Source organism: Mustela nivalis (genome assembly GCF_964662115.1).
Source record: "Mustela nivalis genome assembly, contig: HAP1_SCAFFOLD_1432, whole genome shotgun sequence".
Taxonomy (NCBI): Eukaryota; Metazoa; Chordata; class Mammalia; order Carnivora; family Mustelidae; genus Mustela; species Mustela nivalis.
In genome coordinates, this window is record NW_028135232.1 from 836 (window position 1) to 72,924 (window position 72,089).

At 38.5% G+C, this 72,089-nt stretch overlaps 1 protein-coding gene and 1 pseudogene across 2 annotated transcripts; one reads left to right on the forward strand and one right to left on the reverse strand.

Annotated features, from left to right (window-relative positions):
• The first annotated feature begins 335 nt into the window (after positions 1-335).
• LOC309857846 (ankyrin repeat domain-containing protein 26-like) lies at positions 336-31,082 on the forward strand. The gene is made up of 7 exons (XM_082750595.1): positions 336-653; positions 6,759-6,911; positions 15,030-15,202; positions 16,151-16,362; positions 17,590-17,818; positions 29,722-29,767; positions 30,862-31,082. Exons 4-7 carry the CDS (start codon positions 16,220-16,222, stop codon positions 30,999-31,001), a joined length of 558 nt encoding a protein of 185 aa, XP_082606721.1. The 5' UTR covers positions 336-653; positions 6,759-6,911; positions 15,030-15,202; positions 16,151-16,219; the 3' UTR covers positions 31,002-31,082.
• Positions 31,083-66,368: 35,286 nt separating this feature from the next.
• On the reverse strand, positions 66,369-66,723 carry LOC309857843 (H/ACA ribonucleoprotein complex subunit 3 pseudogene; annotated as a pseudogene). Its single transcript has one exon. The product of its transcript is annotated as an H/ACA ribonucleoprotein complex subunit 3 pseudogene (transcript).
• Positions 66,724-72,089: the final 5,366 nt, after the last annotated feature.

Here is a 72,089-nt window from a genome sequence, read left to right on the forward strand (position 1 = left end):
AGAGCCTGTTGCGGGTCTTGATCCCAGAATGGGATCATGACCTGAGCCAAAGGCAGAGGCTTAACCACTGAGCCACCCAGGTGCCCCTCATTCTGCTGCATTTTAAAAATTTGTTTCTGATTGTTTTGTTTCTTGATATTACATGGGCGAATTTGTGAATGATTCTTTGAGATGTTTGTATGCCTTTAACCTAGTGACATTTAGTATTTCCCAAATGGTTTGCTGAAATTTTTTTAAATTAATTTTTTATTTTTTATAAACATATATTTTTATCCCCAGGGGTACAGGTCTGTGAATCACCAGGTTTATACACTTCACAGCACTCACCAAAGCACATACCCTCCCCAATGTCCATAATCCCACCCCTTTCTCCCAAACCCCCTCCCCCCAGCAACCCTCAGTTTGTTTGGTTTGCTGAAATTTTTGATAATTAAAAGTATTTCTTAAATATTCAGCTAAAGATTAAGTTTAATTTAAACTCTTAATTGATAAGATGTTGTTTTCTATCTTTATGAAAGTTAAAGTTTTTATCTAACCATTCTAATTTGTCCATTTTAATAAAATATATAGATTTTTCAGCAGAACTAGACTTAGAAATGACAACAGAAAAAGAGGAAGAATGTTTTAATGAAAGTGAAAATAAACACCTGCAGGTATATACAAATTTAAATTTAAATTTCCAATTTTATATTGTTTTCCCTGCTTTAAGAATGTAACATAGTTCAATTGAAATTATCTTCTGAACAGAATGTATTGAAGTTGATAGATTATAACTCAATATTTAGTTTTTGTAAAATTTTATAAGTTAAAATTTTAAAATATTGTTAGAATTTATCGTAGCTTATAGTTAAACTTTATCCTTGGAATTGGACCAAAAAAATTCCTGAATATTGTTTGCTTCTTCCATTTTTGTAAGTTTTTACATGCTAAAAAGGTAACATCAAATACTGAACCCTATGTTTAAGCAGTTGAAATTATGAGCAGTATAACAATGATGACTACTGACTTAGACTCATGTAGAAGGAGTGGTTCTTGGTCGTTCTTAATGTGCAGTTCTCAGTGGTTCAAAATGTGCAGTTCTGTATTGCCTGTCACTAATGCCAAGATTAAAGATTTATTTTGCCTTGTGATCTCTGTGTAGTTGACTTCAGAGAGTAGGGTCATAAAATCAACACAATTGCCCATTGTAGAATCACACCTTCCAGGATGGGACGTTTCTAGTTGGGTAATAAACAGGCACATTTTCAGTTATTTCATTTCAGTATAGGGAATCTGTAAATATTATTAACATTTTTTCTTATCTACTCTCTGTGGACGTAACAATAGCTGGATACAGGCAGATAATTTATAGTGATGTATAATACTACTATCATAGTATATAATTTGAATTAAAATTTAGGAATTTGTTTTTCTTTTCTGATTGATGCTTATTGATTTTGGCTCCTAATAATAAGTTTGCCTATTCTCGAGTTATTAATCTTTAAAAAACATCCTCAAAGGCATTATTGGGGCTCACTGTTTAAGGTATGGTAAGATAAAATGTTTTTAAGTTTGTAACATTGAAAATCATGTAATTCATTTTTTGGTAGATGTAACAAGTAATGAATTGTTTAGTTTAAAAAACTGACAAAGTTAAGTTTATGGATTTGTGTTTTTCTTCTGTTTCAGGCTAGGGCAAGTTATTTTTCACTTCTTAGTTACAATCCAGTGATTTCTTTTTTTATTATCGTATGGTAGTCACCATACAGTAGTACATCATTAGTTTTTGATGTAGTATTCTGTGATTTGTTGTTTGTGTATAACACCCAGGGCTCCATGCAACACATGCCCTACTTAATACCCATCATTGGGCTCACTCAACTCCCCCACCTCATTCCCCTTTAAAATCCTCAGTTTGATTCCCAGAGTCCATAGTCTCTCATAGTTCATCTCCCCCTCTGATTTTACCCCCCTTCATTTTCCCCTTCTTTCTAATTCCTCCATGATATTCCTTATGTTCCACAAATAAGTAAAACCATGTCATAATTGTCTCTGTTTGACTTATTTCACTCAGCATAATCTCCTTCAGTTCCATTATGTTGATGCAGATGTTGGTATTCACCATTTTTGATGGCTGAGGGATATTCCATTGTATATATGCATATTTCCATCACTATTATTTATAATATTACTTTGATTTAATGTATATTACTTAGGTATAAAATATATAAAAAATTTAGTTTTATGCTAATAGTAACTATGATATTTATAGCTAAAATCATTAATTTATTGGAATTCTTGGCTTCTCATATAAACCCTATGTATATTTTCTGAATGAAGGGATGGAGGGTAAATTGAGATAAATATGCATGTTGGCTATTTTTTTAAAGAATATTATTTTTAGAGAGAGAGAGCATGAGTAGGGGAATGTGTAGAGGGGGAGGGAAAAGGAAGGATAAGAATCTCAAGCAGACTCTGAGTGCAGAGCCTGACTCAGGGTTGGATCTTAAAACCTTGAGATCATGACTCGACCTGAAACCAAGAGTAGGACACTTAACCAACTGAGCTACCCAGGCATCCCAGTTTTGGATCTTTTATGTTAAAATAAGGGCTAAATCACCTTGAGACTATGATGGAATTAGTTAAGTGATTTGTAAAGAAAGTTTATTTCACATACTATATCTACCTGTATATCTATGACAAATTTAACTGTTATTTAAATTAAAATTTGAGTTATTCATGTAGGAAAAAATCATTGTATTTAAAAAGGCCATTTCTTTTGAACATTTTTTTTAAGTTCTCTTAAGCTGTTGACGTTTTTTTTTTAACAGAGTCATCCAAAATCCTAATGAAAATATGTCTTTTGGTTGTGGAAGAACGGTATTATACTGAAAAACAACTTTGTCGAGAACAGGATGCCAGAATATTTTTCAGAGTCCATAGTCTGTCATGATTCACCTCCCCTTCCAATTTACCCCAACTCCCTTCTCCTCTCTAACCCCCCTTGTCCTCCATGATATTTGTTATGCTCCACAAATAAGTGAAACCATATGATAGTTGACTCTCTCTGCTTGACATTTTTCACTCAGCATAATCTCTCTCAGTCCCGTCCATGTTACTACAAAAGTTGGGTATTCATCCTTTCTGATGGAGGCATAATACTCCATAGTGTATATGGACCACATCTTCCTTATCCATTCATCCATTGAAGGGCATCTTGTTCTTTCCACAGTTTGGTGACCTTGGCCATTGCTGCTATAAACATTGGCATATAGATGGCCCTTCTTTTCACTACATACCCAGGAGTGCAATTGCAGGGTCATAGGGAAGTTCTATTTTTAATTTCCTGAGGAATCTCCACACTGTTCTCCAAAGAGGCTGTACCAACTTGCATTCCCCCCCACCAACAGTGGAAGAGGGTTCCCCTTTCTCCAATCCTCTCCAACACATGTTGTTTCCTGTTTTGTTAATTTTGGCCATTCTAACTGGTGTAAGGTGATATCTCAATGTGGTTTTAATTTGAATCTCCCTGAGGGCTAATGATGATGAACATTTTTTCATGTGTCTGATAGCCATTTGTATGTCTTCATTGGAGAAGTGTCTGTTCATATCTTCTGCCCATTTTTTGATATGTTTGCCTGTTTTGTGTGTGTTGAGTTTCAGGAGTTTTTTATAGATCCTGGATATCAACCTTTTTTTTTTCTTTTTCTTTTTTAAAGATTTTATTTTCCATTGGACAGACAGTAGTAGTAGAAACAAGTACGCAGAGAGGCATGCAGAGAGAGAGGAAGGGAATCAGGCTCCCCACTGAGCAGAGAGCCCGACATGGGGCTCCATCCCAGGATCCTGGGATCATGACTTGAGCCGAAGGCAGAGGCTTTAACCCACTGAGCCACCCAGGCGCCCCTGGATATCAACCTTTTGTCTGTATTGTCATTTGCAAATATCTTCTCCCATTCCGTGGGTTGCCGCTTTGTTTTTTTGACTGTTTCCTTTGCTGTGCAGAAGATTTTGATTTTGATGAAGTCCCAAAAGTTTATTTTTGTTTTTGTTTCCTTTGCCTTTGGAGACATATCTTGAAAGAAGTTGCTGTGGCCAATATCGAAGAGATTACTGCCTCTGTTCTCCTCTAGGATTTTGATGAATTCCTGTCTCACGTTTAGGGCTTTTATCCATTTTGAGTTTATCTTTGTGTACGGTGTAAGAGAATGGTCGAGTTTCATTCTTCTACTTATAGCTGTCCAGTTTTCCCAGCACCATTTATTGAAGAGACTGTCTTTTTTCCACTGGATATTTTTTTCCTGTTTTGTCGAAGATTAATTGACCATAGAGTTGGGGATCCATATCTGGGCTCTCTACTCTTTTCCACTGGTCTATGTGTCTGTTTTTATGCCAGTACCATGCTGTCTTGGCGATCACAGCTTTGTAATAAAGCTTGAAATCAGGTAACGTGATGCCCCCAGCTTTATTTTTCTTATTGTTATAGTTAATTTTTATATTTTGTTTTATATTTCCTTAGTGATTCAGGATCTTTTCTGATTCCATACAAATTTTTGGATTATTTGCTCCAGCTCTTTGAAGAATACTGGTAGAATTTTGATCAGAATGACATTAAAAGTATAGATTGCTCTAGGCAGTATAGACATTTTAACAATGTTTATTCTTCTGATCCAAGAGCATGGAATGGTCTTCCATCTTTTTGTGTCTTCTTCAGTTTCTTTCATGAGTGTTCTGTAGTTCCTCGAGTACAGATCCTTTACCTCTTTGGTTAGGTTTATTCCCAGGTTTCTTATGGTTCTTGGTGCTATAGTAAATGGAATCGATTCTCTAATTTCCCTTTCTTTATTTTCATTATTAGTGTATAAGAAAGCCACTGATTTCTGTACATTGACTTTGTATCCTGCCACGTTGCTGAATTGCTGTATGAGTTCTAGTAGTTTGGGGTGGAGTCTTTCGTGTTTTCCATATAAAGAATTATGTCATCTGCCAAGAGAGTGTTTGACTTCTTCATTGCCAATTTGGATACCTTTTATTTCTCTTTGTTGTCTGATTGCTGTTGCTAGAACTTCTAATACTATGTTGAACAAGAGTGGTGAAAGTGGACATCCTTGTCTTGTTCCTGATCTCAACGGGAAGGCTGCCAGCTTTTTCCCATTGAGGATGATATTTGCTGTGGGTCTTTCATAGATAAATTTGATGAAGTTCAGGAATGTTCCCTCTATCCCTATACTTTGAAGCACTTTAATCAGGAACGGATGCTGGATTTTGTCAGATGCTTTTTCTGCATCAATTGAGAGGACCATGTGGTTCTTCTCTCTTCTCATATTAATTTGTTGTATCACATTGATTGATTTGCAAGATGGAATTCTAAAGAATCACCTTTGCAAACAAAAGGAGATAGAAGTGGGTAACAAAAGGAGTTCTGGGATATTTTCTGTAGTTATTTTGAAGTACACTTGTGTATGTTTTTGTACACATATATATTTTATTTTCTGAAATTATTGTTTTATTTATGTGTATGTACATATATCTGTGTGTATGTGTGTATATATATCTATACTTCATGTGTGTGTATATATATATGTATACATATGTATGTATATATATATATCTGTGTGTGTGTTTGTATATATATATTTTCTCCATGTAAATATGTATATATATTTTAAAAGCCAACACTGCAAGCATAGAGGATTTTTAAAGCATAAATATTTTGAAATTGAGATTCAATTAAGTGAATTAACTTGACAGTTAGCTCCAGATTTCCCAAGTGAATTGAATAAAAAGTACAGTATCTCAGTACTTTTTATACATATATATAAGTATATATTTATAAGTAAAAATATATATGTTTATACATAATTACTTTTATATATTTATACATTTATGCAAACTACACATAGTAGCTTTATATACATTTTAGGTTGGCATAATTTTATTCTTATTTATATAAATTTGAATTTTTAGTCTGAAATGATGTATCCTTATGACCTTTTAATCCTTTGCAGGCCCTTCCTTTTCATTAAATCATAATTTGGGCCAATTGTGATGAGCTTTAGCAAAACTATATTTGATTTAATCTTCCCACTGCTATTTATAATTTTGTAAGCAATTTTACAAATAATTTGCTCATTTTAAATCTCAGTTGCTATCATTTGGGCCTAAGTTTATCGAACACAAAGAGAGTTGTATCTCTGTAATTTATTAATTGGGCATTGGATCTCCATTTTCATATTAATGAGGGGTGGCAGGGTTCTTGTGTAGCAGGAATGGAGGTCAGGGAGAGAGGTGAAAGCCAGGTCATCTAGGGTCTTGAAGGCCCTTAGAATGACCTCACTTATGTCTGAGTTAGTTATCTATTAAAAGGATTTGAGCAGAGGATTGAACATGTGGGGAATTCTGACATTAATTGAAGCCTATAATAAAAAAGAAGGAAAACATTTCATACTGTAGAATTTACCAATGTTAGTCCCACCTATATACCCATTTCTTTTTGAGACTTCAGTCGATTGGGAAGCTTTGGGAAAATTCACCCACAAGGAAAGGATAGTGGGGCTGAATTAATTAACTAAGTAACATAATACTGACTAGGCAGAGAACATCTTTTTGTGTCTTTAGCCAAATTCATTAAACAGCCATAATGTGTACATGTTAGGAAAAGGAGATGAATTGATGTTTGTAGTGAAATTTTCCAAATACATAGGTTCAAGTTATATATTGTTAACATAATTTAATAGTAAGATGATTTTATAAATCCAGTAACAGAAATGTCTAATTAGGTTGCTGTGAGACAACTTCAAGAAGAACTGGCCAATACCCTAAAGAAACTATCTATGTCAGAGGCTTCACTGGAGGTGACATCACGTTGTCGTATGAATTTAGAAGATGAGGTAAAAGACTTAAAGGAAAAACTGACTCAGAGTAGGAGTCAGGTATGTATGAAATGTCACATGTCAAGTTAATCTGTAGGTGGTTAAATAATATGAAGTGTTTTAGGATACTTATTTCCATGGATCACTTCCTTCCCTTTTTCATTATAATTAATTTAGTATAATTTTAGTATCTTCACAATGTACTTATTTCTTAAACTTTGACTTTCATTCTGTTATTTGTTTTATATATTTTTTTCTTATAGTAGTTACCCTTAGGAAAGGTGAAACTTATACATCATTCTTCACAGAAATTGGGACTTTTTTCCTACTAAATAGTTTTTTTAAAAGACTTACTTATTTATTTGTGGTGGGGGTGGTTGGAGAGGCAGAGGGAGATGGAGAGAATTTCAAGCAGACCCCTGCCCAGCAGAGAGCCCCATGCTGGCTTGATTCCATGACCCATAAGATCATGACCTGAGCTAAAATCCTGAGTTGGATGCTTAACCAGCTGAGCCACCCAGGTGTGTTAATAATGTTTTTTAATGATCCCTCTGTTACCATCATGAGCTAAGCCATGTAAAAGCAGAAGATAATGTTTAATAGAATGTTTAAGAAAATTGTCTTATTTCTCATCTTCACTCTTTTGAATGGATACAGAATCTGTACTGAGTTCAGGATAACTTGTACAGAAAAGTGATTTCACAAACCAGTTGAACTTTGGCATTTCCTTCATTTTCTTTTCCTCTTCAGTATATAATAAATGCACAGAAGTATTTAGTTCATGTATACTATATACACCCAAAAGAGAGAATTAAGAAAATTATCTAGGCCTTGCCATTGGATTTTTTTAAAGCTGTATTGAGATGGAATGCACATTCCATACAATTCACCCATTTAATATTTGTAGTTCAGTGTTTGGGCATATTGATAGAGTTGTGCAACCATTACTGCCATCAAGTAGAACATTTTAATTACCCTGAAAAGAAACTCTTAATCCTTGCCCCCAGGCTCAGGCAACCACAAGTCTACTTTCTGCCTCTATAGAGTTGCCCATTCTGAATATTTCATATATGGGGAATCACACAATGCGTGGTCCTTTGTGACTAGCTTCCCTCGCTTAATGTTTTTGGGGTTCATCTGTGTCATAGCATATATCAGTGCTTCATTCCTTATTATCAAACAGTACTCCATTGTGGGCTAAAACCATTGTTCATTTATCATTTGATGCACCTTTGGGTTGTTTCCACTTTTTAGCCATTAATAATGCTGCTGTGAACGTTCAATTAGTTATTGTCTGGGCATATCTTTTTATTTCCCTGGCATCACATTTTATCCTCTCAGTTAATTGTGTTGATTTCACCATCTCTTAGTCTTTTTTTTTTTTAATTGACTTTCACAGAAAGCACACTCTAGGAACAAAGGAACCAGCTGGTACCATTTCCCTCCAGTGCCCCTCAGCACAAGCACAGAGCCATCTGCGGGATGCAGTACAGCTCTGACACTGGCTGCCTAATCTGCTTACACCAAGCACCATCCCCTCGCACTCCAGTGGAACTGCCCTGCTCAATCATTCTTGCCTCAGTTCCACCACAGCAGGCCTTTACCCCAGAAAATCAGCACAGGCCCCTGCCCACACCTCATCTAACCAGATTCAGGAAGGCATGAGTTCCAGTGGAGGTGGTGACAGGTCTCATTTCACAAGCACACCAGGGCACACCTAGTTAAAAGTTGCTACATTCAGGCCAGGTACCAAACACTGCCCACAGCAGTAAAGGAGTGCCTTTGCAGATGTCTGGCCTGAAGGATAGAGCAGCCAGAACTCAACGGCAGAGTGCATGCTGCACACACTAGACATACCCCTCTAAGCACGAGACCCTGGGTGCTACATCACGTCTTTTCTCATAAGTCCATTACTTTTGGGAGAAGATGACATAACTGGCTTTTCTAACACAGAGAAGCTGGCAGAGACTTAGATAAAATGAGAAAACAGAGGATTTTATCTCAAATGAGAGAACAGGATAAAGCCACGGGTCCAGAGATTGAAGTGAGACAGATGTAAATATCATGGCTGATGGAGGATTTAAGCAGTGACCATAGGGACACTCACTGGACTTTAGAAAAGAACGACAACATCAGTGAGACCCTTACAACAGAGATAAAAGAGTTAAAAAAGAATCAGAGTTGAAGAGTGGAATAAATGAGTTAAGAAACACACCTAATGCAATGAACAGTAGGCTGGAAAAGACAGAGGAACAAATTAACAACTAAGAAGTCAAAGTAATGGAATGCAATGAAGCCAAAGAAGGGGGAGAAAGAAGAATTATGCAAAATGAGACCAGACCTAGGGAACTCAGTGACTCCATCAAATGTAATAACATTCAAGTTATAGGAGTCCCAGTAGAAGAAGACAGAAAAAAGGTGTAAGAAAACTTGTTTCTAGAAATATAGCTGAAAATGTCCCTAATCTAGGGAAAGCAACAGACATCAAGATCCAGGAGACACAGAAAACTATCCAAATCAACAATAGTAGGCTAACACCAAGACCTATTGTAATTGAATTTGCAAAATACACTGATAAAGGAAACATCTTAAAAGCAGGAGAGCAAGTCAGTAACTTTCAGGGGAAACCCCTTAAGGCTAGCAGGAACTTTTTCAGCAGAAACTTGGCAAGCCAGAAGGGAGTGGTATTATCTATTCAACGTGATGAATGAGAAAAATCTGTAGCCAAGAATAGTCTATCCAGCAAGCCTATTACTCAGAATAGGAGAGATAGAGTTTCCCAGATAAAAACTAAAGGAGTTTGGACTACTAAACTAGCACCATAAGAAATATTAAAGGGTACTCTTTGAGTGGAAAGAAGAGACCAAATGTGACAGTATAAAGGCAGGAAACACAAAAGTAGCAAAAATGAACAATTTATATAAAAAATAAGTTAAGGAACTCAGGAAAAAAGGATATAAAATATAATACTTTACCTAAAGCATGGGGAGAAGAGAAAAGAATGGGCTCAAACTTAAAGACCAGCAGCTTAATATAGACTTCTATATGCAGAAGAGGTTATACACAAATTATATATCAAAACCCACTAATAGTGGTGCCTGTGTGGCTTAGTTGGTTAAACATCTGACTTGATTTCAGCTCAGGTCATAATCTCAGGGTTGTGAGATTGAGCCCTGCACTGTACTTTATTCCGGCCATGGAGTCTGCTTAAGCTTCTCTTTCCCTCTCCCCACTCCACTCATGCCCTCTCTAAAAAGAAAACAAAGCCACCGATAAACACTCAAAGAGGAGAAAGAAATGAAATATATCACTAAAGAAAACCAGTAAAATATCAAAGACACAAAAAATGATCAGAGAACATCTCTAGAAACAACCACAAAGCAAGTAGTAAAATGACATATACATGACTATCAATAATTACTTTGGATATAAATGGGGTAAGTGTTCCAATCAAAATACATAGGATGTCAGAGTGGATTAGAAAGAAGAAGAAAAAGAAGAAGACCCATGTATAAGCCACTTGCAAGAGTTTCATTTTTGTCATAAGGACACCTGCAGATTGGAAGTCAGTTGATGGAAAAAACATGTATCCTGCAAATGGATATAAAAAGAAAGCCAGTATAGTAATACTTACATTGGACAAAACAGAGTTTAAAAGAACGACTGCAGTAAGAGACAAGAGCACTATATCATAATGAAGAGGACAATCTGACAGGAAGAAGAACTAACTATTGTAAGTATTTATGCACCCAACATGGGATCACCCAAGTATATAAAACAATTAATGACTAACATAAAAGAAATAATTGATAATAATACAGTAATACTAGGGTCCTTTAATTTTATTATATATGTTTTCAATGAAATTTATTTCTTTTATTCCCAATTGCAAAAGTATCCATGAAGTCAATGTACAATTCAGATATTTTAGGAAGGAATAGAAATAATCAATAGTTGGGTACTTTAACTCACCTCTTACATCAAAAGACAGGTCAGAAAGTCAACAAAGAAACAGTGGCTTTATATGATGCACTGGACTAGATGGACTAAGGAGATATATTCAAAATATTCCATTCTTAAACAACAGAATACACATTCTGGAAAATTCTGTAGAATAGATCACATATTAGGCAACAAAACAAGTCTTTTTTTGAATTTAATTTTTTTTCAGTGTTCCCAAATTCAATGTTTATGCACCACACCCAGTGCTCCATGCAATATGTGCCCTCCATAATACCCACAAAACCTGTCTTAATAAATACAAGAATATTGAAGTCACACCATGCACCTTTTCTGATCACAATACTATTAAATTAGAAGTCAGCCACAGGAAACAGTCTGAAAGACCACAAATACATGTTGGTTAAGTAACATTCTACTAAACAGTGAATGGACCAATGAGGAAATAAGAGAATAAAATTTTTAAAATACATGGAAGCAAATGAAAATGAAAACACAATTGCCCAAACTTTTGAGATACAGTAAATATGGTTCTAAGAGGGAAGTATATAGCAATGCAGGCCTAACTCAAGAAATAAGAAAAATCTACAACAACCTAACCATCACCTAAAGAATATAGAAAAAGAACAACAAATGAAGCCTAAAGGCAGCAGAAGGAAGGAGATAATATTAGAGCAGTAGTAGTAGTAGTAGGTAGCTCAGTTGGTTAAGCAGCAGACTCTTGATTTCAGCTCAGGTCATGACCTCAGAGTCCTGGGAATGAGCCCTGCTTCTGTCTCTTTGCTCAGCGGGGAGTCAACTGGAGGATTCTCTACTCCCTCTCCATTTGACCCTCTCCCCACCTTCTCTCTCTCTCAAATAAATTTTTAAAAAAATTAGAGCAGAAGTAAACACTATAGAAAATTTTAAAAGACAAAAATAGGAGAGACCAATGAAACCAGGAGCTGGTTCTTTGAAAAAATTAATAAAACCAATAAGGCTTTAGCCAGAGTTATCAGAAAGAAGAGAAAAAGGACCCCAATAAAATCACAGAAGAGAGAGTGGAAATAACAATCAACACCACAGAAATGCAGACAATTATAAAAGAATATTATGAATGACTGTATGCCAACAATTTGGACGATGTAGAATAATGGATAAATTCCTAGAAACATATAAATTACCAGAACTGAAACAAGAATAGAAAATTTGAAGAGACTGAAAACCAGCAAAGAAATGGAATCATTAATCTAAAAACTATGAACAAACACAAGTCCAGGACCAGGGGCAAATTCTACAGAGCATTTTAAAGGAAGAGTTAGTCCGATTCTCAAACTATTCCAAAAAACAGAAAAGGAAGGAAAAACTCCAAATTCACTCTATGAGGCCATTATTACCCTGATACCAAAACTAGACAAAGACACCACAAAAAGAACTCTAAGCCAGTATCTTTGGTGAACATGGTTGCAAATATCCTCAACAAAATACTCCAAACTGAATCCAACAATACATTAAAAAAATCATCACCATGATCAAATGGTATTTATTCCTAGGATATGGGGGTGTTTTAATATCTGCAAATCAATCATTGTGATACACCAAATTAATAAAAGGAGAAGAATCATCTGATAATTTCAAAAGATATAGTTAAAGCATTTGAGGGGCACCTGGGTGGCTCAGTGGGTTAAATCCTCTGCCTTTGGCTCAGGTCATGATTCTGGCATCCTGGGATCTAGCCCCGCATCAAGCTCCCTGATAATTGGGGGAGCTTCCCACCCCCCTCTCTCTGCCTGACTCTCTGTCTACTTGTGATCTCTGTCTGTCAAATAAATAAATAAAATCTTTTAAAAAAAGCATTTGACAAAGTGCAACATCTATTCATGATAAAAGAGTAAATAATCCATTCATGATAAAAAGCTTCAAAAAGTAGGTTTAGAAGGAATATAGTTCAACATAATAAAGGTCATATATAAAAAATGCACAGGTAATGACACCCTAAATGGGAAAAAACAGAACAGAATTTTCTGTGAATACGACTGGATTTCATGCCATTAGAAAATCCATTCTCCCAGGTCTTTTGAGATAAGCTTTCACCTCAGGTTTCCTGTGCAGCTCTCATTTGACAATGCCTTTCAAATTCTCACACTCTTAAGATCCTTAAAGAAATTTGAGGCACACCTTAAGTCCTTCTCAAGGACTTATAAAGGGTTTATAGTTTTGGCTTCATCCATAGGCCATGTTGTCCTGGATTTGCTTTTAACCCAGAAGCCATTTCTTTATTTTAGCATTATTTGACAATACAGCATGTGGAGAAGCTGTAAATGAGGAACAGATAGGTGAACCCAGTAAGTCCTGGTTTCTTCATATTGAATCGTCTTTCTTTAGCTTATCTCTCCTACCAGATTTACTTTCATGTGGTTTGTGGCACGAGTTCCTTTTCCGTCTAGTGTCATTTTCTTCACTTGTCTAGAAACCTTTGCTGTAAGCCTCTCAAGGGCCATCAGGTTTCCACTCACAGTCTCTTGGAAGCCCTTTTGGTTTTCATTCTTACTCTTCTCTACTTCTCACTCTTACTCGTCTTTCAGGTTTCACCCACTTCCTGGTTCAAAGAAGGTTTAGTTTCAGTTTTTTGGTTTTCTTTTTTAATGGCAGCACCCCATTTTAATATCAGTATCTGTGCCAGTTATTTATTGCTGTATAATAAACAATCTCAAAACCTAGTGGCTCAAAACAGCATTCATCTTGTTCACAAATCTTCGGACAAGGTTGAGTCAGGCCAACTCATTTCTTCTTCATTTGGCATCACCTGGGATGACTGGAAACTGGGAACTAGAATCATCTAAAACCTTGTTCATGCACATGATTGGCTGTTGAGGCTGGCTTTTGGCTAGGATGTTAGCTAGGGCAGTCTCAGCTGGAATATTTGCATGAAGACTTAACTAGGTACCCTGGGCTTTCCCACAACAGCTGGATTCTAAGGGTGACGTTTCCTAGAAGAAGAAAGTCATATGGAAGCTATATCACATTTTCTAACCTTGCCTTAAAAATCACACCGCAGCTCTGCCATATTCTGTTCACTAGGAACCAGTTACTAAGACCAACACATATGAAGTGGAGGGATTGTCATGGGAGAAGTGTCAGTTTATAAAACCACCACATCCACTTGTCTTTCCAGTCATATCTAAAGGAAAGGAGATCTTCCCAACTCAGCATCACTGAGCTCCAGCAAGTTTTTTGGTTGTTTTCATTGCTTAGTATATTCTCTTATTTTGTGGGAAGTAACAAAGGATTGTAACACTGTCGAGTTAAAGAATTTTTTTTATCCAAAAATATATGGATAATCTCACTAAATTTTTCCCCACTATTTTTTTTTTTTACTGAGAGATGTGATTTTTTAACCTTGTGAATCATTTCTCTTCAGAATGCAATTGAAATTAGCATAAAACAGTTGTAATTCAGAAAAAGGCTGATGGCAATAGAATCAGTATTTATAGATTCATTAATTAGAGTCTTATTTTCAATGTCTTATTTTGGTAAGCATTTATTGGCTCAGACCTACATAAGTCAATATGGGATTCCTAAAACGTCTTTAAAAATTATGGAGTACATGGGCACCTGGGTGGCTCAGTTAAGTGCCTTTGGCTTGGGTTGTAATCCTGGGATGCTGGGATTGAGCCCCATGCTGGGCTTCTTGATCAGTGGGGGGTCTGCTTCTCCCTCTCCCTGCTCTTGTGCTCTTGCTGTCTTGCTCTCTCTCCCTCTCAAATAAATAAAATCTTTAAAAAAATTATGGAGTGTTAAGACGAGGGAAGGGTTAAGAGACTTTCTACTAAGATGTGACTTACAATTATTTTATGGAGGAAAAATCTGAAACAATCAGAAAAATAAAAGTATAAATATTAAATACAAATGTGTTGCAAAGAGGATGACAGCAGAGATCGATTTTAGTAACTCCTAGTGGTTTGAATTTTGTTCTTCATTTCTTAGTTATTTGAGGTTCTGAATTACAAGACTTTACTACAATATAGATAACATTTTATTGAAAATGAACTTATTTTAAAATCTGAGCACCTGCCCGGGGAGCAGTCAGTAACGTATGTGACTCTTGATCTTGGGGGTTTGAGTCAAGCCCCATCTTTGGTGCAGAGATTTAAAATCTTTGAAAAAAATGTGGGGTCTTAGTTTTGCATTGGACTCTTTTCACTCTGCTTCCAACTATATATTATTTTATTCATGCAGGTTGATGATCTAACAGCAAAACTGGAAACTATGACTTCAAGAAACCAGGTTCTTATTCAGGAGTTATCATCTATGAAAAAAATACCAACAAAATGTGAAATTCTAGAGAAGAATAAAAAGAAGTTGGGGAACAACAGAAAGTAAACCTCAGAAGTTGTGTAGAAGTCAACGTGGTAGGATATAGTAAAATAGAACAATATAAAGGGGATTTTGAAGACAGGACAAGATTGAATGTAGAAAAAAAAAATTAAAAGAAGTTGATCTATTTTTAGAGGTTAATTTATTTGTCTATAAAATGCTTTAATTCATTTTACTCCAAATTACATTTTGGTTATATGCAGTGTAGAGTTTTCCTCTACTTCCTTTATAACAACTTGGTAAATTTCTGAAAGCATTTGTTCCTTCCCTTTAAAAATTTCAGTTTTCATTATTATTCACACTAAATTGATCTTTCAGAATGATTCACAGTAGAAAGTCATTTTATTTTTTAAGACCAGTTAGTATAAAACAAGGCTATTGAGAGGAAAAGAAAAAACTGTGCTTTAAAAATTTTGACCATGGGGTCCATGGGTGGCTCAGTCAGTTGCTTGTTTGGGCTCCATTCTGGGCATTCCTATATAAAAGAAATGGTACCATACTTGGATTATTCCTTTTTTATATATATTTAATATCTTATTTATTTATTTGGAAAGAACGAGTGGGGGATGGACAGGTAGAGAGAAAATTCCAGGCATACTTCATGCTGAGTAGGACACAGGGCTTTCTCCCAGAACCCTGAGATCACTATCTGGGCAGAAACCAAGAGTCAGGCACTCAGATGACTGAGTCAGCCAGGCACCCCAGGTACCTCAATTATTCTGAAGTTGTATTGTTCACTTTTTAAAAAACTAAATGATATTATTATTCTTTGAATTATCAGATTGCATGCGTTCTAATGTAAGAATGAACATTATTCACATTTAATTCAGTTTCACATTAATGATAAATATTTTACATTTCAGCTTTTTTTTTCCACTTTAAAAATTTCTCTCTGAATCATTGACACAAAACTAAAAGAAAGAAATATACTGTAATTACCCAGGTTGTAACAATTTTAAAACTATGCTTTTAATTTGCTTTAGACGCAAGCAGCATTTCAAGAAAGTGTAGCACAGTTAAGAGAAAATAATAATGCTTCAGGAAGAAGTCAAATGGAACTCAGAATTAAAGAGCTGGAATTTGAATTATCCAAAATGAAAAATTCTCAAGACGTTACTAAAGCAGAATTGGACAGATACAAGCACCTCTACCTAGAAGTAACACATCGAATGTCATTGACAAATGAACTGAACAAGTTAAAACAATCATAGAAAGTAGAGTTAGCTTATTAATTTGCATCTAAACCATAATTTTTTGGAGCCACGTTCATGAGATCAGTAGTAAGTGAAAGCCAACTAGATAATATAATTTTGAAAAATGATGTTTGTAAATGAACTTATTGTCAAAATGCTAGTTTAAGTTAGTTTGCATTTCTCTTTTTTGTTGTTGTTTTAAATGATTTTATTTTTTCCTTTGAATACTTTCAGTTAATCTGATCTCCTAGTCTTTAAACTAATTGTTTGAAGATTTATAATTTAGACAGCATATTATTATAAAATTGTCAAAATTACCCTAAATAGAAATGAGTTTATTAAAATTTATTTATTAATGTTAGTTTATTTTTGGAAGAGTACATCTTTAACCCAAAAGGTCAAGATGGAAACGGTAGATTCCACGTTCAGTACCCTAGTATCTGTGTTATAACCTAATTGTTTCTGGAGCTGTTTCAGTTCTATCTGATCACAACTCTGCCATCTACTTGTCCTCTAGCAATTGTTCGTCTAAATTTTTCCTCAGTGCCAAATGCTCAATCTCTCTGAGGTAATGTGCGAAATATACAAGAGTGGTGAAAGCCAATGCTTGAAAAATGTCTTTGAGGGATTTTTTAAATTTTTATTTTCCTTTAAAGATTTTACATATTTATTTGACAGAGAGAGCGAGCAAGTGAGCACAAGCAGAGGGGAGCAGCAGGCAGAGGGTGAGGGTGAAGCAGGCTTCCCTCAAACAGGGAGCCCAGAATGGGGCTCAATCCCAGGACTGTGGGGTCCTGACCTGAGCTGAAGGCAGATGGTTAACCGACTGAGCCACCCAGACCCCAGGATGGTTTATTTTTGCAGCTCTAAACTGGTTTACTAAATATAAGTATGTATCATGGCGTCCCCAAGAATCTTTTAAGTACAACCATTCCAGAAGGCAGCAGGTATAACCTGTTAGGCCATGGACATCACTGATCACCATTTCTCTCCCTCTTTAATTTGAATTACTTGTTAGTTAGGAACCCTAGAGATATATGGACTTCTTTAGAACAGTTTTAAACCTATAATTATACATAATAGGTCTGCTCTGTCACATTTACCATGTTAAAACACTATTTAATGGCACATTTTGTTTACTATTATGGAGACTTAAAAAAATGCAAGTAATTTAGGACTGATTTGGGGAGAAACGAAATACTAAGTATTGTGTTTTGTAATCCTAACAGGACTAGTGAGAGGCTGGCAGAGACCAGTGCCAAACTTCTGGTGGAGAAACAGCAAAAGCAAACTTTGCTTGACACTATTAATATGAGGCCATCCCTAGATCTGCCTTATGGTAGAAATGTTAATAATAGTTCACTATTCAATAGAAACGTTGCTCTAAGAGAAAACGTGGTGATTCCTACCTCAAACTCATGGCGTTCAAGTAATGACCTCGAGACTTTCTTGATCAAGGTTGGTTATATTATCTTACCTTTTTTTCCTTGGGTTTCAGATTTCTGAGATAATTTTTGTTTTTAATTTGGTAAGATTCTGAGTTGCTTAGCTAACTAATACACACTAAGTAAAAGTCATAATTATTTTTGCTGATAAAGAAATGAGACATAAATTTTGATTTTTTTTCTTTGTTCCTGGAGCTCTTATTTTCAAGAGGTACCTATTATTACCTTTATTCAATAATTATAACTAAACTGACATTTATTATTTTTCAATATTTTATTTATTTTAGAGAGAGAGTGTACAAGAGGGGGAGAGAGTGTGAGATTCTCAAGCAGACTTCCTGCTGAGTGTGGAACCCTACATGGGGCCCAGTCTCACAACCCTTAGATCATAACCTGAGCCAAAAACAAGAGTCAGACACTTGACTAAGTTACCCAGGCACCCCAAAACGAACACATTTTAAATTTCTTGAAAACCTACATCTAAATTCGATTTTAGAAAGTAAATATTATTGCTCACGAATGAAATCTATACTTAGATGCTTTGACTAATTTCCTGTTTGGCAGTTGTTCATAACAATTTTAAAGTTCGCTGTTACCCATTTTTCCCACCCCTATGAATAAGCCAACAATAAGAATCCAAACACTTACTCACATATGGATATTTATTATTTCAAGAATCCATGATAAGTCCTTTTTATGAATTAAATAAACTTGTAATGCTAAAAAGATTAATTTTTCTTTTTAAGTTTGTAATTGTTGTCATTTTCTTACCTGAGAGTACATCCTTAATTTTTGTCTTATTTGGAGCATTTTTTAAAAACTTATAACACTTCTATTTCAATTTTTACAAAATGTCTTGCTGAGCAACTGTAGAACATTTTCTAAATGGCTAAATCAAGCAAATACTGCATTTTTTTTTTTTAAAGAGAGAGAGAGGGAGAGAGAGTGTGTGTGCAAGCTGGCGGTGGGGGGTGAGGTACAGAGGGTAAGCAGGCTCCATACTCAGTGCAGAGCCTGATGCAGGGCTCAGTCTCAACGATCCTGAGATCATGACCTGAACCAAAGTCAAGATCAGATCCTTAACTGACTGAGCCGTGCAAGTGCCCCACAATTGGAATTTTTTAAATGAAGTTCACATATATCTATCCTGCCATCACTTTAATGATTGATGACTAAGATGGGAATAATAGGGAGTCTTTAAGTAGCAGCTAGTTTCCATTGTATATCATTGTTATTAAAATATCCATTTCAATCAATGTACATAGGTCTATGGTTTTGAAGGTATATTCATGTTCTTACTAATGTAGAGAAAAGTAGCATAGACCCCTGGTAAATGAGGCCTCAATCTTGTTCTTTCATTTGGTTTCCTTATTGTCTTGCTCTCTTCCCTCCTAATTTGAGGACTTTCTTTAGTGTTATGCTTGGTTGCCTTTCTTTTTCTTTTTCTTTTTTGTATATTATAGATTTTTGTGATCACAGTGAAGTTCATATATAACATCCCATATATATAGAAGTCTTTTTAAAGTTGATGGCTACTTAAGTTCAAACACATTTTAAAAACACTACATTTTTCGACCCCCCCTTGTTTTATGTATTTGATGTCTTAGTTTACACCTTTTTATTTTGTGTATCCCTTTACTAATTACTGTAGACACAATTGTTGTTACTACTTTTGTCTTTTAACATTCATACTGGCTTTATAAAAGTGATTGATCTATTACTTTTATTGTATGTTTGCTTTTACCAATAAAACTCTTTCTTTCATAATTTTCTTATTTCTAGTTATGGCCTTGTCTGTCTGTCTTTCTTTCTTTGTTTCCTTCTTTCTTTCTTTTAATCTATTTTTGAGAGCAAGCAAGAGAGAACACAGATGGGAGGGGAGGGCCACAGAGAGAGGGAGAAGCAGACTCCTTGAGCACAGGGCGTGGTGTGGGGCTCGATCCTAGTAGGTCTCTTAACCTGTCCTCATTTTAAAAATTCTCTTATCTTTTTGTTTTTTGGCTTGGATGATTTCTGCTACCCTGTCTTGTAGATCACTGATCTGTTTATCTGCAGCTTTTAATGTGCTGCTGATCCCTCTGGAGTATTTTTCATTTCAGTTGTTTTATTTTTCAGCTCTGATTGGTTCTTCTTTATATTTTATCTTTCTTGAAGTTCTCACTGAATCCATCCATTCTTCTCCCAAGTTTGCTGAGCATTTTTATGACCATTACTTTGAACTCTTATTCAGGTAGATTACTTATCTCTGTTTCATTTAGCTATTTTTCTGAAGTTTTGTATTGTTCTTTCATTTGGAACATATTCCTCTAGCTCCTCATTTTGTCTGACTTTCTGTGTTTATTTCTGAAATTGTATTCAACGTTTTTCCTCTTTAAAGTATGTCACTTTGAACAATGAATGTTAGGTATAAAGTCAAGGAAGAAGAAACCATTTCTAAGTATTGTCTGATCATTTTTCTTGTTGGAGCTGTGGTGGAGTAGGTGGCAGATGACATTGCTCTTCTTTTTCTGAGTTGAGAACACAGGAGTCAGGCAGATGGAGATAAGCTTAGTAACTGTAATACATACTAACAGATTGGAGGATGTGGCTTAGGTATGTAGCCACTGCCAACTTCCTAATACTTTACTCCTTTACTCCAAATTAGGCACTTCCACACACAGTTGTAAATGGAAGGAAGAGATGTTTGATGCCCATCCCACAAAGATGAAAGCAGACCTCAATTCATGTTACTAGGGCAGGCATAGCTTTTCAAATAAAAGATCTGGAAGCATGTAGGCACTGCTTAGTGCCTTCTCCCAAATTCACCCATTAGGCGAATCTCTCTTCCTGTCATGAAGAAGGTAGAGAAATGTTCTCACATGGAAATGAAGGTTTACCTATAATTTCCGAGTGGATTTAATTTATAATTAAAGTTAATCGTGTCTTTTGTACATGTGAACTAATGGGAAGGCTAGATGGCGAAGAGAAATCTGTTCAGTGTTTTAGACTTTGCAATAAATAGCTCACAACATAGGTAACCATTTGTTGATTGACTTTGATAAACCAAGTTTTATTTGAAGGAAATGAATAATTCTTTTAAGGAAGAATTTCCTCAGGTTCAGGTTCTTTGGTTCAACCAAAGATTTTCTCCTTCAAGTTCCCTGTCCTTTCAAGTTAAAAAAATTTTGCTTATAAATTGAGCATATTGACTGTTACTAATAGGAGTTAAGATAACTACTCGTCCTTTATTTTTGTTCATGACTGTAAAAATTTATAGTTTAGTTAGAAAGCTGTTTTCTGTCTAATGCCTTAACTTTATGGAGCCACAGAACAAAGTTTTATGTATTCATTTTCTCTGATTTCTGGTTAAAAATGCATGTATTTCCTGAATATGAGGAAGTAACTAAAACACATTCCTGGCCTGCAACTAGGTGGTTTTTTGACCTCAGGCAAACTACAATCTCTCTGAGGCCTTTTTGTCTCTTATGTGAAATTAGGGATGTTGACTAAGTTAGTGACTTTTATACCTCTGGGGAAAAATTGTTTTTTTCAAAGAATAGAACTTATCTTTTTTTTTTTTTTTTGCATTAAACTGTATTATATAAAACACAGACAAGTAGAGCTGTTTAGCTAAATGCGAGATAAGACTACACCTGTAGACTTCCTTGTCCCTCAGTCCTGCTGTGTCCCAGGAGACCCTTAGATTTCTATGAGCCATAGTTTGAAAACTAACATTTATGAGAAAATCCTTCGTTAATAATTCTTTGAATTAAAATTTGCTGATACATTGCATGTTGTTTTTCTGTTTATAATTTTTTTATCCTCCTATTTTTTGGATAAATGGAAAAGTATAAATAAAATTGCAAATGGGTTCTCCTTATTAGTGGACTTGAAGCTATTTCCACCTTCTAAACACAGTTCTCACTTGGAAATAAAGGTCACAGAAGTAAATATTTAGGAAAAGACAATAACATCACATTGGTAATTCCTTAAGTCATGTCATATAAAAAAGTGTCTTATATTTTACCTATTATTTATTAATGCTTTATAAAATTGCTTCAATAAAAGTTTCTCCCATCAAGTGGTATTGATTTATTAATTTTACAAGGCTGTCTAGTAATGTTGTCATATTATTAATTTTATAAGGCCTGAATATAATGTTATTGTCATAAAGTGTTATGATTCCTCAAAAAATTAAAAATAGAAATGCAGTACCATTCAGCAATTCCACTACTGGGTATTTACCCAAAGAAAATGAAAACACTAATTTGAAAAGTTATGTGCACCCCTATGTCTTTTGAAACATTATTTACATTATTTACAATAACCAAAGTATGGAAGCAACCTCAGTGTCCATCAATAGATGAACAGATAAAGAAGATGTGTGATACATATACAATGAAATATTTATTCAGCTATAAAAAAGAATGGGATCTTGTCATTTGTGACAACATTGGTAGACCTAGTATTTTGCCAAGTGAAATAATGCAGAGAAAGGCATATACCATATGATTTCACTTCTGCATGGTATCTAAAAAACTAAACTACTAGTAGCCTACTAGTGACTGGAAGCCTTACTGATAACATAAATAGTTCATTAACACAGTTTTTTTTTTTACATTACATGTATTATATACTATGTTCTCAGAATAAAGCTATATTTAAAAAAGTTATTGAGAAAATACACTAAAATACTGTATCAAAAAAAGTCCATGTGTAAGTAGAGTAGACCTGCACCCTTCAAACCCATGTTGGTCAAGGGTCAGCTGTATATTACAAGTATTCTCATCTAGAATTTTCTTACTTAGAGCTTTCTTATAAAAGGTACCCTCTCATTGAATGCTCAAAATGGGGTCTAATGTAGGGTACCGAGGGGTGCCTGGGTGGCTTAGTTGGTTAAGTGACTGCCTTCAGCTTAGCTCATGATTCCTCAGTCCTGGGATAGAGCCCCATTGCAGGTTGTCTGCTAAGTGGGGAATCTGCTGTTTCCTCTTCCTCTGCCTCTTCTCCCACTTGTGCTCTCTATATCTCATTCTGTCTCAAATAAATAAATCAATAAAATTGCTGATATAAACATTGGGCTGCAGATGCCTCTTTGGATCAATATATTTATATCTTTGGGGTAAATACATAGTGGTGCAATTGCTGGGTCATTGGGTAGCTCTATTTTCAGCTCTTTGAGGAACCACCATACTGTTTTCCAGAGTGCCTGCACAAGTTTACATTCCCACCAACAGTGTAAGAGGCTTCTGCTTTCTCTGCATGCCTGACAACATCTGTTGTTTCCTGACTTGTTCATTTTAGCCATTCTGACAGGTGTGAGGTGATATCTCATTGTGCTTTTGATTTATATTTATTTCCCTGGTGCCAAGTGATGCTGAGCATTTTTTCATATCTGTTGCCCATTTGTGTGTCTTCTTTGAGAAATGTCTGTTCATTTCTTCTACCCATTTCTTGACTGGATTGTTCTTTGGGTGTTGAGTTTGATAAGTCTTTATAGATTTTGGATACTCGCCCCTTATCTGATATGTCAATTTCAAATACCATTTTCCATTCTGTAGGTCATCTTTTAGTGTTGTCAGTTGTTTCCTTTGCTATGCAAAACCTTTTTATCTTGATGAAGTCTTTGTTTCCCTTGCTTTTGGAGACATGCCTAGCAAGAAGTTGCTTTGGCCAAAGCCAGAGAGAATACAACCTGTGTTCTCTTCTAGGATTTTGATGGGTTCCTGTCTCACATTTACGTCTTACATCCATTTTGAATCTTATTTTTATGTGTCATGTAACAAGATGGTCCAGTTTCATTCTCCTGTTTGTGGCTGTCCAGTTTTCCCAACACCATTTGTTGGAATGACTGGCTTTTGTTCCATTGGACATTCTTTTCTGCTTTGTCACAGATTAGTTGACCATAGAGTTGAGGGTCCATTTCTGGGCTCTTTGATCTATGCGTGTGTATTTGTGGCAATACCATACTGTCTTGATGATGACAGCTTGGTCATAGAGCTTGAAGTCTGGAATTGTGATGCCACCAGCTTTGGTGAACCTTTTCAACATTCCTTTGGCCATTTGGGATCTTTTCTGGTTCCATACACATTTTAGGAATATTTGTACCAGCTCTGAAAAAATGTTGATGGTATTTTGATAGGGATTGTGTTGAATGTATAAATTGCTCTGGGAAGCATAGACATTTTCACAGTATTTGTTCTTCCAGTCTATGAGCATGGAATGTTTTTGCTATTTCTTTGGGTCTTCCTCAGTTTCTCTCATGAGTGTTCTATAGTTTTCAAAGTACCAATCCCTTGCCTCTTTGTTTGGGTTTATTCCTAGGTATCTTAATGGTTTTTGGTGCAATTGTAAGGGGCTTTGACTCCTTAATTTCTCTTTCTTCTATCTCATTGTCGGTGTATAGAAATGCAACTGATTTCTGTGCATTGATTTTATATCCTGCCACTTTGCTGAATTCCTGTAGAACTTCTAACAATTTTTGGATGGAGTCTTTTGAGTTTTCCACGTAGAGTATCACATAATCTGTGAGGAGTGAGAGTTTGACTTCTTGCTGATTCAGATGCCTTTATTTCTTTTTGTTGTCTGATTGCTGAGGCTAGGATTTCCAGTACTAGTTGAACAACAGTGGTGAGAGTGGTCATCCCTGCCGTGTCCCTGACCTTAAGGGTAAAGCTCTCAGTTTTTCCCCATTAAAAATGATACTCACTGTGGGCTTTTTGTAGATGGCTTTTATGATATTGAGGTATGTTCCCTCTATCCCTGAACCATGAATAGTTTTAATCAAGAAGGGAAGCTGTACTTTGTCGGGTGGTTTTTCTGCATCTATTGAGAGTATCATATGGTTCTTATCCTTTCTTTTATTAATGTATTGTGTCACACTGATTGATTTGCAGATGTTGAACCACCCTTGCAGACCAGGAATAAATCCTACTTGGTCACGGTGAATAATCCTTTCAATGTACTGTTGGATCCTGTTGGCTAGTATCTTGGTGAGAATTTTTGCATCCGTGTTCATCAGCAATATTGGCCTGTAATTCTCCTTTTTGTTGGGGTTTTGTCTGGTTTGGGGATCAAGGTAATGCTGGCCTCATAGAAAGAGTTTGGAAGTTTTCCGTCGTTTTTATTTTTTGAGACAGCTTCAGAAGAATAGGTATTAATTCCTTTTTAAATGTTTGGTTGAACTGTCCAGGTTTTTCTCTTACCATTTCTTCCAGATTGTCTAATTTGTTGGCAAATAGTTGTTTATTATACATTCTTAAAATTGTTTGTGTTTCCTTGGTGTTGGTTGTGATCTCTCTTCTTTCATTCATGATTTTATTAATTTCGGTCCTTTCTCTTTTCTTTTTGCCAAGTCTTCTCAGGGGTTTATCGATCTTATTACTTCTTTCAAAGAGCCAGCTCCTAATTTTGTTGCTATATTCTACTGTACTTTTGGTTTCTATTTCTTTGCTTTCTGCTCTGGTCATTATTAATTCTCTTCTCCTGCCAGATTTAGGCTTTCTTTGCTGTTGTTTCTCCAGTTCCTGTAGGTGGAAGGTTAGGTTGTGTATTTAGGACCTTTCTTGTTTCTTGAGAAAGGCTTGTATCACTCTATACTTCCCTCTTCAGGGCTGCCTTGGCTGCATCCCAAAGATTTTGAGCAGTTGTGTATTCACTTTCCTTTGTTTCCATGAATTCTTTTACTTGTTTGTTAATTTCCTGGTTGACCCATGAACATTCTTTAATAGGATGCTCTTTAGCGTCCATGTTTTTTAATTTTTCCCAAATTTCCTCTTGTGATTGAGTTCAAGTTTCAAGGACTGTGGTCTGGAAATATGCAGGGAATGATCACAGACTTTTGGTACTGGTTGAGACCTGATTTGTGACCCAGTATGTGATCTCTTTTGGAGAAAGCTCCATGTGCACTGGAGAAGAATGTGTATTCTGTGGCTTTAAGATGGAATGCTCTGAATATATCTGTGAAGTCCATCTGGTCCAGTGTGTCATTCAAAGCCCTTGTGCCCTTGTTGATCTGCTTAGATGACCTGTCTATTGCAGTGAGTGAGGTGTAAAAGTCCCCTACTATTTATTGTATCATGCTCGATGTGTTTCTTTAATTTTGTTATTAGTTGGCTTATGTAATTGGCTGCTCCCATGTTAGGTGCATAAATCTTGACAATTGTTAGATCTTCTTTTTGGAGAGACCCTTTAATTATGATAGCGTCCTTCCACATCTCTTATGACGGCCTTTGGCTTAAAATCTAATTTGATAAAAGGATTGCCACCCCAGCTTTCTTTTGATGTCCATTAGCACAGTAAATGGTTTTCCACACCCTCACTTTCAATCTGGAGGTGTTATTGTGTCTAAAATGAGTCTCTTGCAGACACCATATTGATGGGTCTTTGCTTTTTTATCCAATCTGATACCTTGTGTCTTTTGATTGGGAAATGTGGCCCATTCACTTTCAGGCTAACTATCGAAAGATATGAATTGAGTGCCATTGTATTACCTGTAATGTCATTGTTTCTGTATTTTGTCTCTATTCCTTTCTGGTCTATGACACTTTGGGTCTCTCTCTTTGCTTGCAGGATTCCCTTTAGTATTTCTTGAAGGGCTGGTGTGGTGGTCACAAATTTTTAAATTTCTGTCTGTCCTGGGAACTCTTTATCTCTCCTTCTACTTTGAATGACAGCCTTGCTGGTAACATATTCTTGGCTGCATATTCTTCTGGTTTAGCACCCTGACTATACCATGCCAGTCCTTTCTGGCATGTCCTGAGCTGCTTTCTGGATTTTCTCTTTGTCTCTGAAATTTGCAAACTTCACTACTCTATATCAAGGTGTTGGCCTATTCTTATTGAAATTGAAGGGGGTTCTCTGTGCCTCCTGGATTTGAATGACTTTTTTCTTCCCTGGATTATGGAGGTTCTCTGCTGTAATTTCTCAGGTACACCTTCTTCCACACCCACTTTCCTCCTCTTCTGGGATCCCTATTATTCTAATATTGTTTTGCTTTATAGTATCACTTATCTCTTGAATTCTCCCCTCCCCTTGAATTACTGATCCAGTAATTGTTTACCTCTCTTCTTTTCTCAACTTCTTTATTCTCCATTATTTTGTCTTCTTTGTCACTACTTCTCCTTTCTGTGTCATTTATCCTAGCAGTTAGAGCCTCCAATTTTTAAAATTTGAAATAGCTAATATTTATTAGTTAATTATAGCTCAGTAAGTCTGTAAAAGATAAGTAGGGTTTTATTTCTCCATTACCCATATGTACGTGATGAATTATTTAGAATTTCTATTCAATTAGCTGATATATGATATATGTTTCAGATATAGTGTTCAGTTAACCATCTGTTGTATGTAATACCCAGTGCTCTACACATCACATGCCCTCCTTCATGCCCATCACCCAATTACCCCTACCCCCATCCCACCTCCCCTTCAGCAAACGTCTGTTTCCAATAGTTAAGAGTCTCTCATGATTTGTCTCCCTCTTTGATTTCTTCCATTTAGTTTTCCCACCCTTCCACTATGATTCTATGCACTTTTTCTTATATTCCCCCTATGTATGAAACAATATGATAATTGTCGTTCTGTGATTGACTTATTTCACTCAGTATAATACCCTCCGTTTCCATCCACATCAATGTAAATTGTTGAGTTTATCCTTTTTGATGGCTTTGTAATATTCCATTTGCAATATCCCACATCTTCTTAACCCACTGAGCCACCCAGGCGCCTGGTAGCCACATCTTCTTTATCCATTCATCTGTTGATGGACATTTGGGCTGTTTCCCCAGTTAGTCTATTGTGGAGATTGCTTCTATAAACATTGGTGTCCAGGTGCCCCTTCAGATCAGTATGTTTGCATCTTTGGGGAAAATACCTTGCAGTACAATTACTGGGTCATATTTTTAACTTCTTGGAGAACCTCCATATTGTTTCCAGAAGTAGAGCTTCCATTTTTTTTATTGCATCCCCTTAATAACCTTTTGATTTCAACTTGGTAATATTTTTGTTCTTTTATTTCTCCAGAAGAAGATTCTCCAGTGTCCTTTGTGCTTTGTTCAAGCCCAGTGAGTATTTTTATACTTGCTATCCTAAACTCTAATTCTGCCATCTTAGTTATATCCATACTGATTAGGTCACTGACAGTCAGTAGTACCTCCTGTTCTCTTATTTCAGGTGAGTTTTTCCATCTAGTCATTCTGTCTAGAGAAGAATAGAAAATTAAGAGAACAAAATACTAAAATAACAACAACAACCCCAGAGAAATATAATCTCTATAAACCAAATCTCTATAATCTCTATAAACCAAAATAAATAAATAAATAAAATAAATAAAAATTTAAAAAGTGAGAATATAATCAGATGATGAGAATAGAGCAATACACTAGATTTGGGTATATTTTGGTCTGTTTCTTAGAAGAAACTACATCCCAAAATTGTAAAGAAAGAAAATATATATATATATGCGAAAATAAAGTTAAGCACTATGAAAGGATAGAATGTAACTATAAAAATTACAATTAAAAATGTTTAAAAAACCTGAGTTGATAAAATGAGAAATTCATTGAAATGGAAAAAGATAAAGAAAATTAAACTTGAAAGTTTAAGGAGCCATGGATTCTATATAGTATTTTCCCCCAGCACTAGAGTTTTGCAGTTGTCTGTGATTCCTTAAACTTGATCTTAGCGGGAAGTTCTTGCTGCTTTTCTGGGGGAGGGGCCTGTTGTGCTAATTCTCAGAGGTCCTTGCCCTGATGGTATTGCACTGCCCTTGCCAGGGGTCCAGGCTAATTTAGGGCCTCCAGATTCCTCTTTGTGGCTTTCGTTCCCTGATGGTTTTCCACACTGCTTGAGAGGATTAGAATGAAAATGTGAGCCTCCCAGTGTCCAGCCCTAGAGCTGAAAGCAGGCACCCTCCACTCTTCAGTGTGCCCTCACAGAGGAGCTGTCAATCACTCTCGTCTCCCTGGTTTCTGTATGCACTCTGTGTACACCCAGGCTTTGAACATTTTTATCTCAGCCATGCAACCCCCTTTGGAGTTTCTAAACTTTGCAGTCTCCTGTGGCTACATTCATGCCAGTCCTCTGGGGGAAGGAGGAGGTCTTGCCCTGGTTCTTCTGCATGTTTGGCCCTGTTCTGAGAGTGGTTACCCAATGGGCTGGGGTTTGTGATTAATGGAAACACTGAGCTGAAAGCCCCCTCCTCTGCTCTTTGATTGCAGCTGGCTTCCCTGCTGAAACTCCTGGGAACTCTCCCATACTCAGGCACCCCATTCTGTGTGACCCTGGGGATCCTGAGATCAGGCAGTTCTACCTAGGATTCTACCCCACTTCTCCACCTGAGTGCTTTTCAAGCAGGGATGTCCCTCACCGGATTAGACTTATAAAAGTTCCTGTTTCACACCACTGCTGTATCACTTTCTGATAAGCAGTTTATGCATCCCCCCCAACAGTTTATCTTCCCATGTATCCCCTTCGATTCATTTCTCCATCCCACACCTCCTACCTTGCAGAATGTGGTCACTTTTCTATTTGTAGAATTAGAACAGTTCTTTTCTCAGATCTCAGGTTGAGTTCACAGGTGTTCAGAATGATTTGAAAGCTATCTAGCTGAATTCCAGGGACTGGACAAAACTATGGCCCCCTATGCCTCTGCCATATTCCTCTTCTCCCAGAAATTATATATATTTAATAGACCAATATTACTTGTACTTTTTATCAGATTTCTCTAAATAGTGTTACATCTCTTTCTTCCATTACCTAAGATTAAAATAAGTAGGGATTTATTTTATTTATGTGATTATCTTTCTATTTAAGCAATCCCTAACTTAATTTTAGTCTCTAATAGTGCTATTTTAAGTTCACATTTCATAAGCTATATATAATTCCTACAATTATGTGTCTTGTTTAACTTGAACATTATAAATATTTGACTTATTTCAGATGCAGCAGGAGTTGGAAAAAAATATAACTAGAGAACTAGAAGAAGGTATGTTGCCAAATTTCCAAATTAAGATGGCCATTGATTTCTGAAATATCCTATGAATGGTAAATCCATTGTTTTCTATTGTTTGGATAACAATAGGTACTATATTAATTTTTTAAATATATATCTAATAAAAATATAAAACATAAACATAATGAGGAACATACTTATTCCTCATTTAGTCATCGTTTTTCAGACTTTAAAAAAAAAATCTCCAAATGTCTATTTATCTGTTATTTCAAGCTGTAATCTTCCTTCACTTCTGCCATCCCTCTGGAACTGTCAACCTGAATATGCGGGCTTTCTTAAATCCTTGTTTCTGCTAATCATATAAAACCAAAATTAAAAAAAGAAAAAAGCAGTCTTGTCTTAGGTGATACTTAGTTAAGCAATTATGGTTCAAATGACCTTTACTTGACAGGTGACATTTAAACATCCAGCCGTTGATTTTGTCATTGATTTACCTTTTGCCATTGGGTAAAATTCCAAGCTCCATACATGGAATAAAAACACCCAAATCAGTTTGGTTCTTGTCAGCTTTTTCTGCCTTCTTTACCGCTAACATTTACCCTACTCTGCTGCTTTGCTCTTGCACCTCTTCAGCATTGACTACTTGCAATGCCACAAGTGTTCTTCCACACTCTCTGTATATGTTCTTTGTATATGCGTCTTCCTTCCACCTGGCATGCTTCTTCCCTGTCCTTCAGATATCAGCTTACATATCCCCTCCACCAAAAAGCAGACAATATTCATAGAAAACTAGGATTTTCCTTCTGTGTGTTCTTCTGTTCAACTCTGAAAATTGCCTGTTTGATTTTTCAGTCTGTTGTACATGATTGTTCACGGGTGGGCTCTGTTATCATCTTGTAATGAGAAAAACAGAAGCTCTGATATTTATCCACAATAGCAATTACCTCAGTGGGCAACTGTGAGCAAAATATATTTAAAAGTAATCTTGTATTTTATATTGTAGCTTTATTAGATATTTTTCATTCTTCATAACACTCATAAGACTTCAACTTTGTTTTTTTTTTTTACTAACATTTAGTTAAGAATGAAGTATTTTAGATAAAGACTGTAATTCTTTTTCTTTTCAGGTTTTGCTGTATTGGAATCAGGCTCATCTGGTGGGGCCACCTCTTTAGAATCTACTTTTGAAAGACATATAAATTGTGATGACGTACTGAAATCACACAGAGAGTACTCAGAGTTTCTGAAGAAAAAGTATAGCATCTGAAACATAAATAGTAGAAATTTATTTTCTGGATGGTTATAAAACATTTTAATAGTTTCCTATTAAATGGATGATATGCACAAATCTTTCTTAAAGGAAAATATTTTTGGATCATGTGTGTAATGAAAGTTTATATAATATTTTAAGCTATATTTCTTGGTAGCTAATTAACTTTTAAACATTTTTTTTAATATGGAAATCAGCATTATTGGGTTTTACATGCTTCAGGCTGCCCAAATGCCAGCTTTCTAAACAGCACCCAACCAACCAAGTTTTCATGAATACTTCAGTCATGTTAATTGATAACTTTTTGGTATTTTCCAATTTTTATTACTACATATGAACCTAGAGATTTATACAGACATTAATTTTAAGACAGAGAGTCTTAAAATTAGAGGAAAAAAATAACTTTTACCCCAGAACCATTTGCAAGACAATTGTTAAATTATGCCTGATTCCCATAGCATTTATATCCTACAAATCAGTACATTCCACATAACTACTGTACAACCTTGTCAATCAGACAATTCTCGTACAGTTGACCCTTGAATAATTGCAGGGGTTAAGGGCACTGACCATTTGCAGTCAGTAATATGTGAATAACTTTCGACTCCCCAGGCACTTGAGTACTAATCTGCTATTGACGAGAAAACTAACTTTTACAAAAACAGTTAATTAGCCTGTGTTTTGTTTGTTATATGTATTCCATATTATATTTTTATAATAAGCTAGAAAAGAAAGTGTTATTAAAATCACAAGGAAGAGGGGGACAAAATGGCGGGGAAGTAGGAAGAGGTGTCTTTTCAGCCTGTACCCCAAAGTGAGCTGATTACCTACCATAGAACTCTGATCACCCATGAAATCAGCCTGAGATCAGAATTATACACGTCTGGATCTCTACAGGGGCAGAAGACGCCAGTGGGCAGATAAAGCTGAGTGGGAAAGTTGGACTGATATGGGAAGAGAAACAAAAGGGGGAGGGAGCCACCAGAGGCGACTGGTTGGAAAGTAATACCCCAATCAAGCAAGAGTGCCCTGCGTCTGGGGTCCAGCATTAACTTAGAGACTGGTTGAAAGCACTCCAAAAGAGCAAAGAATTGTGGGGGGAAATTGTCGGAATCGGGGTTGCTAGGGACAGGGGCTTAAGTCCCCAGTCCCAAGACTGCCTCCACTGGTTCTAAGGCAGAGAGAGTGGGGAGGAGAAACCAGCTCTTGGTCCCTAAAACGCCAGGGCACCTGAGAACCCTGGGGTCCATTTCCTGTGAGGGGATGGGAGCCACACTGGGAGGCAGAATGCTGAAACCCTGCTATAGAGTCTGAGATACTCCCCTGAGAGAGATACAAAGGCCCAGCCAGTGCTCTTTGATACCCACCATTGTTTCAGACCAAACTCCCCCCAGAGAGGTTCACGGAGGGCCCAGCCAGTGCTCTTTGATATGCGCCATTGTTTCAGACCAAACTCTCCCCCCAGAGAGGTTTGTGGAGGGCCCAGCCTGGTGCTTTAGGACCTGCACCCCATTCTCAGAGCCTGAGACCCATGGGCGACCCACAGTCTCCCCTGAAATTGGTGTGTGCAAGCAAGCCGGGCGCTCTTAGATGCAGAAAGACCAGGCACTCCCAGCCTGGGCCAGCGGGAAAATCTCAGTGTGCTATTGCTGCTTGGAACCTCTCTGGTGGTCTGGAGCTGCCCAGACAGCTGCCACTGCCTTGGCTTTGGGTACAAGCAAAAGATCTTATATCCCCAGGGACCGCGACTTAGAACCTGCTCTGCCAGCAGCCAAGGGGGAACGTATTTAGGCTCTGCAGCCAGACTGAGGCTTCTCTCTGAGAGGGAGATCAGGGTACGGTTTGCTTTCCTGTAAAACTACAAAAACCATCAAAAGCAGTCAAAGTGAGAGAAAAAAAAAAGTGCACAAACATAAGAACCGCCAGAGAACAAAAGCCTGAAAAAAAAAAAAAACAGTTTCCTCAGAGCCCACCCCCTTGAGGGCAACGGGAGGACTTAACACAAGGAACAACATTGACTGAAAACCCACTTGGCAGACCCTTCCCCCAGAAAACAAACCAAGAAAGAAAAAAAGAGGGGGGGAAATAATACAAGAGAACAACCACTAACTCATAGGAAAACTTTTATTTTTCACTTGTTCCCACTATTCTGGTTCATTTTTGTATACATAGGTAATTTTTTTAAACCTATTTACCATCACAGCGAGCTGTACATCAAATTTCATAATAACCTTCTAACCTGAACTTTTTGATACATACACCTATGTTTTCCTTTTGCATTTCTATTTTTTGAATTCTTTTTTTTTAATTTTAGTTTAGCTTAGTCTAGTTTATTCCTTTTTACTTTTATCTTCTAATATTCATACAGAGTTAAACTTCAAAGTAAGTTTGAATCAATACTGCCTTTCCCCAATCAATTCTACCCCTATAGGTAAACCAATTTTTAATTACCCTTTATCTTAGGAAAGTTGAGTCCTTTAACAAAGATATCAGGATACATCCAGGAAGAATCAAAACAAACTTCCTCACACACACTGAGAATTTATAACCACTCTCCCATCTTTTTCTTCCACCAGTGTTTCTGTGTTTTTGTGTTTGTCCTGATAGCATATAAATCTTACACTTGGGGTTCCTTTTGATGAGGTTCTTCCTTTATTTGCATATATATATTTTTTCTCTTGTCATATACTTGTATCAGTCTTTTTGTTTGTCTGTTTTTGTTTGTCTACTTCATAATTCTTACCTTGGGGCCCATTTGTGCTGAACCTTCTCTTTCATCTTCCCTTTCTTTTCTGTCTCTCTCTCTCTCTTTTTTTGCTTTTCTTCTTTTTTTTTCTTTTCTTTTGTCTCTCGTTTGGGTGGGGAATCTTGATTACTCAGAAGTGTTCCAGGGTGCACCTTGACTGCACCACAGTCGATACATCCAGCTACATCTGTTCAGTCATCTCCCACCAAAATGATTAGGAGGAGGAATGCCCAATAGAAGAAAAATACAGAGGATGGACCTTCTGCAACAGAGCCAACGGCTATCAACATAGACAATATGTCGGAAAGAGAATTGAGGCTAACAATTATCCAGGCAATAGCTAGGTTGGAGAAAGCCATGGATGACCAAACGGAATTGATTAGGGCCAAGCTGAAAGCGATGGGAGATGATGTTCACAATGTTAGGGTGGAGCTTAAAGCTACCAGGGAGGTGGTTCACAATGCTCTCAATGAGTTCCAATCTAATCTAAATTCTCTCAAAGCTAGGGTAACTGAGACAGAAGATAGAATTAGTGATCTGGAGTACAAACAGAGAGAAAGGATCAGGAGGAAGCCTGGAACAAACAGCTTAGAAACCATGAAAACTTCATCAGGGAAATAAATGATGCCATGAAGCGTTCCAACCTCAGAATTATTGGAATCCCTGAAGGGAAGGAGAAAGAAAGAAATCTAGAAGATATAGTGGAACAAGTCCTTCGTGAAAATTTTCCCAATTTCGCGAATGGAACCAGCATTCATGTACTAGACGCTGAACAGTCTCCACCCAAGATTATACATTCCCAAAAAAATCACGACACCTGATACTCAAATTGAGTAATTATAATTGTAGGTAGAATCTCTTGAAAGCCGCTAGGTCAAAGAGGCTCCTTACTTACAGAGGGAAACCCATCAGAATAACGTCAGACCTGTCCACCGAGACCTGGCAAGCCAGAAAAGGCTGGCAAGATATATACAGGGCACTAAATGAGAAGAACATGCAGCCAAGAATACTTTATCCAGAAAGACTGACATTCAAAATAGATGGAAAGATAAAGAGTTTCCAAGACCGGCAATGCTTAAAAGACTATGCAACCACCAAGCCGACACTGCAGAAAATATTAAGGGGGGTTTAATAAAAGAGTAAAAATACTAAGAATAGCATTGAACAGAAATATAGAGACAGTCTACAGAAAGAAAGACTTCAAAGGTAACACAATGTCAATAAAAACGTATCTATCAATAATCACTCTCAATGTGAATGGCCTAAAGTGCCCCTAAAACGGCACAGGGTTGCAGATTGGATAAAACGACAGGACCCATCTATATGTTCTCTACAAGAGACCCATTTTGAACCTAAAGATATACCCAGACTGAAAGTGAAGGGATGGAGAAGCATTTTTCATGCCAATGGGCCTCAAAAGAAGGCTGGGGTAGCGATTCTCATATCAGAGAAATTAGACTTCAAACTAAAGACTGTAGTCAGAGATAAAGAAGTACACTACATAATCTTTAAAGGGACTATCCACCAGGATGATCTAACAATTGTAAATATCTATGCTTCCAATATGGGAGCAGCCAATTACTTAAGAAAACTGTTAATCAAGATAGTCATATTGATATGAATACACTAATCGTAGGAAATCTTTTTTTCTTTTTTTTAAAGATTTTATTTAATTATTTGACAGAGAGAGATCACAAGTAGGCAGAGAGGCAGGCAGAGAGAGGAGGAAGCAGGCTCTCTGCTGAGCAGAGAGCCCGACGCGGGACTCGATCCCAGGACCCTGAGATCACGACCCAAGCCGAAGGCAGCGGCTCAACCCACTGAGCCACCCAGGCGCCCTAATCGTAGGAAATCTTAACATGCCTCTCTCAGAAATAGACCGATCATCGAAGCAGAAAATCAATAAAGAAACAAGAGCATTGAATGACACATTGGACCAAATGGACCTCACAGATATATGCAGAACATTCCACCCTAAAACAACAGAATACTCATTCTTCTCAAGTGCACATGGAACCTTCTCCAGAATAGACCACATACTGGGTCACAAATCAGGACTCAACTGATACCAAAAGACTGAGATGATTCCCTGCGTATTCTCAGATCACAATGCTTTGAAACTGCAGCTCAATCACAAGGAAAAAGTTCAGAAGGAACTCAAACACCTGGAAGCTAAAGGCTACCTTGCTTAAGAATGCTTGCATCAACCAGGAGATCAAAGAAGAACTGAAACAATTCATGGAAACCAATGACAATGAAGACACTTTAGTCCAAAACCTATGGGATACAGCAAAGGCAGTCCTAAGGGGGAAATACATAGCCATCCAAGCCTCCCTCAAAAAAATAGAAAATCTAGAATACACCAGCTGTCTCTACACCTTAAAGAATTGAAGAATCAACAACAAATCAAACCAACTCCACACATAAGAGGGGAAATCATCAAGATTAGAGCTGAGTTTGATGAGGTAGAAACCAGAGATACAGTAGAACATATCAATGAAACTAGAAGCTGGTTTTTTGAAAGAATCAATAAGATCGATAAACCATTGGCCACACTAATCCAAAAGAAAAGAGAGAAAGCCCAAATTCATAAAATTATGAATGAAAAGGGAGAGATCACTACTAAAATCAAGGAAGTAGAAACAACCATCAGAAGTTATTATCAACAGTTATATGCCAATAAGCTTAGCAACCTAGATGAAATGGATGCATTCCTGGAAAACTATAAACTCCCAAAATTGAACCAGGAAGAAATCGACAACCTGAATAGACCGATATCTAGTAACGAGATTGAAGCAGTGATCAAAAACCTCCCAAAGAAAAAGAGCCCAGGACCTGACAGATTCCCTGGGGAATTCTACCAAACTTTCAAAGAAGAAATAACACCTATTCTCCTGAAGCTGTTTCAAAAATTGAAGCAGAAGGAAAACTTCCAGACTCTTTCTATGAAGACAGCATTACCTTGATCCCCAAACTAGGCAAAGACCCCAACAAAAAGGGGAATTTCAGACCAATATCACTGATGAATATGGATGCTAAGATTCTCAACAAGATCCTAGCCAACAGGATCCAACAGCACATTAAAAAGAGTATGCACCATGACCAGGTGGGATTCATCCCTGGGCTACAAGTATGGTTCAACATTCGCAAATCAATCATGTGATAGAACAAAGTAATATGAGAAGAGAGAAGAACCACATGGTCCTCTCAATTGATGCAGAAAAAAGCATTTGACAAAATCCAGCATCCGTTCCTGATTAAAACGCTTCAAAGCATAGGAATAGAGGGAACATTCCTGAACCTCATCAAATCTATCTATGAAAGACCCACAGCAAATATCATCCTCAATGGGAAAAAGCTTGCAGCCATCCCGTTGAGATCAGGAACAAGACAAGGATGCCCACTTTCACCACTCTTGTTCAACATAGTATTAGAAGTCCTCGCAAAAGCAATCAGACAACAAAGAGAAATAAAAGGTATCCAAATTGGCAATGAAGAAGTCAAACTCTCTCTCTTCACAGATGACAGAATTCTTTATATGGAAAACCCAAAAGACTCCACCCACAAACTACTAGAACTCATACAGCAATTCAGCAACGTGGCAGGATACAAAGTCAATGTGCAGAAATTAGTGGCTTTCTTATACACTAACAATGAAAATATAAAAAGGGAAATTAGAGAATCTATTCCATTTCCTATAGCACAAAGAACCATAATATACCTGGGAATAAACCTAACCAAAGAGGTAAAGGATCTGTACTTGAGGAACTACAGAACACTCATGAAAGAAATTGAAGACACAAAAAGATGGAAGACCATTCCATGCTCTTGGATCAGAAGAATAAACATTGTTAAAATGTCTATCCTGCCTAGAGCAATCTATACTTTTAATGTCATTCTGATCAAAATTCTACCCGTATTCTTCAAAGAGCTGGAGCAAATAATACTAAAAATTTGTATGGAATCAGAAGAGACCCCGAATCACTAAGGAAATGTTGAAAAACAAAAATAAAGCTGAGGGCATCATGTTACCTGATTTCAAGCTTTACTACACAGCTTTGATCACCAAGACAGCATGGTACTAGCATAAAAACAGACAGACAGACCAGTGGAACAGAGTAGAGAGCCCAGCTATGGACCCTCAACTCTATGGTCAATTAATCTTCGACAAAGCAGGAAAAAATATACAGTGGAAAAAAGACAGTATCTTCAATAAATGGTGCTGGGAAAACAGGACAGCTATATGTAGAAGAATGAAACTCGACCATTCTCTTACACCGTACACAAAGATAAACTCAAAATGGATAAAAGACCTCAATGTGAGACAGGAATCCATCAGAATCCTAGAGGAGAATAGAGGCTGTAATCTCTTCTTTCTCAGCCACAGCAACTTCTTTCAAGATATGTCTCCAAAGGCAAAGAAAACAAAAGCGAAAATAAACTTTTGGGACTTCATCAAAATCAAAAGCTTCTGCACAGCAAAGGAAACAGTCAACAAAACAAAGAGGCAACCCACGGAATGGGAGAAGATATTTGCAAATGACATTACAGACAAAAGTTTGATATCCAGGATCTATAATGAACTACTCAAACTCAACACACCTGAAACAGGCAAACATATCAAAAAATGGGCAGAAGATATGAGCAGACACTTCTCCAGTCAAGACATACAAATGGCTATCAGACACATGAAAAAGGGTTCATCATCACCAGCCCTCAGGGAGATCCAAATTAAAACCACATTGGAATTTCACCTTACACCAGTTAGAATGGTCAAAATTAACAAAACAGGAAATAACATGTGTTGGAGAGGATGTGGAGAAAGGGAAACCCTCTTCCACTGTTGGTGGGAATGCAAGTTGGTGCAGCCTCTTTGGAGAACAGTTTGGAGATTCCTCAATAAATTAAAAATAGAACTTCCCTATGACCCTGCAATTGCACTCCTTGGTATTTACCCCAAAGATACAGATGTCGTGAAAAGAAGGGCCATCTGTACCCCAATGTGTATAGCAGCAATGGCCATGGTCGCCAAACTGTGGAAAGAACCAAGATGCCCTTCAACGGATGAATGGATAAGGAAGATGTGGTCCATATACACTATGGAGTATTATGCTTCCATCAGAAAGGATGAATACCCAACTTTTGTAGCAACATGGACGGGACTGGAAGAGATGATGCTGAGTGAAATAAGTCAAGCAGAGAGAGTCAATTATCATATGGTTTCACTTATTTGTGGAGCATAACAAATATCATGGAGGACAAGGGGTGTTAGAGAGGAGAAGGGAGTTGGGGTAAATCGGAAGGTGAGGTGAATCATGAGAGACTATGGACTCTGAAAAACAATTTGAGGGGTTTGAAGTGACGGGGGTGTGGGAGGTTGGGTTACCAGGTGGTGGGTATTATAGAGGACACGGATTGCATGGAGCACTGGGTGTGGTGAAAAAATTATGAATACTGTTTTTCTTAAAATAAATAATTTAATAAAAAAAGAAAAAATCATAAGGAAGAGAAAATACACTGACAGTACTGTCATGTATTTATTGAAAAAATCTGCATATAGCTCCACCCATTCAAACTGTGTTAACTATACAATTTTTAAGATTTTATTTATTTATTTGACAGAGAGAGAGACAGAGTGCAAGTAGGCAGAGTGGCAGGCAAAGGGAGATGGAGAAGCGAGCTCCTTGCTGAAAACAGAGACTGATACAGAACACCATCCCAGGACCCTGGGATCATGACGTGAGCCCAAGGAAGTTGCTTAACCGACTGAGCCACCTAAGCATTCTATATGTTCTATCATTTAATCATTTAATTCTCATGCTCTTTTAACTTTTGTCACTTGTCTGTAATATCCTTTACAGCAAGGAAGGTCCCGTTCAGAGCCATGTATTTAATTCCGATGTTGTGTCTCTTAGTCTCTTTCAGTTTTGAACAGTTCCTTAGTCAGTCTTTCCCAGATTTTCATGACATTTAATTTTTTGAAGAGTTAATTCCAGTAATGTAGAATGTCTTTCAGTGCAGGTTTTTCTTATGTTTCCTTATGATAAAATTGAGATTAGGGATGCCTGGGTGGTTCAGATCATGATCCCAGGGTTCTGAGATTGAGTCTTGCATCGAGCTCTGAGCTCACTGGGGAGCCTGCTTCTCCCTCTGCCTGCTGCTCCCCCTGCTTGTGTTTTCTCTCTAATAATACTGAGTTTTCCAAATACTATTTTAATTGATTAACTCTCAATGTTTAAAATATTTCCTATAATGATCTTGCAGATACTTTTTAGATTTATTCCCAGTTATTTAATACTTTTGATCCTATTATAAATATTATTTTAAAAAGTCAATTTCATTTCCTGTTGCTAGGTTATAGAAATAAAATTATTTTGCATATTGAGCTTAGATTCACCTATCTTGCTAAACTATCTTATTACATTGTTTCTCACAGTTCTGGAGGCTGGGAAGTCCAAATTCAAGGCAGTAGCAGATTCAGTGTCCAGTGAGGGCCTGTTTCCTGGTTCATGGATGGTGGCCTTCCTCCTGTTTCTTCGTACTGCACAGGGCCGAGGGAGCTCTCTCAGGACTCCTTTATGCGTACACTAATCCCATTCATGAGGGTTCCACCTTCACAGTAATCATTTCCCAAAGTCTCCACCTCTAAATACAATTACATTGAACACTAAGATTTAACACACTAATTTGGGAGCTGGGGGGACAGAAATATTCAGTCTGTAGCAAGGCTGTTCCTTGTTCTTTGCCAGGTAGACCTCTCCAATATGGCTTTTTAACTCGTGAGGCCAGTAATGAGAATTTCCCTGCAGAGAGGGCTCAGTGGTCTTTTAAGGATTTCACCTGCTTCAATCAGGCTTACATAGAATAATCCCTTTTTGATTAACTCGAAATTAACAATTAATTATATCTGCAAGATTTCTTTACAGTTGCCATGTTCTGATGACTAGAGTCAAGTCACAGATCTTGGCTACACTTAAGGGAAAAGGATTATAAAAGGTGAGAACACCAAAGAGCATTTATTATGGGGTCACCGAGGGTCTTTATTTTATAATTATATTAACAGATCCCTTATACTACTAGTTTTCTAATTTTTCTAATGGATGAATGTTGAATGAATGTTTCTTTTGCATATATTGAGATAATTGTTTTAATTTGTCAATGTGTTGAATTACATTATGTGCTCATGTTAAACCAACCTTGCATTTCTCAGGGAAACTGAATTTCATTCATTTCCTTGTGATTTCATTCATTTGTTTCATATATTGCTACTATTGATATGCTAATATCCTAGTGAGGAATTTCTCCTGTCCATGGATAATGTTAATACAAGGAATTTTGAATACATTTAACTCAATTTACTTGGCTTCAAACTTATGTGTATTGTTGCTTTGTGTTTTCTGTCTTGTATCTTTAAAAAATAATTGACCATTTTTATAACTTTTATATGATACTCTCAATGTTCATTTAAGTTGAACTATGTATTTAGTTTTTTTCTTCTTTCTTACATCTCAGAATTTCTATTTGGGATTATATACATACTTTATGTACATACGTTAGGTACATACATCATATACATACTTTAAAATTTTCATAATGAGAACTGCCAGGTAATGAACCTCTGCTTAAAAATGTCTTTATTGGGCATCTGGATGGCTCAGTTGATTAAACGTCTGGCTTTGGCTCAAGTCATGATCCCAGTGTCCTGGGATTGAGCCCCACTTCAGGCTCACTGCTCAGCCTGGAGTCTTCTTCCTCTCTGACTACCCCTCCCCACCACTTGTGCTCCCTCTTTCTCTTTTCTTCTCTCATTCTCTTACAAATGAATAAAATATTTTTAAAAATAAGTATATGTCTTTATTTCCTCTTACTTTCGATATACATTTTCACTGCATAGAAAATCCTAGGTGAATAGTTATTTTCTTTAATCATACAGAAAATGTCATTACACTGCCCTTTGTCTTTCATAATTGCTCTTTAGAAATCAGGTGTCTACCTGTTTCTCCTTTGAACATAATCTATTCCCCACTCTGCTCCTTTTTCCCACAATTTTTGGTTACTTTAAAGATTTTACTTATGGGGAAATTTTTTTTTTTTTTTTTGTTTACTGCAGGTATGCTCTTATGTGTCTAGATTTGGGTGTCTTATTATTTATCTTAATAATGATCCATAATTAGAATTTCATTTAAAACAGCTCCAAAAACCATGATATAACTAGGAATAAGCCTAACCAAAGAGGCAAAGGATCTATACTCTAGAAACTACAGAACATTTTTGAAGGAAATTGAGGAGATGAAATCACATCCTATACTCATGGATTGGAAGAACAAACATCTTTAAAATGTTTGTGCTGCCCAGAGCACAATTTACACTTTCAATACAATCCCTATCAAAATATCATACACATTTTTCACAGAGCTAAAACAAATAATTCTAAAATCTGTGTGGAACCAGAAAAAAACCCAAATAGTCAAAGGAATGTTGAAAAAGAAAACCAAAACTGAGGCATCACAATGCCTGACTTCAAGCTATATTACAAAGCCATTGTCATCAAGACAGTATGGTATTGGAACAAAAGCAGACACACAGCTCAAAAGAGCAGAATAGAGAGCCAAGAAATGGACTTTATGATCAACTAATCTTCGACAAAGCAAGAAAGAAAATCCAATGGAAAAAAGATATTTTCTTCAATAAATGGTGCTGGGAAAACTCTACAACCACATGCAGAAGAATGAAATTAGACCATTCTCTTACAGCGTACACAAGGATAAAATGGATGAAAGACCTCAACATGAGACAGGAATCCACCAAAATCCTAGAGGAGAACATAGGCAGTAACCTCTTTGACACTGGCCACAACTTCTTTCAAGATGCCTCTCTAAAGGTAGGGGAAACAGAAGCAAAATGCACTTTTGGAACTTGCACCAAGATGAGTTTTTGCACAGCAAAGGAAACAGTCAACAAGACTAAGAGACAATCCACAGAATGGGAGAAGATCTTTGCAAATGGCATTTTAGATTAAGGGCTGATATCCTAGATCTATAAAGAACTTCTCAAATTCAACACCCAAAAACCAAACAATCCAGTCAAGAAATGAGCAGAAGACATAAACAGACACTTCTGCAAAGAAGACATCCAAATGGCTAACAGACACATGGAAAAAATATTCAACTTCACTAGCCATCAGGGAAATTCATATCAAAAACCACAATGAGATGCCACCTTACACCGGTTAGAATGGCCAGAATTAACAAGATAGGAAACAAGTGTTGGTGAGGTTATGGAGAAAGGGGAATGCTCTTGTGCTGTTGGTGGAAATGCAAGCTGGTACAGCCACTCTGGAAAACAGTGTGGGGGTTCCTCAAGACGTTTAAAGTAGAGCTACCCTGTGACCTACCAATTGCACCACCAGGTCTTTACCCCAAAGATAAGGATGTAGTAAAAAGAAGGGGCACAGCACCCCAATGTTCATAACTGCAATGTCCATAAGAGCCAAACAGTGGAAGGAACCATGATGCCCTTCAACAGATGAATGGATAAAGATGTGGTTTATATATACAATGGACTATTACTCAGCCATCAGAAAGGATGAATACCTACTTTTGCATTGACATGGAACTGGAGGGGATTGTGCTAAGTGAAATGAGTCAGGCAGAGAAAGACAATTACCATATGGTTTCACTCATATGTGGAAGATAAAGAATAGAGTTGAGGACCGCAGGGAAGGGAGGGAAAATAGAATGGGATGAAATCAGAGAGGGAAACAAACCATGGGAGACTCTGGACTCCGGGAAACAAACGAGGGAAAAACTGGGTGATTGGTATTAAGGCAGGCATGTGTTGGGATGAGCACTGGCTGTTATGTGCAACTAATAAATCATTGAAAAGTACAACAAAAACTTATGATATACTGTATCCTGTCTAACAACATGATAAATTTCATTTGGCTTTTTGAATCTATGATTTGGTGTCTCAAAAGATATTTAGACTTAATCTAAACTTCATATCTCTTAACCTCTTTTTCATGTTTCCATGGTTGTTTTTTGGTCTTTCTCCTTATATTCTCAATTATTTCTTCCATTTTCCTAGTTGTCACTCTGATGTATCCAGGCTACTGTCTGACCTATGAATAGGAATTTAAATTGGGGTAATTGTATTTTAAAATACATTTTCTTTGGGGGTTTAAAAAATCTATTAAAATAATTAGTTTTTCATTATTTGAGAATATGTTTTTTTTTTAATTCATTAACTGAGGTTTTTTTTTAAGATTTTATATATTTATTTGACAGAGACACAGTGAGAGAGGGAACACAGCAGGAGGAGTGGGAGAAGAAGTGGGGCTTCCCACAGAGTACGGAGCCTGTTGTGGGACTTGATCCCAGGACCCTGGGATCATGACCTGAGCTGAAGGCAGGTGCTCAAGACTAGCCACCCAGGTGCCCGGGGATCTGCTTTTAAAAAGAAATAAAGGTTAAGGGTAGGGACCACTAAACAGACAATAGGAATGACTACATTTTTGTTCTTTTTAAAAAAAAATTAAGCTTTAAAATGTACAATGTGAAAGCCAAACACCCCACTAAAAAGGAGAACTACAGTCCAGTGTCTCTGATGAACATGACTAGCAAATCAAATTGAATAATACATTAAAAGAAGTGTTCACCATAATCAAGTGGGTTTATTCCTGTGTTGCAGGAATGGTTCAATATTCACAAATCAATATAATGCACCACATTAATAAAAGGATAAGAACCACATGATTCTCTGAATGGAGGCAGAAAAAAAAAACACTTGACAAAATACAGCATCTGTTCTTTCTTTTTTAAAATATTTTTTTTATTTATTTGACAGACAGAGATCACAAGCAGGCAGAGAGGCAGGCAGAGAGAGAGGGGGAAGCAGGCTCCCTGCTGAGTGGAAAGCCCGATGCGGGGCTCGATCCCAGGACCCTGGGATCATAACCTGAGCCGAAAGCAGAGGCTTTAACCCACTGAGCCACTCAGGCGCCCCCAGCATCTGTTCTTGATAAAAACCCTCAACAAAGTAGATATAGATGGATCATACCACAATATCATAGTAGTCATATAAGAAAGACCCTCAGCTAATATCAACCTGAACTGGGAAAAACTGAGAGCTTTCCCCCTATGGTCAGGAACAAGATGGATATTCACTCTCACCATTACTATTTGACATAGTACTGGCAGTCTTAGCCTCAGAAATCAGACAACAAAAAGAAATATAATGCATCCAAATTGTCAAGGAAGAAATCAAGCTTTCACTATTTGCAGATTACATGATACCCTATGTAGAAAACCTAAAAGAGGGGCGCCTGGGTGGCTCAGTGGGTTAAAGCCTCTGCCTTTGACTCAGGTCATGATCCCAGAGTCCTGGGATCGAGCCCCACATCAGGCTCTCTGCTCAGCAGGGAGCTTGCTTCCTCCTCTCTCTCTGCCTGCCTCTCTGTCTACTTGTGATCTCTGTCTGTCAAATAAATAAATAAAATCTGAAAAAAAAGAAAACCTGAAAGACCACCAAAAAAATTTGCTATAACTAATACATGAATTCAGCAAAGTCACAGGACATAAAATCAATATACAGAAATCTGTTATATTTCTATATACCAATAAAGCAGCAGAAAAAGAAATTAAGGAATTGATAGCATTTGCAATTGCATAAAAAATAGATACTTAGGAATAAACCTAAAAGAGGTAAAAGGTCTGTATTCAGAAAACTACAGACTGTATACAGAAAACTAGAGCCTGTACACAGGAAATTACAGAAAACTTATGAATTAAATTGAAGAAGACAGAAATAATTGGAAAAACATTCCATGCTCATGGATTGGAACCAATGTTGTTAAAATGTCTATGCTACCAAAAGCAATCTACACATTTAACACAATCCCTATCAAAATACCACCTGGGTTTTTCATAGAACTAGAACAAATAATCCTAAAATTCATATGAAACTACAAAAGACCTTGAGTAGCAAAAGCACTCCTGAACAAGGAAAAGCAAAACTGAAGGCACTGTGATTCTAGATATCAAGCTACATTACAGAGCTGTAGTCTTCAAGACCGTATACTACGGGCAAAAAAACAGATATGTAGATCAATAGAACAGAAGAGATAACCTGGAAATGGATCCCCAACTACATGGTGAACTAATTTTAAATAATGCCAGAAAGAATATCCAATGGATATTTAACAAATGGTTTGGAAAAACTGGATAACAACATGCAGAAGAATGAAACTGGAGCACTTTCTTACACCATACATAAAAGTTAATTCAAAATGGTTGAAGGACTGAAATGTGAAATAGGAAACCATCAAACTCCTGGAGGAGAACATAGGCAGGAATCTCTTTGACCTTGGCACCAGAGGCAAGGTAAACAAAACCAAAAATGAACTATTGGGACTTCACCAAGATAAAAAGCTTGTGCACAGTGAAGGAAACAATGAAACTAAAAGGCAGCCTATGGAATGGGAGAAGATATTTGCAAATGGCATATCTGATACTGGGGTAGTATCTAAAATCTATAAGGAACTTACCAAACTCAACACCCAGAAAACAAATAATCCAGCTAAGAAATGGGAGGAAGATATGAATAGACACCTTTACAAAGAAGACATCTGGATGACTAACAGACACATGAAAAGATATTCAAGATCATTTTCCATCAGGGAATTGCGAATCAAAACCATATTGAGATACCACCTCATGCCTGCCAGAATGGCTAAAATTAACAATGGACAAAATAACAGGTGTTGGCAAGGATGTGGAGAATGGGGAAACCCCTTACACTTTTGGTGGGAATGAAAACTGGTGCAGCTACTCTGGAAAACAGTATGGAGTTTCTTCAGAAAGTTAAAAATAGAGCTACCCTATAATCTAGCAATTGTACTACTTGTTATTTACCCAAAGGATACAAAACTACAGATTCAAAGAGGTAGAGTTCTCCTGATGTTTATAGCAGCTTTATTAACAATAGTCAAACTATGGAAAGAACCCAAATGTCCATTGACTGATGAATGGATAGAGATGTAGTATATATGTATAATGGAATATTACTCAGCCATCAAATAGAATAAAATCTTACCATTTGCACAGATGCGGTTGGAACTACAGTGTATTATGCTAATCAAAATACATCAGTCAGAAAAAGACATACCATATGATTTAACTCATATGTGGAATTTAGGAAACAAAACAGATGAACATATGGGAGGGGAAAGAAGGGAGGGAACCAAACCATAAGAGACTCTATTTTTTTTAAAAGATTTTATTTATGTCTTTGAGAGAGAGAGACAGAGCATGAGCAGGGGGGAGGAGGCAAGGGGACAAGGAGAAGCAGGCTCCCAGCTGGGCAGGGAGCCCAATGTGGGGCTCCATCCCAGGACCCTGAGATCATGACTGGAGCTAAAGGCAGGTGCTTAACCAACTGAGCCACCCAGGTGTGCCTCAAACAATAAGAGACTCTTAACTATAGAGACTCTTAACTATAGTGTATTATGATTAGCATAATACACTGTAGTTCCAACCGCATCTGTGCAAATGGTAAGATTTTATTCTATTTGATGGCTGAGTAATATTCCATCACAGTGGTGATGGAGGGAGGTGCATAGAGGATGAGCTAGATGGATGGTGGGTATTAAAGAGAGCACTTGTTGTGATGAGCGCTGGGTGTTTTATGTAAGTGATAAATCACTGAATTCTACTCCTGAAATCAATATTGCACTGCATGTTAACTGACTAGAATTCAAACAAAAACTCTAAAAAACAAAAAATAAAATGAGCAGTGTGGCAGATTGATATATGTATACTATTGAAAGGATTCTCACAATCTAATTAATACATTCTGCCCCCCCCACATATTTACTTATTTATTTATTTATTTAGTGAGAACAGTTGTTTTAGTTTCTTAGCAAATTTCAATTAAACAACACAGAATTATCAACTATAGCCACCATGTTACACATTAGATCTTCAAACCGCATTCATGTTACAACTAAAAGCTTATGTCCTTCTCTCAAACCTCTACACATTTTCCCCACTCTCCAGCCCCTTCAACCACCATTCTGCTCTTTTTATATGAGTTCAACTTAAAAAAAAAAAAAAACTTTTGTAGGTTCCACATATACATGGTATCATGCAGTATTTGTCTTTCTCTCACTTGCTTTATTTAGCATAATGCCTTTGAATCTATTCATGTTCTTGCAAATGGTAGGATTTCCTTTCTCCAAAGGCCAATATTCCATATATATATATATATATATATATATATATATATATATATATATATTATATATATATAATATCCATTCATCCATTAATGAAAACAGGCTTTTTCCTGTACCTTGGCTGTTGTGAATACTGCTGTGAACATAGGAGAATAGATATCTTTTTGAGATAATTGAATTTTCTTTGGGTACATATACCAGAAGTGGGACTCATGGATCCTATGGTAGTTCTGTTTTTAATTTCTTGAGGAACCTCCGTATGGTTTCCAGTGGTAACTGTAACAGTTTACATTCCCACCAACAATAAATTAGGGTTCCTTTTCCGCCACATTCTCAGCAGCATTTGGTACCTCTTGGGGTTTTTTTGTTTTTTGGTTTTGTTTTTGTTTTTGTTTTGGTACTAGACATTCTAGCAAGTATAAAGTTATTTCTCACTATAGTTTTGATTTCATTGCCCTGGTGATTAGTGATGTTGAACATGTTTTCATGTATGTGTTTTTATCTTGGAAAAATGTTCAGGTCTTTTGACCAGATTTCAATGAGGTTATCTAGCTATCTATTGAATTGTATGAGTTCCTTGTATTTTTTAGATATTAACAACTTACTGATTATGGTTTGGAAATATTGTCTCCCCATTTCATAGGTTGCCTTTTTTAAATTAAATTTATTTATTTTCAGCATAACAGTATTCATTATTTTTTCACCACACCCAGTGCTCCATGCAATCCATGCCCTCTATAATATCCACCACCTGGTACCCCAACTTTCCATCCCCCCGCCACTTCAAATCCCTCAGATTGTTTTTCAGAGTCCATAGTCTCTCATGATTCACCTCCCCTTCCGATTTACCCCAACTCCCTTCTCCTCTCTAACACCCCTTGTCCTCCATGATATTTGTTATGCTCCACAAATAAGTGAAACCATATGATAATTGACTCTCTCAGCTTGACTTATTTCACTCAGCATAATCTCTTCCAGTCCCATCCATGTTGCTACAAAAGTTGGGTATTCATCCTTTCTGATGGAGGCATAATACTCCATAGTGTATATGGACCACATCTTCCTTATCCATTCGTCCGTTGAAGGGCATCTTGGTTCTTTCCACAGTTTGGCGACCGTGGCCATTGCTGCTATACACATTGGGATACAGATGGCCCTTCTTTTCACGACATCTGTATCTTTGGGGTAAATACCCAGTAGTGCAATTGCAGGGTCATAGGGAAGCTCCATTTTTAATTTCTTGAGGAATTTCCACACTGTTTTCCAAAGTGGCTGCACCCACTTGCATTCCCACCAACAGTGGAAGAGGATTCCCCTTTCTCCACATCCTTTCCAACACATGTTGTTTCCTGTCTTACTAATTTTGGCCATTCTAACTGGTGAAAGGTGATATCTTAATGTGGTTTTAATTTGAATCTCCCTGATGGCTAGTGATGATGAACAAGGGCCCTCTTTAATTCCCATCACCTATTTCTCCCACTTCCCCACCTACCTCCCCTCTGGTAATGATCAGATTCTTTTCTATAATTAGGAGTCTGTTTCTTGGTTTGTCTGTCTCTCTTTTTTTCCCTCTTTGTTCATTTGTTTTGTTTCTTAAGTTCCAAAAATCATATGGTATTTGTCTTTCTTTGACTGACTTAATTCACTTAGCCTTATACTCTCTAGGTTTTTTTTTTTTCTGTTTGTTTTTGTTTGTGTTTTTCTTTTTTACATATAATATAGTATTTGCTTTAGGGGTACATGTCTGTGAATCATCAGTCTTATGTAATTCACAGCACTCACCATAGGACATACCCTCACCCATGTCCATAACTAAGCTACTCTATCTCTCCCCTCCACCCCCCAGCGAACCTCAATTTGTTTCCTGAGATTAATAGTCTCTTATGTTTTGTCTTCCTCCGAGTCCCATCTTGTTTCCTTTTTTTCCCTTCCTACCCCCCATAAACCCCTGCCCTGCCTCTCAAATTTCTCATATCAGATAGATCATATAATAATTCTTTCTCTGATGGGCTAATTTTGCTTAACCTCAACTCTCTAGTTCCATCCACAACATTGTAAATGGCAGGATTTGGGGCTTTTGATGGTTGCATTGTATTCCATTGTATATACCTCATCTTCTTTATCCATTCGTCTGTTGATGGACATCTAGTCTCTTCCCGTAGTTTGGCTATTTTGGACATTGCTGCTATAAATATTTGGGTGCGTGTGCCTCTTCAGATCACTACACTTGTACCTTTAGGGTAAATACCCAGTAGTGCAATTGCTGGGTCATAGTATAGCTCTATTTTCAACTTTTTGAGGAATCTCCATGCTGTTTTCCAGAGTGGTTGCACCAGCTTGCATTCCCACCAATAGTGTAGGAGGGTTCCCCTTTCTCCACATCCTCCCAACGTCTGTCATTTCTTGACTTGTTAATTTTAGCCATTCTGACTAAATGAGGTGGTACCTCATTGTGGTTTTGATATGTATTTCCCTGATGCTGAGCAACTAAAAAAAAAAAGATAATTGATAAGACAAGTTGGTTAAAAAAAAAAAATAGGAAAGAATGTGAGCAGGCTGGAGACTAAAAAAAAGCCGTGCAATAGATTTAAGGTATATTTTGATCTATTAGAAGAAACTGTATCCCTGAAGAAAGAAAAGCCTATATGTATACAAAAAGTAAGGTTAAATACAACGAAGGGATAGAATATAACAATGAAAATTTAAAAAGATTTTTAAAAAAGGTATAGATAAGATAGAATAGTTAAAAAGTTTAAAATAGGAAAGAGGAACAATTTTACAACCTGAATAAGAAGAAAATAAAATGAAAAATATTTAACTTTGAAAGATTAAAGAATCATGGAGGAAAATCCATGAATTCTATGTGTTGCATTCCAGAGTTCTGCAGTTCTCAGTGATCTGTTAACATGGTCTTGGCTGGATTTTCTTGCTGATCTTCTGGGGGAGGGGCCTGTAGCCAGGATTCTCAAATATCTTTGCCCAAGCCGGAATTGCACTGCCTTTGCCAGGGGCCAGGCTAACTAATCTGCACAATTTTGGTCTCGGGAGATTTTGTTCCCTGAATGCTTTCTGTAGAGCTCTGGAGGACAGGAATAATGATACCAGTCTCCCAATCTCTGGCTGGAGGAACCAAGAGCTCAGGGTCCCACTCCTCAGTGCGCCCTGCGAGAAAAGCAGTCAATCTCTCATATCTCTCTGGTCTCCAACCTGTGTCCAAGCATTTCTATCTCTGGCGCAGGGCTTTGTTTGGAGTCTCCAAACCCAGCAGATTCCTGCCATCCTGTTCCTCCCAGAAGAGGAAGGTGAGTCTCTCTGGGTCAGCGACTTGTGGGGTCCATGCTCTTTGAGATCACAGTTTAAGGTAACCCCAAGCTGAGAGCCCCCTCCTTGGCTTCATCTCTGCTGCCAGCTTCCCTGCTCTGATACCTTGGAGCTCTGCCACACTCAGACACCCCTGTTCTTTCTGTGACCACACTGTTCCTGCGAGGGCTCTAACTCCTGCTTAACCTCTGGAGTGAGGTCCCTCAGTGGAGCCAACTTCTAAAAGTTCTGATTTTGTGCTCTGTTGCTCCACCGTTTGTTGGGAGCCAGCCCCTCCCCCCACAGTCTATCTTCCTGTATATTGCCTCAGATTCACTTCTCCATACATCCTAACTTGCAGAAAGTGGTTGCTCTCCTGTTCCTAGAATTGTTGCTCTTCTTCTCTTCGATCTCCTGTTGAGTTTGTAGGTGTTCAGAATGGTTTGATAATTATCTAACTGAACTCCTGGGACCTGATGATTTTAGGTCTCCTCCTCCTCTGTCATCTTGTTTCTTCTCCCTCTATACACCCTTATACTCTCTAGTTTTAACCACGTTTGTTCTTTTTTTTAATGGCTGAAAAATATTCCATTTTATATATACCACATCTTCTTTATCCATTCTTCTATCAATGGTCACTTGGGTTGCTTCCATATCTTGGCAATTGTTAAGTAATTCTGCAGTAAATATAAGGGTGCATGGTCCCTTTGAATTAGTGTTTTTGTAATCTTTGGTTAAAAACTCAGTAGTGCAAAAACAAAAACAAGAACAACCCCCACCCCCACCCCCACCCCCCCCAAAAAAAAACCCAGTAGCGCAATTACTAGATTGTGGGGTATTTCTATTTTTCACTTTTTGAGGAACCTCCATAGTGTTTTCCACGGTGGCTGTACCAGTTTGAATTCCTACCACCCACATTGCAAGACTTCCTTTTTTTCCACATCCTCACCACTCCTGATATCTGGTGTTTTTTATTTTAGCCATTCTGACAGGTATGAGGTGATATCTCATTGTAGTTTTGATTCACATTTCCCTGATGATATATGATAATGAGCATCTTTTCAAATGTGTGTGTTGATCATCTGTAAGTCTTCTTTGGACAAATGTCTGTGTCTTCCGCACATTTTAAAATTGGATTATTCATTTTGTGTGTGTTCAGCTTTGTAATTTCTTTATAGATTTTGGATTCTAACTCTTTATTACATATGTCAACCCTTTATCAGGTGTGTTATTTGTAAATTTCTCCTATTCCATAGTTTGCCATTTAGTTTTGTTGATTGTTTCTGTCACTGCACAAATGCTTTTTCTTTTGATGTAGTTCCCATAGTTTATTTTTGCTTTTGTTTCCTTTGTTTCAGGGACCTATCTAGAAAAAACGTTGCTATAGCCAATGCCAGAGGAATTATTGTCTTTGTTCTTTTCTATGATGTTTGTGGTTTCGGGTCTCACATTTAGGTCTTTAATCCATTTTGAATTTGAATTTATTTTGTGTATGTTGAAAGAAAGTAGTCTAATTTCATTCTTTTGCATGTTGCTGTCCAGTTTTGGACACCATTTGTTGAAAGGACTTTTACCCATGGGTATTCTTTCCTGATTTGTCAGAGATAATTTAATTGGCCATATAATTGTGGGTTTATTTCTGTGTTTTCTACTCTGTTCAGTTGATCTCTGTGTCTATTTTTGGGCCAATACCATACTGTTTGGATTACTACAGCTTTGTAATATAACTTGCATTTCAGAATTGTGATGCCTCCAGATTGGCTTTCCTTTTTCAAGATTGCTTTAGCTATTTGAGGTCTTTTGTGATCCCATACAAATTGTAAACCTGTTTGTTCTGGTTCTGTGAAAAATCATATTGTGGGTTTTTTTGATAGGATCGTATTAAATGTGTAGATTGTTTTGGGTATCAAAGGAATTTTAACAATATTTCTTTTTCCAATCCATGAGCATGGACTGTCTTTCCATTTCTTTGTGTCATCCTCAATTTCTTTCATCAGTTTTTTTTATAGTTTTCAGAGTACAAGCTTTTCATCTCGTTGGTTTATTTCTAGGTATCTTATTATTTTCATTGCATTCATGAATGGAATGTTTTTTAAAAAATTTCTCTTTCTGTTGCTTCTTTTTTGGTATATAGAGATAGAACAGATTATTTTGCATTAATTTTGTATCCTGCAACTTTACTGAATTTGTTTATCAGTGCTAGCAGCTTTGTGGGGAGTCTTTTTGTTTTTCTTTTTTCTTTTTTTTTTTTGTTATTGTTGTTACAATAAGCTTGTAGAAGATTTAATGAAACAGGGAAATACAGTATATGACATTGTTTAAATAAATAACATATAAAATACGTACAGATTATTTGTTTTTGTGGTTTTTTTTTGTGGTTTTTTTTTTTTTTTTGTTTGTTTGTTTTTTTTCAGGCGCAGAGCCCCACTGTGTAGGATTATTATAACTGGCCTGCAAACAGTGACACGGTAGCAACCTGCCTGCTTTGTCCATGGGGGCTCCTCCCAGGCTTGTGCTTGTATACCAAGTTCATTCTTCACCAGCCAGCAGGGTCTAGAGTCCATCCTACTGCCCTTAGCTTGCCTAGATATAGGGCATCTCCTGGCAGGCCCCCCTCCAGCTGGGCTCCTGACACCTCGACTATCCCCCTAAGCCGGGACCCCAAGGCTGCTCATCACACACTCAGGCCCCTGCCTTGGGCTGCAGGGAGGAGAGTCCAGAGCAGCCTCCATCTGACTCTCCAATGGGTTTGCCATCCCTCCTCTGGGAGGACAGACCCCAGAACTCTCTCTCCTCTGGGGTCTCCGAGGCGGTCCCAGAACGACAGAGAAAACAGCCATCCAGAGAAGGCAAGGGGTCAAATATAACCCTCGGCAGCCATGGATTTAGAGTTTTCATGAATCAGTTCATCAGGATTCCAGATCGGTGCCTCACTTGCTGAAGAAACTGAGTAAAAGCAGAACTGAGCCAGCACCCCCCTTCCGGAAGCCCCCTGAGAGATGGTGCGGGAAAGGATACTGAAGCTCCTGTCGGTGACAGCCAGGTGCCAGAGGTTGATGCGCAGGTCATCCGCCGACATGTACGTCTCACAGTCGCTGCTGACGGAGATGGAGTTGATGTGGTAGGTGTGGCCGTTGGCAAAGACCCTCCGTGGGCTCACCTCCACCATCAGATCCATGGGCTTCAGCACAGGCACCTGCAGTGACGTCACCGTGGACAAGTCCTTAAGCTTCCCTTCTTCATCTTTCAGGTTATATCCCTCAGGCCTTTTATCTCGTTCCGTGATCTTCCATAGTTTGATAGTTTTATCGTTGGTGGACAGCAGGGAGTGGGCGGCATTGTGCTGCGGAAGCCACTTGATCTTGTTGATTTTCTCCTCTATCTCCAGACTCTTGAGATAATCGAACTCAGGCTCATGGCTCTGGAAGGTGCTGTAGACGTCATACTCGCCTTGGCTGTGAGGCGCATTTTTATTCTCCGGTTCCCGCTGGAAGATGACCACACGGCCACCCTGGTCGCCTGTGGCCAGCAGCTCTCCGGTATGGTTGAACTCAACAGTAAGATGATATCGGCTTCAGTCACATAGCTGTGGTCCCGCAGGAAGCTGTGGTTAATTTTCCGCGTGTCCGTGTCCTCGCCCATTGAAGGCCGTGCCCGGTGCCCTGAGCATGCCCCGCCGCTGCACACCGATGCAATCCGCAGAGGTCGCGCCGGGCGCGCGGGCCATGCCGCCGCAGCCTAGCAGGGGCGCGGCTGCCAGGGCCCCGGGGACCGGGCATCGCGGCTGGGGGCGGCCTGGGACGGGCGGGGCGACCGGGGCGGGCGCCGCGGTCAGGCGAGCGCACGGCGGGCGGCGGCGGCCACGGGTGGTGGCGGGCCAGGGCCCGGGCGCTCATCCCGGCGGGTGCGCGCTGCGTCGTGCGCCCGGCAGCAGCGGCGGCGGGGGCAGTGGCGGCCTGGTGCCCGGGCGCCTGGCTGCGTGGCGGCGGGAGGGTACCCCGCGGCGCTGCGCCCACCGAGCCAGGGCCGAGCCGGGCTGCGCGGGCTGGGGCCGCCGCCGCCGCCGCCGCCGCTGCTCCGCAGGCCCCTCCCTCGCGCCGCCCGCTCCTCCCCATCCAGATTATTTGTTATCTTATGATCCTAATGATATATTTTAAATATATTGACCCACAAGATCTGTTACTTCAGGAATATATATTTGGAAGTTCTCACATTTTTAAATATTACAGTGGCATATACTTTCCCCAAATTCAATTTTTTTAAATATAATTTTTTATTTTTTATGAGCATATAATTTATCCCCAGGGGTACAGGTCTGTGAATCACCAGGTTTACACACTTCACAGCACTCACCAAAGCACATACCCTCCCCAATGTCCATAATCCCACCCCCTTCTCCCAAAGCCCCTCCCCGCAGCAACCCTCAGTTTGTTGTGTGAGATCAAGAGTCACTTATGGTTTGTCTCCCTCCCAATCCCATCTTCTTTCATTTATTCTTCTCGTACCCACTTAAGCCCCCATGTTGCAACACCACTTCCTCATATCAGGGAGATCATATGATAGTTGTCTTTCTCCGCCTGACTTATTTCGCTAAGCATGATACGCTCTAGTTCCATCCATGTTGTCGCAAATGGCAAGATTTCATTTCTTTTGATGGCTGCATAGTATTCCATTGTGTATATATACCACATCTTCTTGATCCATTCCTCTATCAATGGTCACTTGGGTTGCTTCCATATCTTGGCTATTGTTAAGTAATTCTGCAGTCAATATAAGGGTGCATGGTCCCTTTGAATTAGTGTTTTTGTAATCTTTGGTTAAAAACTCAGTAGTGCAAAAACAAAAACAAGAACAACCCCCACCCCCACCCCCACCCCCCCCAAAAAAAAACCCCAGTAGCGCAATTACTAGATTGTGGGGTATTTCTATTTTTCACTTTTTGAGGAACCTCCATAGTGTTTTCCACAGTGGCTGTACCAGTTTGAATTCCTACCACCCACATTGCAAGACTTCCTTTTTTTCCACATCCTCACCACTCCTGATATCTGGTGTTTTTTATTTTAGCCATTCTGACAGGTATGAGGTGATATCTCATTGTAGTTTTGATTCACATTTCCCTGATGATATATGATAATGAGCATCTTTTCAAATGTGTGTGTTGATCATCTGTAAGTCTTCTTTGGACAAATGTCTGTGTCTTCTGCACATTTTAAAATTGGATTATTCATTTTGTGTGTGTTCAGCTTTGTAATTTCTTTATAGATTTTGGATTCTAACTCTTTATTACATATGTCAACCCTTTATCAGGTGTGTTATTTGTAAATTTCTCCTATTCCATAGTTTGCCATTTAGTTTTGTTGATTGTTTCTGTCACTGCACAAATGCTTTTTCTTTTGATGTAGTTTATTTTTGCTTTTGTTTCCTTTGTTTCAGGGACCTATCTAGAAAAAACGTTGCTATAGCCAATGCCAGAGGAATTATTGTCTTTGTTCTTTTCTATGATTTTTGTGGTTTCGGGTCTCACATTTAGGTCTTTAATCCATTTTGAATTTGAATTTATTTTGTGTATGTTGAAAGAAAGTAGTCTAATTTCATTCTTTTGCATGTTGCTGTCCAGTTTTGGACACCATTTGTTGAAAGGACTTTTACCCATGGGTATTCTTTCCTGATTTGTCAGAGATAATTTAATTGGCCATATAATTGTGGGTTTATTTCTGTGTTTTCTACTCTGTTCAGTTGATCTCTGTGTCTATTTTTGTGCCAATACCATACTGTTTGGATTACTACAGCATTGTAATATAACTTGCATTTCAGAATTGTGATGCCTCCAGATTGGCTTTCCTTTTTCAAGATTGCTTTAGCTATTTGAGGTCTTTTGTGATCCCATACAAATTGTAAACCTGTTTGTTCTGGTTCTGTGAAAAATCATATTGTGGGTTTTTTTGATAGGATCGTATTAAATGTGTAGATTGTTTTGGGTATCAAAGGAATTTTAACAATATTTCTTTTTCCAATCCATGAGCATGGACTGTCTTTCCATTTCTTTGTGTCATCCTCAATTTCTTTCATCAGTTTTTTTTATAGTTTTCAGAGTACAAGCTTTTCATCTCGTTGGTTTATTTCTAGGTATCTTATTATTTTCATTGCATTCATGAATGGAATGTTTTTTAAAAAATTTCTCTTTCTGTTGCTTCTTTTTTGGTATATAGAGATAGAACAGATTATTTTGCATTAATTTTGTATCCTGCAACTTTACTGAATTTGTTTATCAGTGCTAGCAGCTTTGTGGGGAGTCTTTTTGTTTTTCTTTTTTCTTTTTTTTTTTTGTTATTGTTGTTACAATAAGCTTGTAGAAGATTTAATGAAACAGGGAAATACAGTATATGACATTGTTTAGATAAATAACATATAAAATACATACAGATTACTTGTTTTTGATTTTTTTTTGGTTTTTTTTTGTTTGTTTGTTTGTTTGTTTGTTTGTTTTCAGGCGCAGAGCCCCACTGTGTAGGATTATTATAACTGGCCTGCAAACAGTGACACGGTAGCAACCTGCCTGCTTTGTCCATGGGGGCTCCTCCCAGGCTTGTGCTTGTATACCAAGTTCATTCTTCACCAGCCAGCAGGGTCTAGAGTCCATCCTACTGCCCTTAGCTTGCCTAGATATAGGGCATCTCCTGGCAGGCCCCCCTCCAGCTGGGCTCCTGACACCTCGACTATCCCCCTAAGCCGGGACCCCAAGGCTGCTCATCACACACTCAGGCCCCTGCCTTGGGCTGCAGGGAGGAGAGTCCAGAGCAGCCTCCGTCTGACTCTCCAATGGGTTTGCCATCCCTCCTCTTGGGGACAGACCCCAGAACTCTCTCTCCTCTGGGGTCTCCGAGGCGGTCCCAGAACGACAGAGAAAACAGCCATCCAGAGAAGGCAAGGGGTCAAATATAACCCTCGGCAGCCATGGATTTAGAGTTTTCATGAATCAGTTCATCAGGATTCCAGATCGGTGCCTCACTTGCTGAAGAAACTGAGTAAAAGCAGAACTGAGCCAGCACCCCCCTTCCGGAAGCCCCCTGAGAGATGGTGCGGGAAAGGATACTGAAGCTCCTGTCGGTGACAGCCAGGTGCCAGAGGTTGATGCGCAGGTCATCCGCCGACATGTACGTCTCTCAGTCGCTGTTGACGGAGATGGAGTTGATGTGGTAGGTGTGGCCGTTGGCGAAGACCCTCCGTGGGCTCACCTCCACCATCAGATCCATGGGCTTCAGCACAGGCACCTGCAGTGACGTCACCGTGGACAAGTCCTTAAGCTTCCCTTCTTCATCTTTCAGGTTATATCCCTCAGGCCTTTTATCTCGTTCCGTGATCTTCCATAGTTTGATAGTTTTATCCTTGGTGGACAGCAGGGAGTGGGCGGCATTGTGCTGCGGAAGCCACTTGATCTTGTTGATTTTCTCCTCTATCTCCAGACTCTTGAGATAATCGAACTCAGGCTCATGGCTCTGGAAGGTGCTGTAGACGTCATACTCGCCTTGGCTGTGAGGCGCATTTTTACTCTCCGGTTCCCGCTGGAAGATGACCACACGGCCACCCTGGTCGCCTGTGGCCAGCAGCTCTCCGGTATGGTTGAACTCAACAGTAAGATGATATCGGCTTCAGTCACATAGCTGTGGTCCCGCAGGAAGCTGTGGTTAATTTTCCGCGTGTCCGTGTCCTCGCCCATTGAAGGCCGTGCCCGGTGCCCTGGGCATGCCCCGCCGCTGCACACCGATGCAATCCGTAGAGGTCGCGCCTGGCGCGCGGGCCATGCCGCCGCAGCCTAGCAGGGGCGCGGCCGCCAGGGCCCCAGAGGCCGGGCTACGCGGCTGGGGGCGGCCTGGGACGGGCGGGGCGACCGGGGCGGGCGCAGCGGTCAGGCGAGCGCGCGGCGGGCGGCGGCGGCCGCGGGTGGGGGCGGGCCAGGGCCCGGGCGCTCATCCCGGCAGGTGCGCGCTGCGTCGTGCGCCCGGCAGCAGCGGCGGCGGCGGCGGCGGCGGCGGGGGCAGTGGCGGCCTGTGCCCGGGCGCCTGGCTGCGCGGCGGCGGGAGGGTACCCCGCGGCGCTGCGCCCACCGAGCCAGGGCCAAGCCAGGCTGCGCGGGCTGGGGCCGCCGCCGCCGCCGCCGCCGCAGCTCCGCAGGCCCCTCCCTCGCGCCGCCCGCTCCTCCCCATCCAGATTATTTGTTATCTTATGATCCTAATGATATATTTTAAATATATTGACCCACAAGATCTGTTACTTCAGGAATATATATTTGGAAGTTCTCACATTTTTAAATATTACAGTGGCATATACTTTCCCCAAATTCAATTTTTTTAAATATAATTTTTTATTTTTTATAAGCATATAATTTATCCCCAGGGGTACAGGTCTGTGAATCACCAGGTTTACACACTTCACAGCACTCACCAAAGCACATACCCTCCCCAATGTCCATAATCCCACCCCCTTCTCCCAAAGCCCCTCCCCCCAGCAACCCTCAGTTTGTTGTGTGAGATTAAGAGTCACTTATGGTTTGTCTCCCTCCCAATCCCATCTTCTTTCATTTATTCTTCTCCTACCCACTTAAGCCCCCATGTTGCAACACCACTTCCTCATATCAGGGAGATCATATGATAGTTGTCTTTCTCCGCCTGACTTATTTCGCTAAGCATGATACGCTCTAGTTCCATCCATGTTGTCGCAAATGGCAAGATTTCATTTCTTTTGATGGCTGCATAGTATTCCATTGTGTATATATACCACATCTTCTTGATCCATTCCTCTATCAATGGTCACTTGGGTTGCTTCCATATCTTGGCTATTGTTAAGTAATTCTGCAGTCAATATAAGGGTGCATGGTCCCTTTGAATTAGTGTTTTTGTAATCTTTGGTTAAAAACTCAGTAGTGCAAAAACAAAAACAAGAACAACCCCCACCCCCACCCCCACCCCCCCCAAAAAAAACCCCAGTAGCGCAATTACTAGATTGTGGGGTATTTCTATTTTTCACTTTTTGAGGAACCTCCATAGTGTTTTCCACAGTGGCTGTACCAGTTTGAATTCCTACCACCCACATTGCAAGACTTCCTTTTTTTCCACATCCTCACCACTCCTGATATCTGGTGTTTTTTATTTTAGCCATTCTGACAGGTATGAGGTGATATCTCATTGTAGTTTTGATTCACATTTCCCTGATGATATATGATAATGAGCATCTTTTCAAATGTGTGTGTTGATCATCTGTAAGTCTTCCTTGGACAAATGTCTGTGTCTTCTGCACATTTTAAAATTGGATTATTCATTTTGTGTGTGTTCAGCTTTGTAATTTCTTTGTAGATTTTGGATTCTAACTCTTTATTACATATGTCAACCCTTTATCAGGTGTGTTATTTGTAAATTTCTCCTATTCCATAGTTTGCCATTTAGTTTTGTTGATTGTTTCTGTCACTGCACAAATGCTTTTTCTTTTGATGTAGTTTATTTTTGCTTTTGTTTCCTTTGTTTCAGGGACCTATCTAGAAAAAACGTTGCTATAGCCAATGGCAGAGGAATTATTGTCTTTGTTCTTTTCTATGATTTTTGTGGTTTCGGGTCTCACATTTAGGTCTTTAATCCATTTTGAATTTGAATTTATTTTGTGTATGTTGAAAGGAAGTAGTCTAATTTCATTCTTTACATGTTGCTGTCCAGTTTTGGACACCATTTGTTGAAAGGACTTTTACCCATGGGTATTCTTTCCTGATTTGTCAGAGATAATTTAATTGGCCATATAATTGTGGGTTTATTTCTGTGTTTTCTACTCTGTTCAGTTGATCTCTGTGTCTATTTTTGTGCCAATACCATACTGTTTGGATTACTACAGCTTTGTAATATAACTTGCATTTCAGAATTGTGATGCCTCCAGATTGGCTTTCCTTTTTCAAGATTGCTTTAGCTATTTGAGGTCTTTTGTGATCCCATACAAATTGTAAACCTGTTTGTTCTGGTTCTGTGAAAAATCATATTGTGGGTTTTTTTGATAGGATTGTATTAAATGTGTAGATTGTTTTGGGTATCAAAGGAATTTTAACAATATTTCTTTTTCCAATCCATGAGCATGGACTGTCTTTCCATTTCTTTGTGTCATCCTCAATTTCTTTCATCAGTTTTTTTTTATAGTTTTCAGAGTACAACCTTTTCATCTCGTTGGTTTATTTCTAGGTATCTTATTATTTTCATTGCATTCATGAATGGAATGTTTTTTAAAAAAATTCTCTTTCTGTTGCTTCTTTTTTGGTATATAGAGATAGAACAGATTATTTTGCATTAATTTTGTATCCTGCAACTTTACTGAATTTGTTTATCAGTGCTAGCAGCTTTGTGGGGAGTCTTTTTGTTTTTCTTTTTTCTTTTTTTTTTTTTTTCTTATTGTTGTTACAATAAGCTTGTAGAAGATTTAATGAAACGGGGAAATACAGTATATGACATTGTTTAAATAAATAACATATAACATACATACAGATTATTTGTTTTTGTTTTTTTGTTTTTTTGTTTTTTGGTTTTTTTTTTGTTGTTTGTTTGGTTTTTTTCAGGCGCAGAGCCCCACTGTGTAGGATTATTATAACTGGCCTGCAAACAGTGACACGGTAGCAACCTGCCTGCTTGGTCCATGGGGGCTCCTCCCAGGCTTGTGCTTGTATACCAAGTTCATTCTTCACCAGCCAGCAGGGTCTAGAGTCCATCCTACTGCCCTTAGCTTGCCTAGATATAGGGCATCTCCAGGCAGGCCCCCCTCCAGCTGGGCTCCTGACACCTCGACTATCCCCCTAAGCCGGGACCCCAAGGCTGCTCATCACACACTCAGGCCCCTGCCTTGGGCTGCAGGGAGGAGAGTCCAGAGCAGCCTCCGTCTGACTCTCCAATGGGTTTGCCATCCCTCCTCTGGGAGGACAGACCCCAGAACTCTCTCTCCTCTGGGGTCTCCGAGGCGGTCCCAGAACGACAGAGAAAACAGCCATCCAGAGAAGGCAAGGGGTCAAATATAACCCTCGGCAGCCATGGATTTAGAGTTTTCATAAATCAGTTCATCAGGATTCCAGATCGGTGCCTCACTTGCTGAAGAAACTGAGTAAAAGCAGAACTGAGCCAGCACCCCCCTTCCGGAAGCCCCCTGAGAGATGGTGCGGGAAAGGATACTGAAGCTCCTGTCAGTGACAGCCAGGTGCCAGAGGTTGATGCGCAGGTCATCCGCCCACATGTACGTCTCACAGTCGCTGTTGACGGAGATGGAGTTGATGTGGTAGGTGTGGCCGTTGGCGAAACCCTCCGTGGGCTCACCTCCACCATCAGATCCATGGGCTTCAGCACAGGCACCTGCAGTGACGTCACCGTGGACAAGTCCTTAAGCTTCCCTTCTTCATCTTTCAGGTTATATCCCTCAGGCCTTTTATCTCGTTCCGTGATCTTCCATAGTTTGATAGTTTTATCGTTGGTGGACAGCAGGGAGTGGGCGGCATTGTGCTGCGGAAGCCACTTGATCTTGTTGATTTTCTCCTCTATCTCCAGACTCTTGAGATAATCGAACTCAGGCTCATGGCTCTGGAAGGTGCTGTAGACGTCATACTCGCCTTGGCTGTGAGGCACATTTTTACTCTCCGGTTCCCGCTGGAAGATGACCACACGGCCACCCTGGTCGCCTGTGGCCAGCAGCTCTCCGGTATGGTTGAACTCAACAGTAAGATGATATCGGCTTCAGTCACATAGCTGTGGTCCCGCAGGAAGCTGTGGTTAATTTTCCGCGTGTCCGTGTCCTCGCCCATTGAAGGCCGTGCCCGGTGCCCTGGGCATGCCCCGCCGCTGCACACCGATGCAATCCGCAGAGGTCGCTCCGGGCGCGCGGTCCATGCCGCCGCAGCCTAGCAGGGGCGCGGCCGCCAGGGCCCCAGAGGCCGGGCATCGCGGCTGGGGGCGGCCTGGGACGGGCGGGGCGACCGGGGCGGGCGCAGCGGTCAGGCGAGCGAGCGGCAGGCGGCGGCGGCCGCGGGTGGGGGCGGGCCAGGGCCCGGGCGCTCATCCCGGCAGGTGCGCGCTGCGTCGTGCGCCCGGCAGCAGCGGCGGCGGCGGCGGCGGCGGCGGGGGCAGTGGCGGCCTGGTGCCCGGGCGCCTGGCTGCGCGGCGGGGGGAGGGTACCCCGCGGCGCTGCGCCCACCGAGCCAGGACCGAGCCGGGCTGCGCGGGCTGGGGCCGCCGCCGCCGCCGCCGCCGCTGCTCCGCAGGCCCCTCCCTCGCGCCGCCCGCTCCTCCCCATCCAGATTATTTGTTATCTTATGATCCTAATGATATATTTTAAATATATTGACCCACAAGATCTGTTACTTCAGGAATATATATTTGGAAGTTCTCACATTTTTAAATATTATAGTGGCATATACTTTCCCCAAATTCAATTTTTTTAAATATAATTTTTTATTTTTTATAAGCATATAATTTATCCCCAGGGGTACAGGTCTGTGAATCACCAGGTTTACACACTTCACAGCACTCACCAAAGCACATACCCTCCCCAATGTCCATAATCCCACCCCCTTCTCCCAAAGCCCCTCCCCCCAGCAACCCTCAGTTTGTTGTGTGAGATTAAGAGTCACTTATGGTTTGTCTCCCTCCCAATCCCATCTTCTTTCATTTATTCTTCTCGTACCCACTTAAGCCCCCATGTTGCAACACCACTTCCTCATATCAGGGAGATCATATGATAGTTGTCTTTCTCCGCCTGACTTATTTCGCTAAGCATGATACGCTCTAGTTCCATCCATGTTGTCGCAAATGGCAAGATTTCATTTCTTTTGATGGCTGCATAGTATTCCATTGTGTATATATACCACATCTTCTTGATCCATTCATCTGTTGATGGACATCTAGGTTCTTTCCATAGTTTGGCTATTGTGGACATTGCTGCTATAAACATTCGAGTACACGTGCCCCTTTGGATCACTACCTTTGTATCTTTAGGTTAAATACCCAATAGTGCAATTGCTGGGTCTTTTTGTTTTTCTACATACAGTATCATGCCATCTCCAAATAGTGAATGTTTTACTTACCTTACCAGTTTGGATACCTTTTATATGTTTTTGTTGTCTGATTGCTGTAGGTAGAACTTCCATTAATATGAAGAATAAAGGTGGTGAATGGACATCCTTGTCTTGTTTCATAGCTTGCCTTTTGCTTTTGTTGTGGTTTTCTCTGCTGCATAGAGCTTTTTCTTTTTTAATTTTTTAGAAAAGATTTTTTTTAAGTAATCTCTATCCCCAAAATGAGGCTCAAACCTACAAACCCAAGATCAAGAGTTTCATGCTTTACTGACCAAGCCAGCAAAGCACCCTTGCATAGAGTTTTTTAGTGTGATGCTGTCCCATACATGTATTTTTCATTCATTGCCTTTGTTTTTGGTATTAAAAAAAAAGTCATTGCCAAGACATTAAAGAGTATATAAAATATACTTCTTATATTTTCTTCCATGAATTTTGTTGTTTAAGGTCTTACCTTCAAGTCCTCAATATATTTTGAATTGATTTTTGTGTACTATGAAAGGAGTCTAGTTTCATTCTTTTGCATGTGGATATATAGTTTCCCAAGTATCATTTTTTGAAGAGACCATTTTTCCCTATTTTATATTCTTGATGTTTTGTCAAAAGTTAGTTGACTTTAACTGTATGGGCTTATTTCTAGGATCTCTTTTCTGTTTACTTAAATGCCTGTTTTATGAACAATACTACACTGTGTGATTACTATAGCTTTATTACTACATATAGTTTAAAATCAGAAAGTATGATGTCTCCAGCTTTGTTCTTTCTCTTGATTGCTTTGGCTATTCACAATCTTTTCACCTCCTTAGTTAAATATAGTTTTAAGAATTTTATTGTGTTTGATGTTATTGTTAATGGATTTTTAATTTCTTTTTCAGGTAATTTGTTGTTATTGTATAGAAACACTACTGATATCAGTATGTTGATATTGTATCCTGCAACTTTCCTGAATTTGTTAATTACATCTAACAGTTTTTTGGTGGAATGTTTAGGATTTTCCATATATAAAATCATGTCATCTGCAAATAGACAGAACTTACTTTTTCCTTCTGATTTAGAAAACTTTTAGTTTTTTTTTTTCCTTGCCAGATTGCACTGAGTTGGTGTGGTAAGAGTGGGCATCCTTGTCTTGTTCCTGATATTAGAGGAAAAGCTGTTAAGCTTTTGTCATTCAGTATGAAATATGGGTGCTTATCCAGTATGGCTTTTATTATTATGTTGTGGTATGTTTCTTTATCTAGTTTGTTGAGGGCGTTTATCATGAATGGATGTTGAATTCTGTCAATAGCTTTTTATGAATCTACTGAGATTATCATATGATTTTTATCTTTTATTCTATTATAGATGTTATATATTATTATTATTATGTCCTTCTTCTTATGATTGTTCTTATTATTATGTTTTTTATTGATTTGTATATATTGAACCAACCCTGTATCACAAGGATGTATCCTGCCTGATCATAGTGTATGGTACTTTTATTGTGATTTGAATTTTGTTTGCTAATATTTATTGTGAATTTTTCATCTATGTTCAGAGAAGATATTGCTCTGTGGCTTTTTGTTTTGTTTTGTTTTGTTTTCCCTTGTAGTGTCTCTTTTTTAAAAAGATTTTATTTATTTATTTGACAGAGAGAGATCACAAGTAGGCAGAGAGGAAGGCAGAGAGAGAGGAGGGGAAGCAGGTTCCCCGCTGAGCAGAGCGCCCAATGCGGGGCTCGATCCCAGAACCCCCGGACCATGACCTGAGCCGAAGACAGAGGCTTTAACCCACTGAGCCACCCAGGCACCCACCTTGTAGTGTCTTTATCTGGCTTTGGTATCAGGACAATGCTGGCCATGGAAAATGAATTTGGGAGTGTTCTTTCCTCTTCAGTTTTTTGGAAGAGTTTGATAAGGATTGATGTTAATGCTTCTTTATTTTTTTTTTAGCTTTTTCAAATCATTTTAATAACCTAGCAGTGATTCAAATTAGGGAAAGAAAATTCAAACTTGTTTCCTTAAGAGGGAGGCTACCATAACTGCTCTGCACAAGCACGATCAAGGGAAACGATGAAACCGGATTCCAAACAGCAAGGGTGGTAAGAAGGCTTCAAGGCTCACAGTTTGAAGAGCTTGGTTTGGGAAAGTCTCTGAGGGGTAGCAGAAGAAACGTGAAGCTTAAGAGACCCTCAGAGGACAGGGCGCTGTTGCTGGGTCATGAGCACCTTGAAGCATTTCTTGATGGTGATTCGGTGTCGAGAATATTTGTCATCTGGGGAGAACAGAGCAGGATGCGCCGAGCAGGTCTGTTGTCTCACAGGGTCAAGCTTCTTCAGAGTATAGACTTGGTCTCCCTGCTCATTGAGGTACTACTGGAGAAACATGACAACGCTGAAAGGAGATGTTCCCAATGCTTCTTTAATGTTTGGTAGAATTCAACCAATATAATTATCTGGTGCTGGTCTTCTTGTCATTGAGAGGTTTTTGATTAATGATTCAGTGTCTTTATTCATTCTTGGTGTGTTCATATTTTCTATTTCTTCATGATTCAGTCTTTATAGGTTATATGTTTCTATGAATTTATATATTTCTTTTTGGTTTCCAATTATTGCCATATAATGGTTCATAGTAATCTGTTATGATATTTGTATAGTTGTGGTGTCAGTTATGTCTCCTTTTTCATTCTGATTTTATTTAATTGTTTTTTTTCTGTTTGAGTAGAGTTACCACAATGTTCCATTAGTTTCAGGTGTACAATGTCATTCAATTTCTCTATACGTTATGCTATGCTCACCACAAATGTCGCTACCATGTTTTTTTTAAACCACTCAAAAAAGAAAAGATTATTTATTTATTTGAGAGAGAGAGAGAGAGAACCCAAGCCAAGAGAAAGGGGCAGAGGGAGAGAGGGAGGGAGATTCCCTGCTGAGAAGGGACCCAATGCAGGTCTCAGTCCCAGGACCCTGAGATCATGATCTGAGGTGAAGACAGAGGCTTAACTGATCAAGTCACTTTGGTGCTCCTGTAGTTTTCATGTTTAACTATACAATGCATAAAATTCTATTTTCCCTATGCTGTGGCTTTTATTTCCATGACTTATTTGTTCCATAGCTAGAAGTTTATATCTTCCACTCCCCTTCATACGTTTTTGCCCATCCCTTCACTCCTACTGCCCTGGCAGCCATCAGGTTATTCTCTGTATTTATAGGTTTAATTCTGCATTTTTTCTGTTTATTCATTTGAGATTTTTAGATCCCATATATGTCTTTCTCAGTATGACTTAATTCACTGGGCATATTACCATCCAGGTCCATCCATTTTGTTGTATATGGCAGGATCTCATCCTTTTTAAGGCTGCATAAAATTCCATTTTCTTTCTTTCTTCCTCCCTCCCTTTCTTTCTTCCTCCCTCCCTTCCTTCCTTCTTCTCTTCTTTCCTCCCTCCCTCCCTCCCTCTCTTTCTTTCTTCCTTCCCTCCTTTCTCCCTTCCTTTCTTTTATGTTTTGTTAGTCACCATGCAGTCCATCATTAGTTTCGATTTGGTGTTCCATGATACACTGTTTGTGTATAACACCCATTGTCCTCCTTAATACCCATCACCATCCCCTCACCCTCCTCTCCTCTAAAACCCTCAGTTTGTTCCATTTTCTATTTCTTCCCTATCCATTTGTCTACTGATAGAAATGTAGGATGCTTTCATATCTTGGCTATTGTCAATAGTGCTGTAATAAATATAGGGATGTATATGTTCAAAATTAGCATTTTCATTTTCTTGGGTAAATAGTCGTGTAATTACTGGGTCATATGGTATTTCTATTTATAATTTTTTGTGGAACCTCCATATTGTTTTCCACAGTGTCTGTAGCAGCGTGCACTCTCACCAACACTGCACAAGAATTCCTTTTTTTTTTTTTTTTCACATCCTTGCCAACACTTGGTATTGCTTGTGGTTTTGATTATAGCAATTCTGACAAGTATAAGATGATATGTCATTGTTATTTTGATTTGCATTTCCCTGATGATGAGTGATGTTGAGCATCTTTTCATGATCTTTGGTCATCTGTATGTCTTCTTTGAAAAACTTCTTTTCAAGTCTTTTGCCCATTTTGAAACTGGAATTTTTTTAAGTGTTGAGTTATAGAAGTTCAATATGTATTTTAGATATTAACCGTTTATTGGATATGTCGCTTGGAAATATCTTCTCTTATTCTGTAGGTTGTCTTTTTGCTTTGTTTATGGTTTACTTTGCTGTACAAAAGCTCTTTATTTTGATGTAGTCCCATGAGTTTATTTTTGCTTTTGTTTCCCTTGCCCTAGGGAACATATCTAAAACATATCTAAAAAAATGTTGATATGACTGATATCAGAGAAGTAACTGCCTGTGTTTTTTCTAGGATTTTTATGGTTTCAGGTTTCATATCTAGGTCTTTAAGCCATTCTGAGTTTATTTTTGTGTATGGTTTTGGAAGGTGGTCCATTTTTATTCTCTTATATGGCTGTCCTGTTTTCCTATACCATTTATTTAAGAGACTGTCTTTTCCCCATTTTGTAGTCTTGCCTCCTTTAATTGAGCTAATGAGTATAGGCCTATTTCTTAGCTCTCTTCTGTTCCACTGATGTTTTTGTGACAGTACCATAATGTTTTGATTATGGAAATCTGGTATGGTGATATCTCCAGCTTTGTTTTTCTTTCTCAAGATTGCTATGTCTATTTGAGATATTTTTGACCAAGAAAAAAAAGAGAAAGGACCCAAATAAACAAAAACAGAAATGGAAGAGGAAAAGTAACAACTGATACCACATAAATACAAAGTATTATAAGAGAATACTGTGAAAAATAATATGCCAACAATTTGGAAATGGATAAAATCCTAGGAACATATAATCTTCCAAAACTGGATCAGGAAGGAATAGAAGATCATTTCTGATTTTATTTATTTGAGTCTTCTTCTCTTTTCTTCTAATGTAGCTGAAGTTTTGTTTAGATTTTTTATTCTTGTTTTTTTTTTTGAAAGATTTAACTTATTTTACAGAGAGAGATCAGAAGTATACAGAGATGCAGGCAGAGAGAGAGAGAGGGAAGCAGGCTCCATGCCAAGCAGAGAGCCTGATGCTGGACTTGATCCCAGGACCCTGAGATCATGACCTGAGCTGAAGGCAGTGGCCCAACCCACTGAGCCACCCAGGAACCCAGTTTTTTTTTTTTTTTTTTTTTTTTTTACAGAGAAAGATGACAAGCAGGCAGAGAGGCAGTCAGAGAGCAGGGGTGGGGGCAGGGGGGACAGGAGCAGACTCCCTGCTGAGCAGAGGGCTGGATGCAAGGCTTGATCCCAGGACCTTAGGATCATGATCTGAGTGGAAGGCAGATGTCTAACCCACTGAGCCACCGAGGTGCCCCTATTTTAGTTTTGTTAATCTTCTTTATTATATTTCTTGTCTCTGTTTTATTTATTTCTGCTCTGGTATTTACTATTGCCCATTTTACCCCAACATTTATTCACTTGTTGGTTTTCTGTCTGGATGGTTTATCTACTATTGAAAATAGGGTATTAAAGTCTTCCACTCTTATGGTATTGTCTGTTTCTCTCTTCAGACTTTTTAAAAAAGATTTATTTACTTTTTTAAGATTTTATTTACTTATTTATTTTACAGACAGAGATTACAAGTAGGCAGAGAGGCAGACAGAGAGAGGAGGAAGCAGGCTCCCTGCTGAGCAGACAGCCTGATGCGAGGCTCTATCCCAGGACCTGAGATCATGACCTGAGCTGAAGGCAGAGGCTTTAACCCACTGAGTCACCCAGGTGCCCCAAGATTTATTTATTTTAGAGAGATTGCATGGGGTAGGGGCAAAGGCAGAGGGGACGGGGGTCTTAAGCAGGCTCTGCATTGAGTACAGATCCTGATGCGGGGATCCATCTCATGACCCTGATCATGACCTATGCCAAAACCCAAATCTGGATGCTCTACCAACTGTGCCAGCCAGGTGCCCCTCTCTTCAGATCTAGTAGTATTTGCTTAATATATTTCAGTGCTCTCATGTTGGATGCATATATGTATTTATGATTGTTGTATCTTCTTGATCAGTAGATTCTTGCATCATTCTATGATGGCCTTCTTTGTCTTTTGTTACTATTTTTGGCTTAAAGTCTCTTTTGACTAATGTAAGTAAAGCTACTCCTGCTCTCTTTTGGTTTCCACTTGCATGGAATATCTTTTTCCATCCATTCACTTTTAGCGTATGTGTATTAAAGCTGAGGTGAGTCTTTTGTAGGAAGCATATATGTGGTTCTTATATATTTTATCTGTTCAGCCACTCTGTGTTTTGTTCCTGGAAGAATTCAGTGCATTTTCATTTACAGTAATTATTGATAGGTAAAGACTTACTTATGCCATCTCATTGTTTCCTAGCTGTTTTATAGTTCCCTTATACTTTTCTTTGTCTTTGACTTCCTTCCTTTCTGAATTGATAATTTTCTATAGTGGAAGCTTTTTTTTTTTAAGATTTTTATTTATTTATTTGATAGACAGAGAGAGATCACAAGTAGGCAGAGACGCAGGCAGAGAGAGAGGGGGAAGCAGGCTCCCCGCTGAGCAGAGAGTCCGATGTGGGGCTTGATCCCAGGACCCTGAGATCATGACCTGAGCCGAAGGCAGAGGCTTAAACCACTGAGCCACCCAGGCGCCCCAATAGTGGAAGCTTTGATTCTCTTTTACGTATCATTTGTGAATTTATCATAGGTTTCTGCTTTTTGCTTACCATTGGGCTTACAAGAAACTTCTATATGTATAGCAGTCTATTTCATACTGATAACAATTAAACTTCAATCACATGTGAAAACTCTACACTTTTGCTCCCCTTTTGTATTTTTAAGGTCACAGTTTACTTCTTTTTATATTGGGTATCCATTAATAAATCATTGTAGCTGTAGTTTTTTATTTCATTTCATTTTATTTTTTTAGTGTCCCAAAATTCATGGTTTATGCACCATACCCAGTGCTCCAGGCAATACGTAGCTCTAGTTATTTTTAAAAACTTTTGTCCTTTAACTGTTAAACTAGAGTTAAATGGTTAACATACCAGTGTTGTGTATTTATGTGCTTTCATGCTGCTAATGATCATACATTCACTTCAGTTTCAAGTACTCCTTTCAGCATTTCTTCTAAGGCAGTTCTAGTGGTAGTGAGCTCCATCAGCTTTTGTTTTTTAGGCTAAGTCTTCATTTTGCCTTCCTTTCTGAAGGCAACTTTGCCAGGTTAAGTATTATTGGTTAGCAGTTTCTTTCTCACAGGATTTTGAATATATCATCCCATTCTCTCCTGGCCTGCAAGGTCCCTGCTCAGAAATCTGCTGTAGCCTTATGCGGCTTACCATGTATGATAGAGTTTTTTCCTCTTCTTGCTTTTGAAATTTCTTTCTTTGTCTTTGATTTAGTGAGTTACATTATAACACATCTTGTAGATCATTTTGGGTTGAAATTTTGTGGTGACTTATTATTACCTTCATTAACTTGGATCTCCAAATCTCTCCTCCCAGGTTTGGGAAGTTCTCAGCCATTATTTCTTTAACTAAGCTCTTTACCACATTTCTCTCTCCTCCTTCTGGGACTCCAGTGATCCTTACATTGTTTTTTGCTTTGTTTTGTTTGGATGGTGCCCCATAATTTTCATAGGTTTTCTTTATTCTTTTTCATTCTTTTCCTTTTTGCTCCCCTATTTGGATAATTTCAGTTAATCTCTCTTTTATGTCACT

Excerpts from the sequence above, each read along its gene's own strand:
- LOC309857846 (XM_082750595.1), top strand. The coding sequence starts at position 16,220 with ATGGAACTCAGAATTAAAGAGCTGGAATTTGAATTATCCAAAATGAAA. Across the intron at positions 17,819-29,721 it reads TCGAGACTTTCTTGATCAAG|ATGCAGCAGGAGTTGGAAAA; the intron begins GTTGGTTATATT and ends GACTTATTTCAG. Across the intron at positions 29,768-30,861 it reads AACTAGAGAACTAGAAGAAG|GTTTTGCTGTATTGGAATCA; the intron begins GTATGTTGCCAA and ends TTTTCTTTTCAG.